Source organism: Musca domestica, unplaced genomic scaffold (assembly GCF_030504385.1).
Source record: "Musca domestica strain aabys unplaced genomic scaffold, Musca_domestica.polishedcontigs.V.1.1 28, whole genome shotgun sequence".
NCBI classification, from domain to species: Eukaryota; Metazoa; Arthropoda; class Insecta; order Diptera; family Muscidae; genus Musca; species Musca domestica.
This window is the reverse complement of record NW_026712293.1, coordinates 6,016,218-6,088,306: the sequence shown is the minus strand read 5'-3', so window position 1 is coordinate 6,088,306 and position 72,089 is coordinate 6,016,218. Positions and strand designations below refer to the sequence as shown.

The 72,089-nt window shown below is 35.9% G+C and overlaps 2 protein-coding genes across 2 annotated transcripts; both read right to left on the bottom strand.

The window, feature by feature from the left end:
• Window positions 1–38,916: 38,916 nt before the first annotated feature.
• Window positions 38,917–45,031, bottom strand: LOC131803271 (uncharacterized). Its single transcript, XM_059124360.1, has 3 exons — window positions 44,725–45,031; window positions 44,432–44,516; window positions 38,917–40,091 (listed from the first exon to the last, which is right to left on the bottom strand). The coding sequence occupies exon 3, from the start codon at window positions 40,087–40,089 to the stop codon at window positions 38,992–38,994; it is 1,098 nt and encodes a 365-aa protein (XP_058980343.1). The 5' UTR covers window positions 40,090–40,091; window positions 44,432–44,516; window positions 44,725–45,031; the 3' UTR covers window positions 38,917–38,991.
• An 8,565-nt stretch (window positions 45,032–53,596) lies between these two features.
• Window positions 53,597–59,712, bottom strand: LOC131803270 (uncharacterized). The gene is made up of 3 exons (XM_059124359.1): window positions 59,406–59,712; window positions 59,112–59,196; window positions 53,597–54,771 (listed from the first exon to the last, which is right to left on the bottom strand). The coding sequence occupies exon 3, from the start codon at window positions 54,767–54,769 to the stop codon at window positions 53,672–53,674; it is 1,098 nt and encodes a 365-aa protein (XP_058980342.1). The 5' UTR covers window positions 54,770–54,771; window positions 59,112–59,196; window positions 59,406–59,712; the 3' UTR covers window positions 53,597–53,671.
• Window positions 59,713–72,089: the final 12,377 nt, after the last annotated feature.

The following is a 72,089-nucleotide window of genomic DNA, read 5'->3' as shown; positions in this document are numbered from 1 at the left end:
ATCGACATGCAGTATCTCATCAACAGGTAAAGGTGTAGGCCCATCTTTTGTTACTCCATACATACAAACCTACTACATCTAGTGATATGAGGGTCTAGATAGCTTAGTACAAAGAGAAGGAAAAAAGTTGCTATTAGATTGGTACCAAAAGCCAACAGCCTCTGGTAGATTAATTAATTACCATTCAAAGCATCCGCGATGAATAAAAATTAACACGGCCACAAACTTTATCCAAAGGGTCTTGAAAATAAGTGACAGAAAATTCCATGCAAAGAACAAAATCAAAATCATAAAGATTCTAAAAATGAATGACTTCCCTAGAAACATTGTTAATGAATTGATTAAACGCGCTGAAGGTAATAGAGCATACCAAAATACAAAATTAGTGGAAAAACATATAAAAGATCTACATATATACCAGGATTTTCGGAAAGATTTTCTTCATCAAACATGTACAACAGTGAAAAGTATCAATTGGCATTCAGAAGCAGCAATACCAACAATAATTTCTTTAGTAGAACTAAAACAAAAATTCCAAACGAGGATAAATCTAACGTCGTTTATAAGATTAAATGTAATGGGGACGGGACCAACGTATGTCAGAAGGCATATGTTGGGACAACAAAATCTAAATTAAAAACTCGTATTAGCTCTCATAAGTCGACCAAAAGACAAAAACTAAACCCATAGAGCAAAAAACTGCCCTTGCTGCCCATTGCCAACAAGAAGGACAAAGATGTCGACATCTTGGCACAAGAAAATAACTACAAACGTAGGTAAATGCTAGAAATGCTACATATTATAGATGTACCTCCTAATAAAGAATGAACTACAAAACTGACACGGATCATTGTGCTCAAATTTATAGAAATGTCATCGAAAAGCATAAGAAAAATTAGTTGGAAAATTCGAGTAAAAAGGAAAGGATGGAAAAGCTGCATCAGAGAACTTAAAAACAGGGTAGTTAAAATCCAATGTAATTGTCATTATAGTGTTTTGTTTTATTTATTTATACTAAATGTTAACTGTTTTTTTTTCGAGTCAAATCCCTGATGATGACTATCGAAGATAGTCGAAATATCGGACAAATAAATTAATATATAAAAAAACAAATTCGTCTGTTTTTTTAAATTCTGACCTCAAGCCAAACGAAAAACCAGAAGGTTTTTCCTCGTTTAATATTCAACAAAGGAAGGTGCAGATATCGCCTGGTCATTCTTAGGTTTCCCTTTATCTTCGCGAGATCTGGCGAAATTAGATGCGAACAAAAACCTCCCTCATTGGCTTCTACTTCTTGCACTCAAATATTTCAGAAGGGTGATGTTTCCCTGAAGGAGGTTTGAGAGCTCTTGTTCTATAAAATAAATCTGACGTTTATCCGAGTGTGTAAACTCAAGTTGCGCAGTAAAAGCCTTGATATTAAAAACTGTGTTAAAGGACGACAACATCATATCAGCCGGTCCCGTTATCTTGTTCGGTTTGATGGCTAAACCTTGATTGATCATAATTTTCTACAATTTTGTAAGTTGGGTGGACTGCCTGACACCATGAAATGTAAGATTCATCTTTGCACTCAAAGTCCGGAAATAATGTAATAGTATCCAAAGATTCATAACATTGTACTCACCGTACAATTGATATTTCGGTGTTGAAACTATGAAATTTACTTAACCTGTCTTCAATTTGTTTTACTTGATTTTTAAAAGGTTGCTTTTGGGCAGCTAAAGCTGTTTGAATATTCGAATCTATAAGTGTTCTTATTTGCTCTGCCGTCAACGTTTTCTAGTTTCCACTGATATGCATTTTACATCTTCCGCCAATAGATGTACCTTTTTGTCAAGAATGCTAAAAAATTTTCTTACAAAACACTTTTAAAATTATCTTTACAAAACTGTGGCACAGGGATAGTCACTTAATTAAAATTTCACTATGCTTTTTATAATAAATGCTCTTAACATCATAAATCAATAAAATTATTCTCTTCCACAAAAATATTTTTTCTTCACTCACCTCTGTGAAATCCTAAAACACACTTAGATCAAGTCTCTTGAATTAATTAGTATGAATTTAGATTAAACTTACAATATTACATTCGGAATACATTGCGGCTAAACTGATTGCGACGTTTATATGTTGGCCCGGCAATTGAATAGATTGGCTGGCTAAATCGCAGGCTGGGTTTCTTCCTTCTTCGCTGCCCGAGCTATTTCAAAGTTCTGCTGAGTTTTGGTTTTGACCAATCTACGGGGGTATATTAGCTCATAACGTTTGTAACTCCAAATTTGCTATAAATTGGAAGCATGTATATATTCCATTAGGTAAGAAAAATCCGTGCATAGGAATGACATTGCTGGTCAAAGTTTTTATAGAGTTCCCATATAACTGTACCTCCAAATAGTCGATATTATGATGATTTGTGTCACATTTTTCGCGGGAAATGTTTCGAATTTGAAGTTCCTAATAGGTACCACATAAGTTTGCAAGATAAAATGGGATGGGCTGGAATTTGCAGAATTTCTATGTTATGTCCAGTTACAACCTATTTAATAATATATGCAACTAAATATACTTTTTAAATATAATAATATTTTAATAGAAAACACTATATGTTTAGTTATTTATCATTTCATACCCTCCACCAAGTATGGAGGGTATATTAATGTACTCACAGAGTGTTGGCAACCCTGTTGTGATTAGTGTCAAAAAAATGTGGTGCTCCGTGCTTTTGACAAAATTATTAGTTATATGTTTTATTAAATTAATTAATCTGGTAAAGTGTCTAAAAGTGTTCAATATTGATTTTGTAACTCAAAGTGATAAGTGGTGTAGTGTTTTAAAATTTTGTTTTGTGTTTTAAAGTAATATCAACTTTCAAATTGTGTAGTTTTACATTCTCACTATATCCTGTTTCTTTTGTTACATTACCTAATTAGTTGTTGTAACATATCTTCTGGTTTTGTTTGTCGTCGCAAAAGAGTTGCCAACATAAAAAAATAAAATAAATGAATAAAAAAATTCCAGCTAGAGATCTAATCTTGAAAAATATAATTGTAACTTGTATATTAAAAAAGAAATAATTATAATTAAAATAAATAAAATGTCGTGCCCTTTTGAATTGTGTAATATTGTTGCAGAGGATGAATTGTGTGTTACCTGTTGGTTTTGTCTTAATCAATGGCTTGCAAAATGTGCTAGGATTAATGCAAAAGTCGTAGACACAGAAATAATATTGGTGTTCGTTGGTGTTGTGTGCAATGTAGGAAACTCTCTGCAGACTTTTACAATTTTGTAAAGGATTTGCAGTCGGAATTGACGTCGATGAAAAAAGAGTTTTCCTCACTATTACTCCGATTTGAGAATTTCTCTACATTGTTTGAGAAAGAATTAGATGAGTTTGTGTCGTCACTGTCAGTTTCTGGCCAGAAACGCAAAAGGGCTGCGAAAAAGGCACCAACGAAGGGAATGCCTAGTCGCAAAGCAATAGTTTCTGTGGAGAACACTGTTCAACAACCGGTTTCAGTTAATATCACTGATACAACTGAGACTGAACGTGAACAGTCGTATGCCAATGTTGTTACACACCCAGTTCCGGTAGTTAACAGCGCACAGTGGTCGAGGTCGTATGGGAACAGCGGCCAAAAATACTTTCAGTGCAGATATCAATATGAATCTTTGGTTATGGTACCGTGATGGGATACAAATAAAAAATGTGACAAAATGGATAAGGTCGATGCATGTTTTGGCATGGTCCCCTTACAACGTACCTCCCGAATAAGGGTTATTTGGCCAATTCTTGTCACATTTCTGCATCATACTATAATGTTATTTGACATTTTATGTTCTAAGGAGTTAAAAAGTAATCTTACTGAAAATTATTTGGAACAGCCCGCCTTCAGGTAGATTCCCCCTGTAAAGGTACCTCCAAAAATAGAAGCATTTTTTATACAAATCGAGTCCAAATTGGATTATTTTTTGTAAACAAAATAAAATAACAATTTAATGTAAAATTAAATCAAAGTTAAAGTTTGCACAAATAATTTGTTTGACTTAAGGCCCTATTGAAGTTGGAGATAATCGGTCAAAATTTAGGTATAGGTCCCATCCATTCAATTCATCCAATTTGCCTTATATTGTGCACCAAACTTGTAATATTAGCCCGAATAGTATAGAATATACGTACGACCAGATTGGACCTGAAAATAAGTATGCCAAATTTGATCGAGTTCGGTTCAGAAATAGATATAGCTCACATATATATTGTTCATCCGATTTGTTATTTTTGTCCTCCGCAGCCGTAATATGCACTCTGTAACAACGATATTTGGATATGTCTCAAATATATATCTTCATCCGATTTGCCTTTTATTGTGCACCAAACGTGTAATATTAGCCCAAATCAAATTTAGATATAGCTCTCATATATATCTATCCAATTTTAAGTTAATTGTGCACCAAATGAATAATACAAGACCGTGTTTAAAAGGCGCAAATGCCTCGACAAATTTAGTAGAAATCAATTCAGAGGAGGATATCCCTCCCATATATTAGTTCTTTTGTACTTTTAATTATTACTGTTATCATAGATGGTATGATTTAATTCTCACAAATTCCCCATTACAACCTTTATTTGTTATGTGACGGTCTACTAAGTATGCAAAGTGGTGTAAGGTATCATGATGTCGGCCCCGCCCGACTTTAAGACTTTCTTTACTGGTTATTGTTTGGTAACGTTCGCTGGCGGTTAATAAGATCTGTGTTTGTTGAAACACGAGAATTTTTTGGGTCTGATTTAGTCGAAACTTTTTTATATCTTTGTTTCTAGACTCCACGGCCTCCTCCTAAAATTATCTAATCGATAAAATGACAAATTTTTAATGTCGGGTGCATGTATTAAAATTTTACGAACTGTGGGTGGAAGGTAGTGCCATGGATATATATTTGTTAACTCTTAAGCAGTTTCCAGTGCAAAGGCCTTACATTTTTCGACATTATTATTATACCCAGAAGACAATGCTTGCAACATTATTGAACACACCTCAATTACATTCTTATCAAACCCAAACAACATAAACATATTCTATGTCACTAGCACCATAGAACTGACAAAATTCCAGCGAAGTCACTTCAGTATATTTGGCATAACGTACACATCTGACAAAATCTGAAAGTTTAATTAGCACTTTTAGAATCTTAGGGTCATTACTAATGGCGTGAAAAAAAATCACATTGGAGGACTCAGGGGGGAAACAATTAAAACTTTAACTGAAATCCAATTTTATTTTCAAAATTGATCTGAAAGGCAACTCAGAACACTCACATCTTCTATATTATACACATATACTAAACATACAAATTACTGCACTAAAAATAAGTCAACACCTTGCTTTTCAATAATAATGCCAAGATTTGTCATTTTAAAATGTATTTAATTTTGTAATACAGTTCTATTTTTACTCCACTTTTTCTATGATCCCACTGAAAAAATCAAGTAACTACATTTTCTCTTTTTTGATGCTATTTTTGAAGTGGGCTGTTAGAATGAAGCCAAGATTAATATGTTTTCTAAAAAGCTTAACCCCTTAAGAGTTCATTTGTACACATTTGACAAAAAATATCTCATTTTCATTTTTTGAATTTTGGCCAATGGCAGCGACTACTGTGCAGCGGTATAAATAAAGGGGTAAATAATCCTGATGTTATGAGTATTGTTGTGTGAGGTTTCTAAGAAAACCTCACAATCTACTCGTGACATACAGGAATTATCACTTCCTTCACTTATTACTAGTGATTGTCTCGAGACTGCTACTGGCAAAACTCAACCTGTCCAAAGATCATTATCTATGGCTCCCGCCATGAAAATGATATTTGCAACAAGGTTTGCACCAGAAACAACGGCCGATGACATAAGCTATTATATAAAATCAAAAATTGAGGAGATTACTTTTTGAGATGTTATAAGCTCCGATCTTCGTTTCTTGAAAGTAGATCTTCTTTCAAAATCGTTGTGCCTGAAAATATTTTTGTACAGTAGATTTTAAAAGAATTTTGGTCTTCTAGAGCATTTATTAAAGAATTTCTGGAGAGATCCGATAATTTAGCTCATTTGCCTCTTAGACCAGATTCTGTGCCAAAAAACTAAATGACTCATTTTCTATTTGCTATCAGAATGTAAGTGGGCTTAATACAAAATGAACCAGTTTATATACTGATAGCATTGGTTTCAATTACAATGTAGTGGTTTTTCTCTGAAACTTGGTTAAAAACATCTATATTAAATAGTGAAATTTTATGTTCAAAATATCAAATATTTAGAAAAGATCGTGCTTGTAAAAAAGGTGGTGGTGTCCTTATTGCAGTTGATACCAAATATACCACTAATTTAATTGATCAAATTAATGATTTGCTTGATATGGAATTTGTTGGTGTTTCCATTGAATTGCGCAAATCTAAATTGATTGTAACTTGCTCTTATATTCTATCATCATCTTCACTTGACATTTATAATCAGCATTTATCAGCAATAAATTTAATCACTGAAAAAATGAAAGATTCCGATCGCTTCTTGATCCTTGGTGATTTTAATATGCCTTCCATTAGGTGGCTTCCAATGCCAGATTCTGAAGCTTTGATTCCTTTGCCATCCGAAATGAAAAGTACCCAGTATATATTTGGTGTTATAAATAGTTTTTGTGACTTATATCTTTATGAAATAAACAGTTTGAAAAATTCCCACGGCAAAATTCTTGATTTGGCGTTTGCAAATATAACACAGTACTTTGATATATTCAGAATTCCTCCAATATGCACTCCTGAAGATATATACCATCCAACTTTATATATCTCCATGACTCACAGTTATGTAATTGAAGAAAGTCAGTCCGACTCATTGAAAACTGTTCTTAAGCACAAAAAAACCAACTTTCCAAAACTTAATATCCTCATTTCCTCCGTAAATTGGGCTTCTGTGTGCCTGTATAACAGCCATAAAGACCTAGAATATGTATTTGATAAATTTTATGATATTTTAAATAGACTTAAACTGGAATGTGTTCCAACCTCAGGCTTAACAATAGACTATACTAATTACTCTGTTGCTAGATCTAAATATACTTTAGAGCCTCGTAGATTGTGTAATCTTTACGTAGACAAGATTAAAAATAATTTTAAATCTAATCCTAAATCTTTTTATGATTTTGTTAATTTAAAACAAAAGGTTTCTTCACAACCCTCAGTATTGAAATATTACAATAAAGAATTTGTCACAGGCACAGATATTGCTGAAAGTTTCGAAGATTTTTTGCCACAACCTATTCTAGTACATCTTGCCAAATTACAGATTCGTATTCTTATAAGTTATCACAGGCTGATCAAATTTGTATGCCTTTTCTACAACGTCAGGTGGTGTCCAATAGTCTACGTAGTTTAAAATCGATTAAATGTCCGGGACCGGACTATAAATATTGTTCAGAAACATTAACACTTGCTTTAACTATATTGTTTTATTATTCACCTAAATTTGGTCACTTTCCTACTTTCTGGAAAAAATCTTATATTATACCTTTACATAAGTCTAATAGTCTTACTAATGTGTCAAATTATAGAGGAATTGCAAAATTAAGTGTCATTCCAAAATTGTTCGAAAAATTAATTACTGCAGTAATTTCACTGGAAATGCAATCTATATTGAGTCCATATCAGCATGGTTTTCGTAGTGATCTTTCAACTACAACAAATCTTATACAATTTACGTCAACAGTAATAAAAGGAATTGTTCAGCGTAAACAAAGTGATACAATTTATACTGATTTTAGTAAAGCTTTTGATAGGGTTAACCATGAACTCCTAATATACAAATTAAATTATATAGGTTTCAAACAAACTTAGTCAAATATATGTCATCTTACTTACTTGCTAGATAGATCACAACTATTTTTGTTGGAAGGCTATCTATCCAAAACGATTAACGTTCCATTGGGTGTTCCGCAAGAAAGTCACCTTGGACCGGTTCTCTTTCTTTTATTTATCAACGATTTACCTAATTCCATAAATTACTCGAAATTGTTAATGTACGTATATGATGTTAAATTATTCATTTTCCATAATTGTGATGAACAAGCTAGTTTACTTCAAAAGGATTTAGATAGCCTTTTTCAATGGTGCAGGTTAAATTGTATGGAGTTAAATTTAAGCATATGTGCTTCTCCAGAGCTTCTTCTCTGATATTGCAATATAATATTGACGGTCATTCATTATCAAATTAAATTTTAATAGCCATGTAATAACAATGGTAAATAAAGCAAATGGTGTTTTAGATTTTGTTAAACGGCGGGCCAAAGAATTTTCTGATCCATATATAACAAAACAGTTATTTACGTCTCTTGTTAGACCTATATTAGAATACGGTTCTGTTGTATGGGATCCTCAATATGCAATATACTCAGATAAAATAGAATCCGTGCAAAAACGAGGTTTACATTGGAATAATGATTTTGTTTTGCCTTCTTATGCTAACAGGCTAAAATTAATTAGACTGTCTACACTTAAAAGCAGACGTATTATGTTGAACTCCATGTTTGTACTAAAAATATTAAATGGTAATATACTTCAGATTTTCTAATCTCATCTATTAGAATTAATGTTCCGTTTAGATCTAGTAGATACTACCAATTATTATATACTGATTTTCACCGCACAAATTATTCAATGGGCAAGCCTCTTAGTAAAATGTGTGTTGACTTTAATTGTGTGTACTGTAATGTAGATTTTGGAAGTTATTAAATCTAAAATAATTTTATTTTTAAATAATTAAATACATGTTTTATTATTTGTCAAACTAGCTGATGAATTAGATTCTGTATCTGGTTTTCAATTTCCTACTAAATTCCCATTATGATGCGGATCATGATGTGTACGCGATCTCTTCGTAAAGGGAGGTCGCCCACTCGGTCGGCATGGGGTGAGAATGTGTTGAATTTCAAGCAATTCCATTAAAGATGTGACTAAAATCATTAAAATACCGAATCTCGGGAGGTACAGTTATCTGGGGGATGTAGAATGTCGTAGATCTACACAGAGAGTTCTCTTTCAAGAGGTTAAGTATTTGGAAGGAACTCCTTGGGTGGATTTTAAGCCAATTCCATTTGAAAATGTGGCTAAAATCGTGAAAATATCAAATATCGGGGCCAATATTGTATGGGGTCTATACGATATCGCCAACCTGTTTATACAATTCTCTTTCAAGGGGGGGTATAAGTTAGATTCCTTACCCATCAACTTCCCGAGCTTGGCCAATCACGGATGCTGATTGACATCACTGGCATCTCCTCTACAACCTCCCTCTGCGGAGAAAGTGGAGCGCGAATCGCCTATGAGCGGCGGTTGCTGATGTTTTGCTAGCCTTGATGCATACCGTATTGCTCACCCCTTGGATATTGATGTTAATGTATTAGTAATTGACAAGGAGATCCTCTGCGATCGAATATCTACTTCAATTGTCTTTTGAATCTTCACCAATTACACAACGAAATTTAATTGTTATTGAAAAAATAAATTATCCAATAAACCAGGAAACGCGTTTATTTTAAAACCCCACTAATACTGTACCACTGTTTTTATTTTTTTCTTTTCCCCCACAACGCCTCATCTATACATTTTGATCGAATAGAGTTGGATTTGTGAAAAAGCGAAGTTTGCCTGGTCACTAATTATCTACATAAGGAAAGTGTTCTAAGAAACTATCCCCTTCACATCTCGCATAATCTTACAACACCTATTTTGCTTTTTGCTTGTGTGAGATTCGGTATATTTGAACAAAAAAAACTAAAAAGTGTTTTCTATTTTTCGATACGCAATACTGGTCGCTTACAATCCACTAAATAGCTCCTGAATGTATTAGAAATCGTTAATATATTTCTATATTATGTGTTTTCATAGCATTATTTCTCAATTCGTTGTGAAAATAATAGCCTATTGTTTATAATTCACTACATCATAACATCCCCACGAGTACATACAATTTATTTATATATTCTATTAACTTGCCATCATAAATAAGATCATTCGTAAGCGACGCTTTAACTGCCTTCATCACACATCAAAAATTTATATAACTCTCCTACCACTCACTGTTCGTTCTCGTAGGTCGGTTGGTAACGTAGTAGTAACCCACTCCCCTCCATCACAGCTCCTCAAACACTGCTAGTGTCTTATTTGTTTTGTGCGGTATTCGTAATTCACTACAGTGGGATCAAAGTTCGAATTTAAGAAATAATTTTATAAAATATTTTTTGGTGAGCATACTCAAATTATCGTTGTATGCATTTTGAGACAATTTCACCGTACTTCCGGCATCTTTGAAATGCCATATAACATTTTAAGATATTAGATAATATTATTCCTTTTTAAAATTTTATGCATATTTTTTATGCATTTGACGCAATTTCTTCGCGCTGCTGACAATGTCGTTAACTTTATTGTCTCCTTCCACTCGCCGGAAACTCACACAGTTTTCAATCTTGGAATATGAGGTACCGAGCTCCAAGACTTATGGAATAAAGTTAAGGACACATACGACAAGTGTATTGACAATTTAGTTAACATTTGTTCTCCGATGAAATATATCAAAACAGTTGTCAGGCATTGTTTATCTAAAACTAACGAAAAATTGCTCCACCTAAAGTTGGTTGCATCTCCTCCTGGCTACCCCCACTTGTCCAACTGTAAGTCACAACACCACATCTCGCCATTCGTCCGGAATCGGTGTTGAACTCGAAAATCGAAATTTTAAAAACATGTCTTGTCAAAGTCTTACTCTACTGAAATTTACCCACTGTCGTATCCAACACCATGCACAACCTCAGTGTTACCCCGTGCGACATTGATGATTTTCACGGTGATTTTTTGTCTTCGTCTATACACCGCGATCTTTTTACGGCAATGTACATCAACAATGATCGACAATGTGACATTGAGAGGTTGTGCCACTTGATGCATAAAACAAAAGGCGAAGCTAAGGAAATAGTTTCCAAATTTCCGCTCACACACAAGTGTGTTCCACTTGCCTGGAAATGTGTTAGAGACATCTACGACAGTAAGCGAATTCTCGTCAATAGCCACCTGAACCTTCTTTTTAACATCCCATCGCTTTGCAACGGGGCATTAATGCTTTTTTATATGCCATGTCAGTTTATGACATTGTAACGGATCATTGGAATCCTATTTTAGTGTGTCTCTGTATTCAGCGTTTGCCAAATCTGGGAACAGAGTCTCAAAGATAAGTAGTTCTTATCGTCATGGAACGAGCTCGAACCCTTCCTTACTGAGAGAATACAGACGCTTGGCCGCCTGCACGATATCAAAGGTATACATTCTTCAATGTCGTCAAATTCGCGCAACGATAAGGCACATTCGGTAAAATCACCTGAAGCAGAGAAATCATATACCAAACATCGTTGTCGTATTTGCCCTAATGACATAATTCTGTTCCAACTTGTTCCTGTTTTAAAGGGTTTGCCTACGGTCAAAATATTTATTTATATTACGTTAGACAACGTTGCTTCTACGTCTACTAGTGCAGATTCTGCGGTAATAAATCGTCAGGTTTATCACACAACCTATATATCTAAGGTTCTTCTCAGCACCACCATAATAAATCTCGTTCACCATAGTAGTTATTATCCTATTCGAGCCCTCACATGCCCCGCTTCCGAGGCTACCTTTATTACAGAAAACCTTCAGCGCAGATTAAAATTAATTTCTCGCTCCATCTCGCGACCATTTCTGGTGTAAATAGTTCATCCGCAATAATGTCTAGAAAAATGTGTCGTATTAGTATCAGTTCTCGTCTCCATTCCTCCAATATATTGAAAACAGAAGCTATTGTTCTGCCTGCTATTTCTAGTAATCTCCCATCCTTTTCTTTTCTCCCATCCGAATCTTCGTTGTCACATGGTTTTCTTTTATTATTATTTATTTACATATTCTATATATATACAAGAATCAAGTTACTGCCTCAGCGCCAAAATTTGTTTTAGGAGAGGCTTAATGTCAACAAGAATATTCATTATTTAACGTTATTTTAAATTCAAATAAAAAAATTATTATATTAAAGAAGTAAAAAATATGTGTTTATTCTAGAAGTTCTTCAACATTTTGTAAAATAAACTGTTTCAAGTGTTTTTTAAATATCGAGAAAGACATTACACGTTTTTAATTATTTGGCAATTGACTAAATTTTCTTGGTCCATCATGTCTAATTCGCTGCTTTGTTATATCCACAGGGAATCTGGAAATCTCTTTATCTAATGCATGCCAAGAACTGGAAGAACTGGACTTATAGCCACACCAATTTCAACATATTTAAATCTATTACCCAAATATTCGCTAAAAAGTTTGAAGGTCGTACTACATATGCAAAGGTTTTGCAATATTCTTACAAAGATATCATGATCTACCAAGTCAAATGCCCTCTATAGATCAAAAAACACTCCAGCAACTGATATGGCATCCGAATCAATCTTACAACATATGTATTCCACGACATTCACAACAGCCCCCTCGGTGCCAGAACCCTTCTTAAATCCAAACTGTTTCTCAGATAAAATATTATTTTCGTATAAATATGCAGATAACTGTTACGATATTATTTTCTCAAGGATTTTATCCACAGTTGAACTGCAACTGCCCTAAAGTCTACCAAATTTTTAGAATTTGTTTTTTAGGAATTGGCAAAACCCTATTGATTTTTATTCTGTTTGGATATGTACCCTCAGCAAACATTTTATTAAAAATATCAGCTAGACAGTTTGCTACAACAGATTTGTTACAATTCAACATTTTGGGTGTTATATTGTCATAACCACATATTTTTCTTTCATTCAAAGACTCAATAACTTCCCGTATTTTCGGCGATCCAACTGTTTGCAGACAAAAATTACTGTTTTCCGGAAGAAGTGTAGAAAAAATATTGATATCATCATCTTGATACTGGGGCAAATTATCCTTTAATCGCTGTACTGAATAGGTGAAATATTCGTTTAAACAGAGGCTTTGTCATAATCGGTGGCTAACTGTCTACCGTCTTCCATTATAATTTCAATTTCCGGATTTTTAGTGCGACCAAAACTTTTATTTAGAAATTCCGACGGTTTTTTTAATATTACCCTTTTAATCACTCAGATCGTTTTTGTAATAATCATTCATCAGGCTTTTATTGCACATTTTTATGATTTTACTGATTCTTTTCAGCTGCTGTGTTATAAAAGTTTTATCGCGATATCGTCTTTTATTTAATATCCGTTTTCTTAATCTATAAGAGCTGATAAGTTTTCAGTAATCCAAGGAGAAAGTTGTCTACGAATGTCTATGGACTTAAGTTCAACTGTTGTACATTGCGCTATGGAGGAAGTAGATATGTCAAGAAATCTGTCACACCCCATGAATCAACTCTCCTTCTACAGTTAAACCATTTAATTTTGCATTTAGAATTCTTGAAAGTTTTTCAAAGTCTGTTTTCTTAAAACTTACAATGTTAAGGTCATTCGATTTGAACGAAAGTTTATTTTCTATGCTACAAACCGATATCTTCTGTGAAAAATAAAAAACAATGCAGTCTATGGATGCTTTGCTCTGTGGTCTTGTAAATAGGTCATGACAAGACTTCATATTAAAGCCTTGAAATAAATTGATAACATGACTATTCTGCATAGGGTTACGCAGATCAACATTTAAATTACCCACCAACAACTTTGAACCACCACTAAAACCATCTAAAATGTTTTCCAACTTTCTCACAAATCTCGATAAATTGCAACGTTCAGATCTATACACTGAAATAACTTTTAAATTAGAATTATCGATCTTAGCATCTTCCAATTCAACAGCATCGACATAAGCATTTTCATCACTTTTATTCAAAGGTAATTTATATTTAAATTTTGAATTTATGTAAAGAGTAGTTCCACCGAATGCATCACATCACAATAGCATTGAACCCTTGTATGGAATACAAAGCTAAAAATTGACTGCTAAACCAAGTCTCTTGGACGGCTATTATTGATGGCAGCCTATGAAGATTTTTTATTTCATTAATAAAACTAATAAATTTTGTCATCGAAGAAATAGTTCTAGCATTAAAAGAAACGACATTAAAAACCAGTAAAGAAAGTCTTAAAGTCGGGCGGGGCCGACTTTATGATACCCTACACCACTTTGCTAATTAAGTAGAGCTCCACATAACAATTAAAAGTTTTTATGGGAGAATTCAATCATACACGCTATGATTATAATTATAATTTAAAGTTCAAGGACTAAATATGCCGAAGCATTTGCATCTTTTAAATTCGGAATTGTATTGCCCATTTGGTGCACAACTAATTTAATACCGAATATCGTTGTTACGGAGTGCATATTACGGTTGTGGGTAACAAATACAACAAATCGGATGAATAATATACATGGAACCTATGGCTATATATGAACCAATAAAATTTGACATACTAGCTTCTAGACTCAATTCGGTCGTAAGTGCCAAATTCCATCCCGTTTGGACAAATATTAGACGTTTGCTGCACAATAAAAGGTAAATCGGACGAAGTTATATATGGGAGCTATATCCAAATCTGAACCGATCTCGATAAAATTTAGCAAATGTATTTCTGAGCTGTATTTGATATATTTCCCCAAATATTGTTGTTGCATAGTGCATATTACGTCGGCGGTGGACAAAAATAACAAATCGGATGAACAATATATATGGGAGCTATAGCTATATCTGAACCGATTTCGATCAAAATTGGCATACATATTTTTATGCCTAATTTGGGTGTGTATGCAAAATTCCATACAATTTGGGCTGATATTACACGTTTGGTGCACAATAAAAAGCAAATCGGACGAAGATATATATGGGAGCTATATCTACATTTTGGCCGATTATCTCCAATAGGGTTCGTCCTTGGGCCAAACAAAAGATCTTTGCTAAATTTCATCTGGATCGAGCAACAAATGCGACCTGTAATTTGTTTACAAAAATACATGGACAGACGGACATGCATAAATCGACTCAGAATGTGATTCTATTCAGATCATCAAAAGGAACAATGGGTCTATCTCGTTTCTTTCTGCCTGTTACAAACAAATGCAGAAAGACATAATACCCTGACCACCTTGAAGTGTAGGGTATAAAAACGTTTTGATTTAGGCTCTGAATATGGGAATTATAATTTTTTTTTAATAAATTAAGTTCATAAACAAGTAAAAAAACATTAAGTTCGGCCGGGCCAAACTTTTAATACCCTCCACCTTAGGGTAAAAGAAACATTAGAAGAAATGTGGCAAAAACCATTAAAATGCCGATTATGGGGAGGTACCGTTATATGGGGGCTATACCAAAACGTGGACCTATAATTACAATGTTTCGCCACCGGAGCTGGAACCCATTATGACCCACAAATACCAATTTTTAGACAAATCAGTGAAAAAATGTGGCAAAAACCATCAAAATACCGAATATCGGGAGGTACCGTTATATGGGGGCTATATCAAATCATGGACCCATGCATGCAATGTTTCGCCACCGAAGCTGGAACCAATTATGACCAACAAATACCAATTTTCGAACAAATCCCTGAAAAAATGTGGCAAAAATCATCAAATTACCGAATATCGGGAGGTACCGTTATATGGGGGCTATACCAAAACGTGGACCTATAATTACAATGTTTCGCCACCGGAGCTGGAACCCATTATGACCAACAAATACCGATTTTCAGACAAATCCGTGAAAAAATGTGGTAAAAAAAATTAAAATACTAAATATCGGGAGGTACCTTTATATGGGGGCTATACCACAACGTGGACCTATACATGCAATGTTTTGCCACACGCTCAGAGACCCGCTATGACCTACAAATACCAATTTTAAGACAAATCCGTGAAAAAATGTGGCATAAATCATCAAAATACCGAATATCGGGAGGTACCGTTATATGGGGACTATACCAAATTATGGACCCATACATTCAATGTTCCGCCACCGGAGCTGGAAACCATTATGACCCACAAATACCAATTTTTAGACAAATCGTTGAAAAAATGTGGTAAAAAAAAAACTAAAATACTAAATATCGGGAGGTACCTTTATATGGGGGCTATACCACAACGTGGACCTATACATTCAATGTTTTGCCACACGCTCAGGGACCCGCTATGACCTACAAATACCAATTTTAAGACAAATCCGTGAAAAAATGTGGCATAAATCATCAAAATACCGAATATCGGGAGGTACCGTTATATGGGGACTATACCAGAACGTGGACCGATATATCTCATTTTCAATACCAACCATCGTAGACACAATGCAAATAGCTCTGCTAAATTTTGGAGCTCTACGTCAAATAATGTGGGCTGTATCGTGATTTCAACAGACAGACAGACGGACAGACAGACAGACAGACAGACGGACAGACAGACAGACAGACGGACATCGTTAAATCGACTTAGAATTTTATGCTGATTATGAATATATATACTTTATGGGGTCTAAAATGAATATTTAGGGATGTTACAAACGGAATGACAAAGTTAATATACCCTCCTTTCCAAGGTGGAGGGTATAAAAAGTGATATTGAAACTTAAAGCAAAATGAAAACATATTTATATTAGTTTGGTAATAAAAAACAAGCATCATCATGTTCCTATTCCTTATCAAAATTATCATCATCATTTAGAGCATCTACATCGGAAACCACATCAGCACGAGTTCTCGTTGCAATTGTTTTTTTTTTTTTTTTTTTTTTTGGAAACAATAGATTTTAAGGTTTTGTCCACGTCATCCATGCTCCTTATAAGAATTGGTCTTGCGGTTACATCTTTTTCCACGTATACCATGCCATCTTTCGTGTAAACAAATTTATAGCAAATGGTTTCAAGATCTTGGCATGTTTTAAGATTTCGAAACATTCTTTTGTGAGGAAATCACTTACAAAAACGGATTTCATTTCAGAGTCTTCTTTCAGTTTCTGTTTCTTTTTCATTAGACACAATTTGCTCTTCTTATTAGCATACTTCACTACAACGGAAACTTTATTCTTATTACGGTTAATAACAAAAGCATCCTCTTATTTGCAATTTTTAAAACCACCTCAATAGGACTACAGATATTATCAATGACAACGCCATTGATTATACAATCATTTACTTTTTCGCCGTTCAAAAAATTAACCGTCGACTCTAATTTATCAACCTTTTCTCGCAAGATTTTATTTTCTCTTTGTAATATTTTAATTTCGATCGTGTTTATCTTTACACCATTTAGAATTTGGCCATATTGAAAAGACATAAATTTCATAGTCTCTATCATTTCTCTCAACATCGTTTTTATTTCTGATCCTTTGTTGCTCGATTCGCAAAAATGACATTTGAAATCAAGAGATTCATCATCCGCTAGTCTCTCTATTTCAATTTTAGTTAGCTGCGTACATTGCCAATGAAACATCTTATTGCATTTGTCGCAGTCTATTGCATATTCACTTTCCAATCCTGAAGTTTTGCATTGCGCATACGAAATAGTTTTTTAACGTTATTTGTGCTTCTACGCTTATGTTGTGGCATACTCGATATCTCTTGCAGAGAGCTATAAACGTTTTATAAGAACAATATAATTTGTTTTTATTCAACAGTATTTAAACACTGTATTTTTATTTTTTATTCACAACAATGTTCGCGCGCACAATTGGTACGTCTAGCTTCTCCTAGGGTTGCCAACCAAGTTTGACTACTATATGTTTAGCAGACCCACGACCTTTTGATTGCCGCTCTGTAGATATGTTGTAAGGTGCGGATTTGTATCCTCGTGCGAACTTTGAATATCCTCCACCATTTGGAACGAATTTAGAAATTTTCAAATAATAAAATCCGTTAAAAATTCTGTTAAAATCTTAAAAATACCCAGTAAAGCTGTTACATTGGGGTCTCTACGACGTGAACCTACAAATGCTTTGTTTGTCAAAATCCATTACCATATTCAAATTCAAAACTTGAAAGACAGTGAATAATGAGCTAAAAGCATTAAAATACCATTTATAGGGTGGTACCGTTATATCGGAGCTATACGAAGACTTGGATCTGCGTGGACAATTTTCTGCCACAGGCTGTAGCATGCATTACGAACTTCAAATACGACATCTCAAACAATTTCGGTGAGTATTGTACCTAAAATCGTTTTGCAAATTAAGGTCTGCTAACCGATCATTGGGATAGTGTTTTAGTTTAGTTTTTAGTTTTTTAGTGTTTCTCTGTATTCAGCGTTTGCAAAATCTCACGGTGACTCTCGGGAACCGGGTCTCAAAATATGTTGTCCTTATCGTCATGGAACGAGTTCGCTTCCTTCCTTAATTGCTGGAGCGAGGAAGTAATTTTAATCTACGCTGAAGGTTTTCTGTAATAAAAGTAGCCTCGGAAGCGGGTTCTGTAAGGGCTGGAATAGAATAATAACTACTTTGGTGAACGAGATTTATTATGGTAGTGCTGAGAAGAACCTAAGATATATAGGTTGTGTGATAAACCTAATGATTCATTACCGTAGAATTTGCACCAGTGGACACAGAAGCAACGTTGTATAGCGTTATCTAAATAAATATTTAGACCGCAGGCAAACCGTTTAAAACGAGAACAAGTTGGAACCGATTGACGTTCATTAGGGCACCTGCTTCAGGTGATTTTACCGAATGACGGCCGGGCGAAACTTTTAATACCCTCTACCTTAGGGTAAAGGAAACATTAGAGATCATAATGACCCACAAATTCAAAGTTGTAGACATATTCATGGGAAAATGTGCCAAAAATCATAAAATCAATCAAACCGATTATCGGGAATTACGGCTATATGGGGCTATACAAAAACGTGGACCTATACATGCAATGTTTCGCCACCGGAGGTAGAACCCAATATTCCAATTCCAATTTTCAGAGAAATCCGTAAACAAATGTGGCAAAAATCATCAAAATACCGAATATTGGGAGGTACCTTTATATGGGGACTATACCAAAACGTGGACCTACACATACAATGTTTCGCCACCGGAGCTAGAACCCATTATGGCTAACAAATAACAATTTTCAGACAAATCTGTGAAAATGTGGCAACAACCATCAAAATACCGAATATCGGGAGGTACCGTTATATGGGGGCTATACCAAAGCGTGGACCTACACATACAAGGATTTGCCACACGAACTAGGACCCATAATAACCTACAAATACCAAATTTCAGACAAATGGCAAAAATCATCAAAATACCGAATATCGGGAGGTACCGTTATATGGGGACCATACCAAAACTTGGACCGATATATCTCATTTTCAATACCAACCATCCCAGACACAATACAAATTGCTCTGCTAAATTTTGGCGATCTACGTCTAATAATGTGGGCTGTATCGTGATTTCAACAGACAGGCGGACAGACAGACGAACATCGTTAAATCGACTTAGAATTTTATGATGATTATGAATATATATACATTATGGGTCTACAACGAATATTGAAGGATGTTACAAACGGAATGACAAAGTTAATATACCCTCCTTTCAAAGGTGGAGGGTATAAGACGAAATTCATAAATAAACCACAAAACGCATTTTAAAACCTCAATTACACCCGCTGTTTTTATACCCTCCACCATACTATTATATATATATTAACTTTGTCATTCCGTTTGTAACTGCAGGAAATACTCATGTCAGCGTAAAATTCTAAGTCGATTTAACCATGTCCGTCTATCTGCCTGTCCGTCTATATATATATATATATATATATATATATATATATGTTGTAAGGTGCGGATTTGTATCCTCGTGCGAACTTTGAATATCCTCCACCATTTGGAACGAATTTAGAAATTTTCAAATAATAAAATCCGTTAAAAATTCTGTTAAAATCTTAAAAATACCCAGTAAAGCTGTTACATTGGGGTCTCTACGACGTGAACCTACAAATGCTTTGTTTGTCAAAATCCATTACCATATTCAAATTCAAAACTTGAAAGACAGTGAATAATGAGCTAAAAGCATTAAAATACCATTTATAGGGTGGTACCGTTATATCGGAGCTATACGAAGACTTGGATCTGCGTGGACAATTTTCTGCCACAGGCTGTAGCATGCATTACGAACTTCAAATACGACATCTCAAACAATTTCGGTGAGTATTGTACCTAAAATCGTTTTGCAAATTAAGGTCTGCTAACCGATCATTGGGATAGTGTTTTAGTTTAGTTTTTAGTTTTTTAGTGTTTCTCTGTATTCAGCGTTTGCAAAATCTCACGGTGACTCTCGGGAACCGGGTCTCAAAATATGTTGTCCTTATCGTCATGGAACGAGTTCGCTTCCTTCCTTAATTGCTGGAGCGAGGAAGTAATTTTAATCTACGCTGAAGGTTTTCTGTAATAAAAGTAGCCTCGGAAGCGGGTTCTGTAAGGGCTGGAATAGGATAATAACTACTTTGGTGAACGAGATTTATTATGGTAGTGCTGAGAAGAACCTAAGATATATAGGTTGTGTGATAAACCTAATGATTCATTACCGTAGAATTTGCACCAGTGGACACAGAAGCAACGTTGTATAGCGTTATCTAAATAAATATTTAGACCGCAGGCAAACCGTTTAAAACGAGAACAAGTTGGAACCGATTGACGTTCATTAGGGCACCTGCTTCAGGTGATTTTACCGAATGACGGCCGGGCGAAACTTTTAATACCCTCTACCTTAGGGTAAAGGAAACATTAGAGATCATAATGACCCACAAATTCAAAGTTGTAGACATATTCATGGGAAAATGTGCCAAAAATCATAAAATCAATCAAACCGATTATCGGGAATTACGGCTATATGGGGCTATACAAAAACGTGGACCTATACATGCAATGTTTCGCCACCGGAGGTAGAACCCAATATTCCAATTCCAATTTTCAGAGAAATCCGTAAACAAATGTGGCAAAAATCATCAAAATACCGAATATTGGGAGGTACCTTTATATGGGGACTATACCAAAACGTGGACCTACACATACAATGTTTCGCCACCGGAGCTAGAACCCATTATGGCTAACAAATAACAATTTTCAGACAAATCTGTGAAAATGTGGCAACAACCATCAAAATACCGAATATCGGGAGGTACCGTTATATGGGGGCTATACCAAAGCGTGGACCTACACATACAAGGATTTGCCACACGAACTAGGACCCATAATAACCTACAAATACCAAATTTCAGACAAATGGCAAAAATCATCAAAATACCGAATATCGGGAGGTACCGTTATATGGGGACCATACCAAAACTTGGACCGATATATCTCATTTTCAATACCAACCATCCCAGACACAATACAAATTGCTCTGCTAAATTTTGGCGATCTACGTCTAATAATGTGGGCTGTATCGTGATTTCAACAGACAGGCGGACAGACAGACGAACATCGTTAAATCGACTTAGAATTTTATGATGATTATGAATATATATACATTATGGATCTACAACGAATATTGAAGGATGTTACAAACGGAATGACAAAGTTAATATACCCTCCTTTCAAAGGTGGAGGGTATAAGACGAAATTCATAAATAAACCACAAAACGCATTTTAAAACCTCAATTACACCCGCTGTTTTTATACCCTCCACCATACTATGGAGGGTATATTAACTTTGTCATTCCGTTTGTAACTGCAGGAAATACTCATGTCAGCGTAAAATTCTAAGTCGATTTAACCATGTTCGTCTGTCTGCCTGTCCGTCTGTCTGTCTGTCTGTCTGTTGGAATCACGCTATCTTCCGAACGAATTGAGATAGGAGGCAAAAATTTTGCACACGTGTTTATTTTTCCAGTAGGCAGGTTAAGTTCGTATAAGGTCTTCGTATAGGCCCCATATATCAGTACCTCCCTATATTCGGCAGGTGCAATACCCACCGAAATTTTGTGAGATGTCGTATTTGACGATCGTAATGGAACATATAGCCTGTGACAGAAAATTGTTTCGAATATATATATATATATATATATATATATATATATATATATATATATATATATATATATATATATATATATATATATATATATATATATATATATATATGACTCTGCGCCTTTTTGTGGAGTATTATATTGCAATACGTTGAATAAATGCTCGTATGTTTGGTGTTGCCTAAGCAATGATGAATATAATTGATGGCACTGTGCCTCGTGTGGAGTGTTGCATTGCAATATGTTGGACGAACAATTAGTATAGTTCGCCATCGTTTGACCAAAGTATTAGGGTGGGACAATGGAGATTGAGTTAACTCCTCCCCTACTTAAGTAAGGGCCGTCCTCGGGTCTTTTGTAGCTATCAATGACAGCTTCAATAACATCGCGTTTTACTGCTCGTCTTCGACACAATTTGAATGAAATATAAAGACTGATGATTAAAATAATGCTTATAAGTTCAGAGACCGCTGGACCGGTTATTGTCCTGTTCTTCACGACATCGATGTGTTGTAAGTTTTCAAAATTTAATCTTAGAAGATACGGCAGGCTCAATATCTCTTGATGACTTGTGATATTAACTATAGTAGATATAGCCGACGTCGGTACCATCTTCAGTACCATCTTCTGGTTTTTGTATATGTATTAATACTGATATCATCTTCAAACGTAATTAAAATATGTACCGGTAATTATTGTTACGGTTCCTTCTGGGTTTTTTATAGTGGCTCTGTTGTCGTTTATTGACGCCACCATCGACAATCTCCAATGGTTCAAGATGACTTGCTCTTGTGCTGCAGTGTGCTATAGTACCCGAATGAAGCTGTTGAGCACAAGTTGGTTGAGAATATTCTTGACAAAATGATGAAGTTAGCGTTGAGGTAAGGTTTCCTATTGCAATTATACGATTTCCACAATTAGCGACGCTGTTGGTTTCAGCAAGATGTAGTATTGTGCCATATTGTTGGACGGGATGCATAATTATTTTCTTACATACTGATTTGGGCTTGGGATATTTAATAAGAAATTGCAAAATTTCATTACACAGTAGGACCTTAATTAGTGACACTTCTAGCAAGTCTGTTACAGTTGTGTTTGTTGAACTTATTTGTAAAAATTCATTTACATCAGCGGAATCTAATAGCGTAGGATTAATTACATCTGCTTTTACAAGAGTGATTGGTAGCATTAATGTTTCGATTTCCGCAATTGTAATTCTGTTTCGAGCAAGTAGTATTTCGTATAAATACCCTGTATGAATTTGTTCAGGTTTTGCGTTTCCAATAATTTTGTTGACAATATCTGTTAACTTATTTATCTGATCCTGTGTTTTAGAGTTGATTGAAACCTGTTTGTTAATTGAATTTATAAGTTCCTTCTGTCGAAATTTCTGTTCCTCAAAGTCGTCAAAATCGGGAGTCCACGCTATTATTTTCAGTGCCGTTCCCAAGATGTTAATACTTCTCGAGTGTCTGTGGTGAACATACAGTGATTGTAGGAGGGAACGTATTCGCTTAATATCAGACTCGAGTATTTTCACCATATGTGAGGAGGGGAAATGTTCTATAAGTTTTTCGGTTTCGTCCGCAATTTCCAAATATATTGTCAGATTTGATGTATGTCGTAAGTAGTCAAAGTCCTGCCAAATTATAACATCCCCATCTTCAATCGGTATGTAGTCGGAGCCAGAATAGTCAATTAATTTTGTGGTAAGGGGTCTGATGAGCAACATCATCAAAGTCCTAAAATTTGTTTAAAAGAGTTGTTAATTATAATCGGATTATACAAATTTTGAATTATCTTATGTTGTCCTTGTGGACCACCCTGCCTCTACTAAGAGCTGTAGTTCCTAGATCGGCTTCTATTGTTTCTTCAGAGTATAACGGGGTCAATTTGTTTCCTAGCCTTTTGTTGTTTTTCACTTGTACGGACTCACCAACTTCAAATGTTCTATTTTGCCTGGAGGCATTGTTTCTATTTAGTACGGTCTGTTGAGCTTTTGAAATTTTTTCTTTAATTTCCTCCCTTAATTCGGATGAGGAGAATTGGAAAATATCTATCGGTCGTTTGTTGGTTATTGAGTGAATAGTCCGATTATATTTTATGGTTGCTTGTAAATTAAGGTCAACTGTGCTTTCCATTTTCTTTTCTAATTTGAGGCATCTAGCTATTTCAGAAAGTGCTATGAAAGCGCTCGACTTGTCCATTTGATGTGCTATGAAGGGGAGCAGCGTTTTCCACTTTAACATTTAGTTGGTCCCGTAACAGGGACATAATAGTCTCAGATTTTAGTGAAGGTTCGTTGTCATAGTAAATATTTTCCGTGTGTGGAAAAAGATTCATTAGTTGTATAATCGGGCCTTTTAAATCTATTATTGTACGAGATGGAATATGTTGAACAACCGCAAACTTTGAAAATTTATCGATGCATGTTAGGAAAAATTTTTTATCCGTTGAAAATACATCGATATGAAGCATTTCGCCTACGTAAGATGGTGTTGGGGTTACCCCAAGCTCATGTTTCATAGGTGTCTGTCGTATTTAGCCCTCGAACAGATTTTACAATTTGCAGCAATTTCATTTGCCAAATTTGCCATTTTTGGAAAATAATAATCAGAAAGTATCTGCTTAACATTTTCCTGAGCTGCCCTATGGGCACGGTTATGTTTGATGGCAATAATTTCCCTCTGTTCATTTTTATCAAAAATGTCCTGGACAAAATTTTTGCAGTGCCAAAATTTAGTAGCGGGAAAGTATCTAACCAATTCATGCAATGTATTGCATTTACGACATTTGGATTGATCACTGATTTTACTTCGTTTAGCAATGTTTCCCTGCTTGTGAAGTCAATCATATGTCGAGTCTTCTCAGTAAAGACAATAAAATTTCTTTTAAGTAGGAAATTTGCCTCCCGGAGGACAATTTGGTTCCTAAAGAAATTGACCGGTTTTTCTGTAGACTCAATGGTATAGGTCAAAGATATTTCGCTGTGTACCGGTGCGAGATCTGAGAGTTATCCTCTTCCAAAGTATTCGAAGATTGAGGCCCGAAGTGTTTCTCGGTGCGCATAGATTCTACATTCAGAGTATGGGTGTTCTGTCGTGAAAGGGCGTCCGCCACATAATTCTCCTTTCCAGGTTTATAAATAATTTTGTTGTAAGATCAAAAGGTTTTTTGAAGTCAGGATAAAGAAGCATAACTTCTTCAGAAGCACGGATTTCCTTTAATTTACTAAAGATCTGCATTTGCTCTTCATTAAAATTTATTTTCACCCTTTTTGATTGAGAAGCACTAATCTTGCTGTTTTCGCCCTTTAGAATATCTGTTAGCGGCTTGGTGATAGATGCGAAATCTTTAATAAAGCATCTGTAATAACTTGCCAATCCTGGAAACGACCTTACGTTGAAGAGTGTAGAAGGTATTTCATAATTAAGGATATCCTTTACTTTCTCCGGGCTCGTTCTGATGCCATTTCTGGACACAAAAAAAACGAGGTATTCGACACTTTCCCGAAAGAAATGTGATTTTTCCCGAGAAATTCTCATATTGGCCCCGTATAATCTCTCCACTACCCACTCAATATGTTTCACATGGTCTTCTTCGGTTTCAGAGAAAATAATGCCGTCGTCGACGTAAACATAGCATGACTTTCCAATTTGCTCTCTCAGGACATCGTCAATGGCCCTTTGGAAAATGCTGGGGGCATTCTTCAGACCAAAAGGAAGACGGCAAAATTAATATTTTCCATTTCCAAATGAGAATGCAGTTTTTTTTCACGATCTTGTTCAGATAGTGTTATTTGATGGAAACCTGATTTAAGGTCAAGGGTCGTAAAAAATCTTGCTTTGCCAAGATTTGAGAGAATGACGAGTATTTGGAGTATTGGTTATTTGTCATCGATCGTAATGCTGTTCAGTTTCCTGAAGTCTATAATTAATCGTTTTTTGGAATTACCGTATTCATCCTTGCCTTTTTTATCAACAACCCAAACGATATTATTGTAGGGTGATCTGGAAGGTCGTATTATGCCGTTATGCAGAAGTTCTTTTACTTCATTGTTAACAAAATCTGCTATACCATGGGATATGGGTATAGTTTTGTATAAACGGGATCACTAGAATTAGTTCTAATGGTAGCTACAATATTCGTATTATATGGAAGTGATTCTTTGGAGTTTGCAAAAACACCCGAAAATTTTTTTTATCACTTCCTTAAATTTTTCCGCAACGATTTGAGGTATTTTCATGTCCTCAACTTGTGTAATATATCTGTGTCTGTGTTAATATATCCAGGCCAATTATACCATCAAACGTTGATAGTGATGGTAAGATAAAAAAATTACTATTGGTTTCAAAAATATTTATGGTACATTTTTCCTTAATTGCTGTGAAACCCTGAATGGATTTCACTATGAACGGGTTGGCTACGGGAAAAATACCTTTTAAACCTTTTATAGGCTTGATATAATTCTTCGAAGCCCCCGTATCAATAAGCAATTTTATGATTTTCCCTGCCACTTTCCTTTCTATAAATGGTAGCAGGGAGTTGTGCCTAAAAAATTAATCTGGTCAAATTCATCCCCAGCATCGATTACAATATCGTCTGCTTCGTTTTCTGCCATTTGATGGTAGTCTTGACCACATGCGGACTCATCTTGAGAAATGTGATTAATTCTCTGATGTTTTAGCCCACTGTATTTTGCCGTACCACTGTTGGGTCTTTTCACGGCCTGCCAATTTGGTCGATTTTGGAACGGCTGTGGTAGGTTCTGATTTTGATCGTATTGATTCTGAGGTAAGCCCTGTGTAGATGGCTTGAATTTAGTTCTAGTAACGTCATATTACCCTGACGAAGAGTGGACAACTCTTGCTCAATTAAGTAAATTGGACGCTTATCCGAATAAGTAAAGTCCAGTCGGGCAATAATAGCCTTAAAATTTAACACTGTATTGAATGAGGATAACACCATATCGGCTTGACCCTTTATTTTATTTCGAATTATTGCTACTGCCTGATAGTGTTTAGAACTTCCATCGTAATGATCAAACAACTTATAAGCTGTATGAGCAGCCTGGCGCCATGAAACGTGCGTTTCATGCTTGCCTTCAAAGTCTGGTAAGGATTTTACAACCTCTAAGGACTCATCACACCGAATTTCTTTGTTAATTTCACCATGCTTATAAGGCACAACTTCAGGAGTCGATAAAGAGAATTTTTCAAGTTTATTATCAATATCGGAAATTTGTTTTTCAAATTGCTGTCTTTGAACTTTCAAAGCCGCCGAAATGGCAAAGTCAACAAGCATACGTATGCTTTCTGCGGAAGTTGCCATTATATTATTATTGTCAGATCTTTTGTCTACAGGAATTTGATTGAAGGAATCTATTATAAATTCTACTTCTCAAGATAGCGATTATTCATTGAAATCCGAAAAAAACGAACAGGCTTTTTTTTTAAAAAATTTCACGAATTTCAAACAAAAACAAGCGGAATTAATTTTAAATATTATCGAAACCAATTTTTGCTAGCAGCCACACACTTCTTATTAAGATCTTTATGATTCACTATATAATATTTATCATACACATTTTTCCAAACACTCGATTTGTGTTATTTAATATTAATATATATATATATATATATATATATATATATATATATATATATATATATATATATATATATATATATATATATATATATATATATATATATATATATATATATACGATACGAACTAGGACCCATTATAACCTACAAATACCAAATTTCAGACAAATGACAAAAATCATCAAAAATATGGCAAAAATCATCAAAACACCGAATATCGGGAGGTACCGTTATATGGGGACTATACCAAAATGTGGACCGATATATCTCATTTTCAATACCAACCATCCCAGACACAATACAAATTGCTCTGCTAAATCAATTCGATTTTTCTAACAAACATACAAACACTTGCTAAATCCCCCCGTACCTCGCCCCAACACACATTGTTTGGTCATTTTCGTTGTTCTGTTTGTCTTGTCATTGCAATAACAATAATCCCTAAAATTCCAAGCGCCTTTTTCTAGCGTCAGTCTGCTAACCAACAACTTATTTATTTCTCCAACTCTCACTGTCGGTTCGTCGTCGTTGGTTAGTTCGTAGCGAGGCAGTTGCTTACCACACACACTGAGCGCTCTGCTGACGCTGCTTGTGTTTTATTTTCTTTTGTGCGATATCCGTTGCGATCATTGTCGTTGGTCAGCTCGTAGTGTGGTAGTTAACCCACCCCCGTCACCGTTCGACCATCAAACACTGCTTGTGTTTTATTCTTCTTTGTGCTGTATTCGTTATTCACCACTGCACAGTGGGTTCAAGTAGCAAAATTGTGAATTATAAAAAATAAAATTTTGAAAAATAATTTTATTTTTTTTTTTGATAATTGTCCATAAAAAAGTGTTTTTCGACTTTTTTAATTTTTGTCACCCTACATTCGGCATATTATATGTACTTTTTATTGTGCTCATTTGCGAAAAAATATCGATATTTTCGTAACTTATCTTAAAAGTTTAGCTTATTTTAAAGAAATTATTAGTTTGTGCGTACATATCAATATTTGTCAGGTGGAAATACGTGCACCCTACACTCGGCACAAACCGACAATTTATCATTTTTCTTACTTTTTCAGTATTTTTGATAAATATCTCCAATTTAAATATATTTTAATTGTTATTTGAATATTTATATTCATGTTGTTGTTTTTTATTGTTGACCTGTATATTGATTCTTAGTAACTTTATTTTGGCTTAAGGTCAATTGAAAAACATCAGTGTTTTCTTTTTATAATTTTGATTTTTATTTTCTGATATTTCGACAGTCATCTTCAGGGAAAAATATTTTTATTGAGAAAAGCAACAGTCTTGTTTCACCGTCTATGCTAAACTGGTCTATGCATTTTCGTAATACATTTCATTATAAATAACCTTTTTGTTCTTTTTTGCTATTTCTTTGGTAAATTTTTGGAAGTTTTTCAATCTTTTCTCCGTCGAATTAGTTTTTTTTTTTTTTTTTTTTTTTTTTGAAAATTTCTTTGCTTTTACCTTTATTTGGGTTTCTTTAATAAGACTTTGCGTCATTGTGCTTCATTTTAGCTGAATATTTGATTAGTATTTGTTGAAATTGAATTCTGAAACCATGTCGGTCACTCTACTAACTCAATTTATTCGGGCATCCGATAATGTTGTCAAATTTGCCGCTGCTTTTAAATTGATTAAGGCAGAAACTCACACTGGTTTCAATTTAGAAATTCGAAACACCGAACTTCAGGAATTGTGGTACATGGTCAAGGATACTTACGAAAAGTATCTCGATTATCTGATAACCGTTGAGGGTACTACCTCAGACGGAATTGCTTCTGCTGATGAGAAATATCAGTCCACTAGAGAAAACTACGTTGAATTTTGGTCGGAAATAACTGAAATGTTGCAGAAACTAAGGTCTGCGAAAACACCTCCTTCCACACCATCTGAAATTCGTGTTAGTACCCCCCAGAATGTCCAAAATCAGGTTTCTGTGTCGCGGTCATGCAATAGGTCGAATACTTCAAAGTCAGGTACTACCAATCCAAACAATGTACTGAATAATAGTTTGCCGCCTTTATCCAATATCCAATATGTACTCTGTACAGATATTCAGAGTACTTCCGATATCTCAGTTTCGAATTGGAGTTTACCGCCTTGTGGTTCCGACACCATGCATAATCTTAATTTACCGCCGTGCGATATAGATGATTTCCACGGAGATTTTTTGTCATGGCCCACGTTCCGGGATCTATTTTCTGCCATGTTTATAAATAATTCCCGATTAACTGATATTGAGAAGTTGTGTCATTTGAATAAGAAAACTCAAGGTGAGGCTAGGGAAATTGTGTCGAAGCTTCCACTCACGCATAAAAGTTTTGTTCTGGCTTGGAAAGCTCTTAGGGATGCTTATGACAACAAAAGAATTCTAGTCAACAGTCATTTAAAAATTCTGTTCGATCTTCCATCATTAGCTAATGAAACGAGTTCAGGTCTTAAGACTTTACAGAGAGGCATAAATGGTTGTTTATCTGCCATGTCAGTCTATGACATTGTCACGGATCATTGGGATCCTATTTTAGTTTTTATTTGTATTCAGCGTCTGCCAAAACTTACGGTGACACTCTGGGAACAGAGTCTCACAGATAAGTCTTCCTTATCGTCATGGGCTCAGCTCAATTCGTTCATCACGGAGAGAATTAAGACGCTTGCCTGTTTGCGGGACATAAAAGGTATAGATTCATCAAAATCCCCAAACAAACGCAACGTTAAGGTACATGTGGCGAAATCTTCCCCTGATACAGTAAAATCTTATCCAAAACATCGTTGTGTTCTATGCCCTAATCAAAACCATGCGCTCTACTCTTGTCATCGTTTCAAAAAGATTTCTTTCGATCAAAAAATTACTGTTGTAAAAAAGTATGGCTTGTGTTTCAATTGTTTGTCAAGAGGTCATTCTGTTAGTAATTGTCCCAGTGCACATAGCTGCTATGAATGCCATGAAAAACATCATACGCTTATGCATAAACCTAATCGTTCGACACCTACAAATAGTTCCTCCTCAAATGTGACGCCCACAGTCCGAGTCCCAAGAACTGCTTCCAATTCTATTTTAGATAATGTTGCCTCTACATCCACTGGTGCCAATCCGACTGTAGTAAACCGTCAAGTGTTTCACACATCGCATAACTCTCGAGTCCTTCTCGTTACCGCCATTGTAAATATTGTTCACGAAGGAAATTCTTATCCTGTTCGAGCCCTCATTGACCCTGCGTCTGAGGCTAGTTTTATAACTGAGAATTCTATTCTAGATAATGTTGCCTCTACATCCACTGGTGCCAATCCGACTGTAGTAAACCGTCAAGTGTTTCACACATCGCATAACTCTCGAGTCCTTCTCGTTACCGCCATTGTAAATATTGTTCACGAAGGAAATTCTTATCCTGTTCGAGCCCTCATTGACCCTTCGTCTGAGGCTAGTTTTTTAACTGAGAACCTTCAAAATAGATTGAAGTTATCGTCTCGATCCACTCTTGCAACCATTTCCGTTACCTCTAGGAAAGACTGTCGAATTTCTATAAGTTCTCGCTAAGTGCTTCAATTTTGTTGAAAACCGATGCTTTTGTTCTCCCCAAGATTTCTAGTAACCTTCCATCCTTTTCTGTTGACCCTGCTTTAGTTCGTTCTCTGCCAAATCTCCAGTTGGCTGACCCAAACATTTTTGACTGTCGTTCGGTAGATATGTTGTTGGGTGCAGTCTTATATCCGCAAATATTGTTGCCTGGGGTACAACAAAATATATTAGGTTCTCTATTGGCGCAAAATACCGTCTTTGGTTGGATCCTCTCGGGTCCAATTACCTCCTCATCCTTGCAGGTCTTTGCGACTACGTTGAGCTTTAGTGAGGAAGACAGCCTCAATAAAAACTTTCTGTGTTTTGGGGAACTTGAGGAGGTTCCCAAACGCAAATTACTTTCGTCATCAGACAAGATCTGCGAGGACAATTTCCGGTCCACAACTACGAGCAACTCGAAGTGTCGTTACGTTGTCCCACTTCCCATACGTTCCTCACAGCCTGAAAATTGGTGATTCGCCTCAGAATGTTATGAGTCCATTTTTATGGAATGAAAATTCAACGCAAACTTTCTTATAGGTGCCCCCCTTCCTGCTCTGCCAGAACCCCTTGTTGAAGAATCGCCATTGAGTTTGGTCAATCGGTATAGAAAACGTAAGGCATTGACGCATCAATGAGTATTTGTTTAGTTTGAATAAGCGTTATAAATGGAAATATCCAGAGAGAAATGTTGCAATCAATGATCTAGTAGTCATTAGGCATGAAAAACTTCCACCTACTTCTAGGAAACTAGGACGTGTAGTCGAGACACATCCCGGTAATGACGGTAACGTTCGCGTTGTAGACGTCCGAACGGGTAATTTCAGGCCCGTCAATTTGTAATTGCCGCGGTATAGATATCTAATTATATGAATTAAAATGATTTGAATAAAATGCTCACAAATAAACTGAACTTACGTCCTTGTAAATCTCATTGTACATATTTATATATAACATAATTCCTTTGAGCTTTATTTAGTTGATACTGTAAAGTGGTGCTTGCCAAAATTTAATTTTATTTCCAGAACCTTGTTAATTCATCACTCAGTCATCAGTAAACATAAATTATTTTGTTACTTTTTTTTTTTTTTTTTTTTGATAAACGTTCCCAACGCCATCTTTATGCGAATATTACTCAGCTTTTAAGGCTATTTATCAGAGTTTTAGTAGTTACTTCTTTCTACCGATTCCGGTCATTATGATGATATTGGAGGTTTGAAGGAAGCAATAATAGTTTTTCTCGGCCATTTTGTCGACATCCGTACAGTGGTAAAGATCTTCAGTTTTAAAAAGTTTTCATTGAAATCTGTGATTTTCTTAAATTTGGATACTGCTACAACCAGAAAATTTAAAATTTTCTTTGCGAGCAAAGATAAAACAATAACAAAATTTTGTACTGGTAAGTTTTGTTTAATGGTTTTTCTAAATATTGGCACTTAATTTTTTTTTTTTTTTTTTAAATCTGTAGATTTCTGCCACAGGCGTGCAACTTTTTGATATACAATTGTTACAATTAGTTATAAAGCTGTAAGTCCTCATATTTGGAGTTTCAATCATTTATATGATTTTATGGTGCCATATCGTCAATACGGTAATGATCAATCATAATCATTATCTCCCTCTTCTCAATTAACGTGAGAATTTTATATTTTTTTCTTGTCCATAGATTTGGTACCAAATACCTTGTAACAATTATATCAAGCGAAACAAATACAAAATACCGGTTTTGTTCTACTCATCAATCTAAAATTGCTGCTTTGCTCTCGACGATCATCATTAGTCAGTCCACCAACAGTTTGTGATGTGTGTTCCTCACGTGGGCAAAGGAATTTGAGATTTGCCAAAGAAAGTTATTCAGAGAAATTCAACATATAAAACGTAGTGTTGCCGATTGACAAAAGCTAAAAATATCGAGTAAAATCCTCCGAGTACCAGCTAAACATCATTCCTTTAATAAAACAAACGCTGGAAGCTAAATTTCAAGTAAAAACAACAACAACAAAAAGAAACACCATCTAAATGTGTAAAGTTCCTATCATTACCCTAAATTTAAATCCTCAATATTTGGAAAGTATTTAAATATGTAATTATCAGCAAATGAATTCCAATTGATAATGATCAAAATCTAACATTGGTCTTCAGGCTAAAACTCATATTAAAAAAAAGTGTATGATTTCTTAAAGTGTAGAAAAGTGCTTAATAATTGAATATATTGGATATTTCGTCAATGCCATATATAGCTTTAAACCATTTGAAGTTCATGTGCTGATAATAAGTAACACTGTGAAATTGTTCATTATAGAAGAACCCAGCATTTATTCTTTTTATACCCTCCACCATACTATGGAGGGTATATTAACTTTGTCATTCCGTTTGTAACTCCTCGAAATACTCATGTCAGACCCAACAAAGTATATATATTCTTGATCACGGTAAAATTCTAAGTCGATTTAGCGATGTCCGTCTGTCTGTCTGTCTGTCCGTCTGTCTGTTGTAATCACGCTATCTTTCGAATAAATTGAGATAGATGGCTAAAATTTTGCACACATGTTTATTTTTCCAGTAGGCAGGTTAAGTTCGTAAATGGGCCATGTAGGTCCACGTCTTCATATAGCTCCCATATAACGGTACCTCCGGATTTTCGGTATTTTGATGATTTTAGCGACGTTATTCACCGGAATTGATTCAAATTTGGTATTTTAAGTTCCAAATGGATACTACACCCTAAGATAGAAAATTATCTGTGCAAGTCTATGTCTTCGTATAGCCCCCATATAACGGTACCTCCCGATATTCGGTATTTTGATGATTTTAGCGACATTATTCACGGGAATTGTTTCAAATCTTGTATTTGAAGTTCCAAATGGATACTACACCCTAAGACAGAAAATTGTCTTTGCAGGCCCACGTCTTCGTATAGCCCCAATATAACGGTACCTCCCTATATTCGGTATTTTGATGATTTTAGCGACGTTATTCACCGGAATTGTTTCAAATTTGGTATTTGAAGTTCCAAATGGATACTACACCCTAAGATAGAAAATTGTCTGTGCAAGTCTATGTCTTCGTATAGCCCCCATATAACGGTACCTCCCGATATTCGGTATTTCGATGATTTTAGCGACATTATTCACGGGAATTGTTTCAAATCTGGTATTTGAAGTTCCAAATGGATACTACACCCTAAGACAGAAAATTGTCTTTGCAGGTCCACGTCCTCGTATAGCCCCAATATAACAGTACCTCCCGATATTCGGTATTTTGATGATTTTAGCGACATTATTCATTGGAATTGTTTAAAATTTGATATTTGAAGTTCGTTATGGGAACTACAGTCTGTGACAGAAAATTGTCGGTGCGGGTCCAGTTTCGAATTTGAATATGGTAATGGCTTATGACAAACAATGCATATGTATGTCCACGTCGTATAGACCCCAACATAACGGCTATATTCGGTATTTTTAAAATTTTAACAGAATTTTTTAAGGATTTTATTTTTTGAAAATTTCCAAATTCGTTGTAAATGGTGGAGGGTATTACTAGTTCGGCCCGGCCGAACTTACTGCTTTTTAACTTGTTTTTTTTTTCTTACTTTTCTTTTGATCCAACAGTCAAGCATACAACCTAGCTACACAATCATCATAACATACATATGTTGTGACGTACATACAAAACATTTGTAATGCATGTTCTTGAATAGTGGGTTTTGTGCTTTGCTAAAGGTTCCTTAGTAATATTTAGCAATGCTAAGCTATTAGGTTTAAGCGTATTGCTCAAGTCCGTATACAAATGTTTAGCAACATTGTTGACCAATGAGAGAAGAAAACATCTAAGATAGAACTTATTAACATATCACTCTTCGACAAACTGCTGTTCTCTGTGAAAGGCCTTTCATCGTGGGAGCGACGGTATTAAACACACAAACAAACAGTGAGTACTTGAACATCTCTTTGTTTGCATACTCTTAAATATTTTGTTATTGGTCAACAATATATGCATATGCGTAAACATTTTGAATTTTTGTTTAATAGTATCTAAGCTTGAATACTTCAATGATTTTAATTTTTCCTTTTTTTGATCACCTTATTTTTCTCTTTGGTTATCAAGTGAAATATATATGAATTTTTCGTTATTTCATCTGATATCTTTTTTATACCCTCCACCTTGGAAAGGAGGGTATATTAACTTTGTCATTCCGTTTGTAACATCCCTAAATATTCGTTTTAGACCCCATAAAGTATATATATTCATAATCAGCATAAAATTCTAAGTCGATTTAACGATGTCCGTCTGTCTGTCTGTCCGTCTGTCTGTCTGTCTGTCTGTCTGTCTGTCTGTCTGTCCGTCTGTCTGTCTGTTGAAATCACGATACAGCCCACATTATTTGACGTAGAGCTCCAAAATTTAGCAGAGCTATTTGCATTGTGTCTACGATGGTTGGTATTGAAAATGAGATATATCGGTCCACGTTCTGGTATAGTCCCCATATAACGGTACCTCCCGATATTCGGTATTTTGATGATTTATGCCACATTTTTTCACGGATTTGTCTTAAAATTGGTATTTGTAGGTCATAGCGGGTCCCTGAGCGTGTGGCAAAACATTGAATGTATAGGTCCACGTTGTGGTATAGCCCCCATATAAAGGTACCTCCCGATATTTAGTATTTTAGTTTTTTTTTACCACATTTTTTCAACGATTTGTCTAAAAATTGGAATTTGTGGGTCATAATGGTTTCCAGCTCCGGTGGCGGAACATTGAATGTATGGGTCCATAATTTGGTATAGTCCCCATATAACGGTACCTCCCGATATTCGGTATTTTGATGATTTATGCCACATTTTTTCACGGATTTGTCTTAAAATTGGTATTTGTAGGTCATAGCGGGTCTCTGAGCGTGTGGCAAAACATTGCATGTATAGGTCCACGTTGTGGTATAGCCCCCATATAAAGGTACCTCCCGATATTTAGTATTTTAATTTTTTTTACCACATTTTTCACGGATTTGTCTGAAAATCGGTATTTGTTGGTCATAATGGGTTCCAGCTCCGGTGGCGAAACATTGTAATTATAGGTCCACGTTTTGGTATAGCCCCCATATAACGGTACCTCCCGATATTCGGTAATTTGATGATTTTTGCCACATTTTTTCAGGGATTTGTTCGAAAATTGGTATTTGTTGGTCATAATTGGTTCCAGCTTCGGTGGCGAAACATTGCATGCATGGGTCCATGATTTGATATAGCCCCCATATAACGGTACCTCCCGATATTCGGTATTTTGATGGTTTTTGCCACATTTTTTCACTGATTTGTCTAAAAATTGGTATTTGTGGGTCATAATGGGTTCCAGCTCCGGTGGCGAAACATTGTAATTATATGTCCACGTTTTGGTATAGCCCCCATATAACGGTACCTCCCCATAATCGGCATTTTAATGGTTTTTGCCACATTTCTTCTAATGTTTCTTTTACCCTAAGGTGGAGGGTATTAAAAGTTTGGCCCGGCCGAACTTAATGTTTTTTTACTTGTTTTCAAATGGAATCTTTTAAATTAATTACTTATCTTTATTTTGTCTGAGTTATCAAACCAAAAGCTATTATTTTATATTTACCTAAATTAAACTATGTGATAAGGATTCTAGTAAATACCATTTATGAATACTTTTGATCTTCTTTTCAATAAAATAATGATGCCTTCCGTCATGTAATTATTTCATAAGTCTGATTCCTTAGTGTAGTAAGGTAGAGGGCGTATTAAATGTAGGGAGTCACAGATAGAGTACAGTCTTAATTTGATATATCGAACTGTGATTCGGTTGGGAGGGTATAATGGACGCAAAACACCTGGTCGTCCTAATAAATCGAACTCGCCATAATGGAACCAATAAACTCTATACACTTTACGTAAAAATTGAGCACGTACTTTAAAATAATATCATGTAGCTGAAGGAATGACATGAAGCTTTGAACCCAACCCATTACGACGAGTAATAAGGCCGGAAGTCGACGTGCTCTTGCTTCTTTAAAAATGTCATTTAGCCCATCACCTTCCAAAAATGATAGTTATAGGCTACAATACACATGCATGTATATCAAGGTGGGCGGCAATGTATAAGTTAGATACTTTGCCCCTCAACTTCCCTTGCTCGATCAATCACGGATGCTGATTGGCGCACAGGCATCTCCTCTACAACTCCCCTGGCGGAGACCGTAGTGAGCGGATCTTCGCTGGGCATTGGTTGTTGTCGGTAACCTCACCTTGTTACACATGCTCTCATTGGAAGTAGTTGTATTAGTAGACAGACATGAGACCCTCAGCGGTCACCTAGAACCTCTGCGTTCACTTGTCTTTAGTCTTTGAACGAATACCCATCACGGCCACTGTCGCCAACACACACCATAGTTGAAAAGAGGTAACCTTATTGTTGAAAAAACACACATCAAAGCAATTCAATAAATCAGCAGACTTACTAAGAAAAGAAATTAATCCTATTTGTTTTATTTTTCTCATTGTTTCTTTTCCCCCATTACTCTACATAAACAATAGTAAATATTGAATAATACATTTGTTATTAAAATTAATATTAAATAACACAAATCGAGTGTTTGGAAAAATGTGTATGATAAATATTATATAGTGAATCATAAAGATCTTAATAAGAAGTGAGTGGCTGCTAGCAAAAATTGGTTTCGATAATATTTAAAATTAATTCCGCTTGTTTTTTTTTTTTGAAATTCGTGAAATTTAAAAAAAAAAAGCCTGTTCGTTTTTTTCTGATATTAATGAATAATCGCGATCTTGACCAAGAAGTAGAATTTATAATAGATTCCTTCAATCAAATTCCTGTAGACAAAAGATCTGACAATAATAATATAATGGCAACTTCCGCAGAAAGCATACGTGTGCTTGTTGACTCTGCCATTTCGGCGGCTTTGAAAGTTCAAAGACAGCAATTTGAAAAACAAATTTCCTATATTGGTAATAAACTTGAAAAATTCTCTTTATCGACTCCTGAAGTTGTGCCTTATAAGGATGTTGAAATTAACAAAGAAATTCGGTGTGATGAGTCCTTAGAGGTTGTAAAATCCTTACCAGACTTTGAAGGCAAGCATGAAACGTACGTTCCATGGCGCCAGGCTGCTCATACAGCTTATAAGTTGTTTGATCATTGTTTATGTAGAGTAATGGGGGAAAAGAAACAGAAATAAAACAAACAAATAGAATTAATTTCTTTTCATGCAAAATTTGCTGATTTATTGAATTGCTTTGATGTGTTTTTTCGACAATAAGTTTACCTCTTTTCAATATGGATTGTGGCGACAGTGGCCGTGTTGGGTATTCGTTCAAAGACTAAAGACAAGTGAACGCAGAGGTTCTAGGTGATCGCAGAGGATCCCATGTCTGTCTACTAATACAACTACAACTACTTCCAATGAGAGCATGTGTAACAAGGTGAGGTTACCGACAACAACCAATGCCCAGCGACGATCCGCTCACTACGGTCTCCGCCAGGGGAGTTGTAGAGGAGATGCCTGTGCGCCAATCAGCATCCGTGATTGATCGAGCAAGGGAAGTTGAGGGGCAAAGTATCTAACTTATACATTGCCGCCCACCTTGATATACATGCATGTGTATCAACTAAATAAAGCTCAAAGGAATTATGTTATATAAATATGTACAATAAGATTTACAAGGACGTAAGTTCAGTTTATATGTGAGCAATTTCATTTTATTAAATTCAATTCAATTCATTTTTTTCTTAACTAATAACAGTTAATTACATGTTGACGGGGCCCGAAATTACCCAACCAAACGAGGTATATTGCGCTGTAGGGAGACCAGGCTGTTGAATTATTCTCGGCTTAATGATTTTATAATAAATTTCTGGACCCAATACCATCGCTACTGGACCCGAACAATCAAACGATGGGTCCGCGAGTTCCAGACCAACGAAGGCTTCGCGTACTGATGATGAAATGGTCATCGGTGGTGTTACACCGCAAGTAATGTTTGCTACGCTGGCAGTAACAAATTGCCTTTGACCCGGGTCAAAACGGGAGGTAATCATAAAGTCGGCGTACGACATATGATTGACTTTGGTGGTGGGCCATCGAAGGTCATTTATTAGAGACGCACACACCTGACTGACTGGGCAGCAGGGGTCTAATAAAGCCCTAACTGGAACGGTAGAGTTAGGCAGACATATATTCACACGTAAGGTAGGGCTCAAGGAGAATACACGACTTATTGGTAGTACGGAAGTTGGTAATATGTGGGGTGGTGGTGTGGGAACGATACCTCGTGGAACTAACCATCTCGCCGAATTTTGTGTCCGGTTGGAGCTGTCCTCTTGGTGCTCATGCAAAATGGTGTGGTGCTTTTTCCCGCAATAATTACACCGTTTGGGAACCGGACAGAACTTTGAAACATGATCAAGACGCAGACAATTGTAACAATAACGATGACGGACGACCATACGCACACGTTTTTCCACAGTCATTTTTCTAAACACAAAGCATTTGTGTAATGGATGATGATGGGAACACAACCGACACTGAAACAACGCTCTTGACGACGACGATGCCATACGTGAAGGTGCTGAGCTAACCTTTGGCTCAAGGGCTGTTTGAGGTTGAGATGCTAGGGTTGTTTCAGCATTTGGGGGAGCTATCATCTGAGGATCAATCGGTTGAGTGGGTTGAACCTGGGGATCTATAGGTTTAGGGGTTTGAGTGGTGTCCGCAGTTTGAGGAACAGTCGCGGTAAACGCCTCCTTATTTGCCCTCAACTCCGCTTCTACTTCTCGATCAGACATCATCTCCTCGTCATAGTCGGACAAACAGACCTCAGGGAAAAGTTCTTGTTGGGATGCCATAACTAACACACAAAACGAAAGAGGACAACACGAAAGAGAGAGCAAACGACAGATATAAATTGGTAATACGACTAACTGGACGATTGGTCGCCTAACAATACTCTAAGAAGTTCGGACGTCTACAACGCGAACCTTACTATCATTACCAGGATGCGTCTCGAATAACTAAACAAACTCTTTCTTTAAACCTAGTGGAAAACTGATGCGTCAATGCCTTACGTTTTCTATACCGATTGACTAAACTCAATGGCGATTCTTCAACAAGGGGGCAAAGCAGGAAGGGGGGCACCTATGAGAAAGTTTGCGTTGAAGCGAATTTTCATTCAATAAAAATGGACTCATAACAGTAATTTGCGTTTGGGAACCTCCTCAAGTTCCCCAAAACGCAGAATGGTTTTATTGGGGCTGTCTTCCTCACTACAGCTCAAAGTAGTCGTAAAGACCTGCAAGGGTGAGGAGGGAATTGGACCCGAGAGGACCCAACCAAAGACGGTATTTTGCGCCAATAGAGAACCTAATATATTTTGTTGTACCCCAGGCAACAATATTTGCGGATATAAGTCTGCACCCAACAACATATCTACAGAACGACAGTCAAAAATGTTTGGGTCAGCCAACTGGAGATTTGGCAGAGAACGAACTAAAGCAGGGTCAACAGAAAAGGATGGAAGGTTACTAGAAATCTTGGGGAGAACAAAAACATCGGTTTTCAACAAAATTGAAGCACTCAAGCGAGAACTTATAGAAATTTGACAGTTTTTCCTAGAGGTAACGGAAGACGAACCATTTACACCAGAAATGGTTGCAAGAGTGGATCGAGACGATAACTTCAATCTATTTTGAAGGTTCTCAGTTATGAAACTAGCCTCAGACGCAGGGTCAATGAGGGCTCGAACAGGATAAGAATTTCCTTCGTGAACAATATTTACAATGGCGGTACCGAGAAGGACTCGAGAGTTATGCGATGTGTGAAACACTTGACGGTTTACTACAGTCGGATTGGCACCAGTGGATGTAGAGGCAACATTATCTAGAATAGAATTGGAAGCAGTTCTTGGGACTCGGACTGTGGGCGTCACATTTGAGGAGGAACTATTTGTAGGTGTCGAACGATTAGGTTTATGCATAAGCGTATGATGTTTTTCATGGCATACATAGCAGCTATGTGCACTGGGACAATTACTAACAGAATGACCTCTTGACAAACAATTGAAACACAAGCCATACTTTTTTACAACAGTAATTTTCCGATCGAAAGACATCTTTTTGAAACGATGACAAGAGTAGAGCGCATGATTTTGATTAGGGCATACAACACAACGATGTTTTGGATAAGATTTTACTGTATCAGGAGAAGTTTTCGCCACATGTACCTTAACGTTGCGTTTGTTTGGGGATTTTGATGAATCTATACCTTTTATGTCCCGCAAACAGGCAAGCGTCTGAATTCTCTCCGTAAGGAACGAATCGAGCTGAGCCCATGACGATAAGGAAGACTTATCTTTGAGACTCTGTTCCCAGAGTGTCACCGTAAGTTTTGGCAGACGCTGAATACAAATAAAAACTAAAATAGGATCCCAATGATCCGTGACAATGTCATAGACTGACATAGCAGATAAACAACCGTTTATGCCTCTCTGTAAAGTTTTAAGACCTGAACTCGTTTCATTAGCTAACGATGGAAGATCGAACAAAAGCTTTAAATGACTATTGACTAGAATTCTTTTGTTGTCATAAGCATCCTTAAGAGCCTTCCAAGCCAGAACAAAACTTTTATGTGTGAGTGGAAACTTCGACACAATTTCCCTAGCCTCACCTTGAGTTTTCTTAATCAAATGGCACAACCTCTCAATATCAGTTAATCGGGAATTATTTATAAACATTGCAGAAAATAGATCCCGGAACGTGGGCCACGACAAAAAATCTCCGTGGAAATCATCTATATCGCACGGCGGTAAGTTAAGATTATGCATGGTGTCGGAACCACAAGGCGGTAAACTCCAATTCGAAACTGAGATATCAGAAGTACTCTGAATATCTGGATAAGCCATATTGGATAAGGGCGGCAAACTATTATTCAGTACATTGTTTGGATTGGTAGTACCTGATTGTGAAGTATTCGACCTATTGCATGACCGCGCCACAGAAACCTGATTTTGGGCATTCTGGGGGGTACTAACACGAATTTCAGATGGTGTGGAAGGAGGTGTTTTCGCAGACCTTAGTTTCTGCAACATTTCAGTTATTTCCGACAAACATTCAACGTAGTTTTCTCTAGTGGACTGGTATTTCTCATCAGCAGAAGCAATTCCGTCTGAGGTAGTACCCTCAACGGTTATCAGATAATCGAGATACTTTTCGTAAGTATCCTTCACTTTGTACCACAAGTCCTGAAGTTCGGTGTTTCGAATTTCTAAATTGAAAACCGTGTGAGTTTCTGCCTTAATCAATTTAAAAGCAGCGGCAAATTTGACAACATTATCGGATGCCCGAATAAATTGAGTTAGTGGAGTGACCGACATGGTTTCAGAATTCGAATTCGACAAATACTAATCAAATATTCAGCTAAAATGAAGCACAATGACGCAAAGTCTTATTAAAAGCACCCAAATAAATGTATAACTGAAGAAAGTTTCAAAAGAAAAGGCGAAATATTTGAAAAATCCCAAAAGAAAACCAATTCGACGGAGAAAAGATTGAAAAACTTCCAAAAATTTACCAAAGAAATAGCAAAATATATCAGGAAATGCCAATAAAAGTGTATATAAATATCCAAATAATAATCAAAATATATTTAAATTGGCGATATTTATCAAAAATTCTGAAAAAGTTCGAAAAATAAGGAAAAATTATAAATTGTCGGTGTGTGCCGAGTGTAGGGTGCACGTATTTCCAAATGACAAATATTGATATGTACACGCGTACTAATAATTTTTTTTAAAATGAGCAAAACTTTTAAGAAAATTTCTAAAATATCTATATTTTCCTTGCACAAGAGCACAATAAAAAGTACATATAATATGCCGAATGTAGGGTGACAAAAATGAAAAAAGTCCAAAAACACTTTTTTATCAACAATTATCAAAACCAAAATAAAAATTATTTTTCAAAATTTTATTTTTTAAAATTCACAATTTTTCTACTTGAACCCACTGTGCAGTGGTGAATAACGAATACCGCACAAAGAAGAATAAAACACAAGCAGTGTTTGATGGTCGAACGGTGACGGGGGTGGGTTAACTACCACACTACAAGCTGACCAACGACAATGATCGCAACGGATATCGCACAAAAGAAAATAAGACACAAGCAGCGTCAGCAGAGCGCTCAGTGTGTGTGGGTAAGCAACTGCCTCGTTACGAACTAACCAACGACGACGAACCAACAGTGAGAGTTGGAGAAATAAATAAGTTGTTGTTTTTCAAAATTTTATTTTTTAAAATTCACAATTTTTCTACTTGAACCCACTGTGCAGTGGTGAATAACGAATACCACACAAAGAAGAATAAAACACAAGCAGTGTTTGATGGTCGAACGGTGACGGGGGTGGGTTAACTACCACACTACAAGCTGACCAACGACAATGATCGCAACGGATATCGCACAAAAGAAAATAAGACACAAGCAGCGTCAGCAGAGCGCTCAGTGTGTGTGGGTAAGCAACTGCCTCGTTACGAACTAACCAACGACGACGAACCAACAGTGAGAGTTGGAGAAATAAATAAGTTGTTGTTATAGTTGTTGGTTAGTAGACTGACGCTAGAAAAAGGCGCTTGGAAGGGTATTATTGTTATTGCAATATTACAAACAGACCAACGAAAATGACCAAACAGTGTGTGTTGGGGCGAGGTACGGGGGGATTTAGCAAGTGTTGGTATGTTTGGATGTAAATTAGAAAAAGCGGCACTTGCAATGCGGTGATTTTATTCTCGTTCAGAGTAATAGAGAGATAGAAAACAGATCACTCGGCAATGCAGAAATGTGTGGGGGAATATTGCAATAACCAAACACAAAATTATGCACACTACAGCGGTAGATTATTTTTTAACAGAAATATATTTCTTTTTGATAAATGTGAATTATTAAACACAAACGGGAAATTCGATTATTTCGCGAGAAAATGGAAAATAATGCGAATAAGCCCCGATTTAAAGGAATATTTAATAGATTTTTTAGCAAAACAAAATTGTTGTGGACTGTAAATTTAAAGATACCGCAAATTAGGGTAAAACAAAGGCGACCAGTACCGCGAAGCAAACAAAAACTAACACTTTTCACTTATTTTTTTCAAAATAAATAGCACTCTAAGCTCACAATAACAAATTTCACTGAACTTACGTACCTTTTTTGAGGTTGATGATGATGAATAGGATGATGTTGATGCGGTGGTGCGATTAATGAGGGGGATGTGTGTTTTGAGTCGATTCCTTTGTAAAAGAGATAACAAAAACGGCAATTAATAATCAGGCAAACTTCTCAACTTGGCAAATCCGGCTCGAAGGACCAAAATGTTTATGTAGAGTAATGGGGGAAAAGAAACAGAAATAAAACAAACAAATAGAATTAATTTCTTTTCATGCAAAATTTGCTGATTTATTGAATTGCTTTGATGTGTTTTTTCGACAATAAGTTTACCTCTTTTCAATATGGATTGTGGCGACAGTGGCCGTGTTGGGTATTCGTTCAAAGACTAAAGACAAGTGAACGCAGAGGTTCTAGGTGATCGCAGAGGATCCCATGTCTGTCTACTAATACAACTACAACTACTTCCAATGAGAGCATGTGTAACAAGGTGATGTTACCGACAACAACCAATGCCCAGCGACGATCCGCTCACTACGGTCTCCGCCAGGGGAGTTGTAGAGGAGATGCCTGTGCGCCAATCAGCATCCGTGATTGATCGAGCAAGGGAAGTTGAGGGGCAAAGTATCTAACTTATACAATCATTACGATGGAAGTTCTAAACACTATCAGGCAGTAGCAATAATTCGAAATAAAATAAAGGGTCAAGCCGATATGGTGTTATCCTCATTCAATACAGTGTTAAATTTTAAGGCTATTATTGCCCGACTGGACTTTACTTATTCGGATAAGCGTCCAATTTACTTAATTGAGCAAGAGTTGTCCACTCTTCGTCAGGGTAATATGACGTTACTAGAACTAAATTCAAGCCATCTACACAGGGCTTACCTCAGAATCAATACGATCAAAATCAGAACCTACCACAGCCGTTCCAAAATCGACTAAATTGGCAGGCCGTGAAAAGACCCAACAGTGGTACGGCAAAATACACTGGGATAAAACATCAGAGAATTAATCACATTTCTCAAGATGAGTCCGGATGTGGTCAAGACTACCATCAAATGGCAGAAACCGAAGCAGACGATATTGTAATCGATGCTGGGGATGAATTTGACCAGATTATTTTTTTAGGACAACTCCCTGCTACCATTTATAGAAAGGAAAGTGGCAGGGAAAATCATAAAATTGCTTATTGATACGGGGGCTTCGAAGAATTATATCAAGCCTATAAAAGGTTTAAAAGGTATTATTCCCGTAGCCAACCCGTTAATAGTGAAATCTATTCATGATTTCACAGCAATTAAAGAAAAATGTACCATAAATATTTTTCAAACGAATAGTAATTTTTTTATCTTACCATCACTATCAACGTTTGATGGTATAATTGGCCTGGATCTATTAACACAGACAAGTGCAACGTTGAATTTTGAAAGTAGGGAACTTAAAACTATAGTTGGGATCGAAAAGATCCAATTTTTAAAATGCGTAAATGTAAATTTTACACAAGTTGAGGACATGAAAATACCTCAAATCGTTGCGGAAAAATTTAAGGAAGTGATAAAAAAAATTTTCGGTTGTTTTTGCAAACTCCAAAGAATCACTTCCATATAATACGAATATTGTAGCTACCATTAGAATATTGTAGCTACTAATTCTGGTGATCCCGTTTATACAAAACTATACCCATATCCCATGGTATAGCAGATTTTGTTAACAATGAAGTAAAAGAACTTCTGCATAACGGCATAATACGGCCTTCCAGATCACCCTACAATAATACCGTTTGGGTTGTTGAAAAAAAAGGCAAGGATGAATATGGTAATTCCAAAAAACGTGTAGTTATAGACTTCAGGAAACTGAACAGTGGTCTCTGGACTTATAAGCATTATTTTAATCATCAGTCTTTATATTTCATTCAAATTGTGTCGAAGACGAACAGTAAAACGCGATGTTATTGAAGCTGTCATTGATAGCTACAAAAGACCCGAGGACGGCCCTTACTTAAGTAGGGGAGGAGTTAACACAATCTCCATTGTCCCACCCTAATACTTTGGTCAAACGATGGCGAACTATAATAATTGTTCGTCCAACATATTGCAATGTAACACTCCACACGAGGCACAGTGTCAGCAATTATATTCATCATCATTGCTTAGCCAACACCAAACATACGAGCATTTATTCAACGTATTGCAATATAATACTCCACAAAAAGGCGCAGAGTCAGCAGTAGAAAACAATAATTATAAGTTTATTCATAGCTTTAAGTATCTTAATAAGTTAGTTTGATAAGAGAACTGGAATAAAGAAGGTGTAACAACACCATACAAATACCCAAAATACTTAACTTATATACATTATGAGTCTACAACGAATATTTAAGGATGTAAAAACGGAATGACAAAGCTAATATACCCTCTTTTCAAAGGTGGAGGGTATAAAACGAAATTCACAAATAAACCAGAAAACGCATTTATTTTAAAACCCCAATTACACCCGCTGTGTTTATTTATTTTCTTTTTTCCCACAACGCCTCATCTATATATACAGGGTGTAAAGTAGTCACAGAGAACTCCTTGTGTAGAATTTCAGACAATTCCATTCAAAAATGTGACTTAAATCATCAAAATACCGAAAATCGTGGAGCACCATTGTATGGGGGCTATATGATATTGTGGACCTATATAGAAAACTAGCTGAACCTGGTGCGTTTCACGACCCCTTTTGATTTCATATGCATTCAAAATTTTATATACCAATATTTGTTGATTCAAGAAAAAAAGCAAACTCAAACATTTAAAAAAAAAAATTTGTAAATATACAAATAGCTCGGTCTACCAACGTATGAACATGACAGGAACAGCTGACCATGAGAAAACATGACAGGAACGTGCCGAATTTGGTCCTCTTACATGAAGGGTTTGTGCTTCGGATTTATTAATTTCATTGCAAATACCAAGCGTGCAGAAACTGCAATATTTTGAAGTTGAGAGGCATTTCTACTGCAATTAAAGACTTCTATGTAGCAACATACTTCCCCGTATCCGCAACTAAATGGTTTTACAGTGTTTTACTGTTAGCCTAATACCATTCCATAGGCGTTGTGGGTCAATACTTCTTAATAAAATCATATCCCAATCTGATCCGATTTCAATATAATTTGACAAAATTTACTTTTATTTTTATTTATTTTATTTATTTTCAATTAGTACAAAAACCTAGCCAACAGGGCCATGGACGGTTCAAAAAACTTCTATACATGACTACTCTAAATTAATTATAATATCCTTAATCCTAAAAGAATTACTTAAAATTAAACACTAAAACAAATTAACAAAAAATGAATAAAATTAACAATTGATTGATGGTTCCAAGAACTCCTATACATGACTACATCAAGTTCCGTCACACCTTCCATATTTCATGGAAACTGGTGCGTCAAATAAGTGAAATCGGACGAAAAAATATACATTCTATATCCAAATCTTAACCGATTTCCAATTAACTTGTTAAATTTATTTTTGTTACCAAATTCCGCCACACATTCAGAATTTCATTGGAATCAGTCATATACATCGTGTTTGGTGCATAACTCACATAAAATCGGCCGAAATATATATATGGGAGATATACCCAAACCTCAATCGATTTCAATATAATTTGGATTTTTTTTTTTTTTTTGGTACCAAATTTCGTCTCTCTCTCCGAATTTCATTGGAATCGAACATACATATTACATTGGGTGAATCAAGTATGTAAAATCTTCCGAATATGTATATGGAATAATTCAAATGTGAACCGGCTTAAATATAATTTGACAAATTTATTTTTGTACCAAATTCAATCGATCATACCGAATTTCATTGGAATCGGACATACGTATCGTGTTTGGTGCATCAATTATGTGAAATTGGCCGAAAATATATATGGGAGCTATATCCAAATCTGAACCGATTTAAATATAATTTTTCAAGATTATTTTCCAGTCAAATCCCGTCACTCACTCCAAATTTCATTAAAATAGAACATACATATTGTGTTTGGAGCATCATATAAACGCTATATGTCGGTAATATATGAAGGAGCAACATCCAACTCTGAACCGATTTCAATGTAATTTGATGAATTTTTTGTCTAATAAAATTCCATTACACATTTAAAATTGCATTGGAATTGAACATATATATCATGTTTGTTGCATCAAATAAACAAAATCGGTCGAAAATATATATTGGAGGAATATTCAAATCTGAACCGATTAAAATTTCATTGGAATTGAACATATATATCATGTTTGTTGCCTCAAATAAACAAAATCGGTCGAAAATATATTCTGAACCGATTTCAATATAATTGGGCAATTGTATGATCGTTTTAGATCCCGTTACACATTCAAAATTTCATTGAAATTAGAGATACATTGCGTGTTTGGTGCAACCTATATTCGGTATTTTGATGATTTTAGCGACGTTATTCACCGGAATTGTTTCAAATTTGGTATTTGAAGTTCCAAATGGATACTACACCCTAAGATAGAAAATTGTCTGTGCAAGTCTATGTCTTCGTATAGCCCCCATATAACGGTACCTCCCGATATTCGGTATTTCGATGATTTTAGCGACATTATTCACGGGAATTGTTTCAAATCTGGTATTTGAAGTTCCAAATGGATACTACACCCTAAGACAGAAAATTGTCTTTGCAGGTCCACGTCCTCGTATAGCCCCAATATAACAGTACCTCCCGATATTCGGTATTTTGATGATTTTAGCGACATTATTCATTGGAATTGTTTAAAATTTGATATTTGAAGTTCGTTATGGGAACTACAGTCTGTGACAGAAAATTGTCGGTGCGGGTCCAGTTTCGAATTTGAATATGGTAATGGCTTATGACAAACAATGCATATGTATGTCCACGTCGTATAGACCCCAACATAACGGCTATATTCGGTATTTTTAAAATTTTAACAGAATTTTTTAAGGATTTTATTTTTTGAAAATTTCCAAATTCGTTGTAAATGGTGGAGGGTATTACTAGTTCGGCCCGGCCGAACTTACTGCTTTTTAACTTGTTTTTTTTTCTTACTTTTCTTTTGATCCAACAGTCAAGCATACAACCTAGCTACACAATCATCATAACATACATATGTTGTGACGTACATACAAAACATTTGTAATGCATGTTCTTGAATAGTGGGTTTTGTGCTTTGCTAAAGGTTCCTTAGTAATATTTAGCAATGCTAAGCTATTAGGTTTAAGCGTATTGCTCAAGTCCGTATACAAATATTTAGCAACATTGTTGACCAATGAGAGAAGAAAACATCTAAGATAGAACTTATTAACATATCACTCTTCGACAAACTGCTGTTCTCTGTGAAAGGCCTTTCATCGTGGGAGCGACGGTATTAAACACACAAACAAACAGTGAGTACTTGAACATCTCTTTGTTTGCATACTCTTAAATATTTTGTTATTGGTCAACAATATATGCATAAACATTTTGAATTTTTGTTTAATAGTATCTAAGCTTGAATACTTCAATGATTTTAATTTTTCCTTTTTTTTGATCACCTTATTTTTCTCTTTGGTTATCAAGTGAAATATATATGAATTTTTCGTTATTTCATCTGATATCTTTTTTATACCCTCCACCTTGGAAAGGAGGGTATATTAACTTTGTCATTCCGTTTGTAACATCCCTAAATATTCGTTTTAGACCCCATAAAGTATATATATTCATAATCAGCATAAAATTCTAAGTCGATTTAACGATGTCCGTCTGTCTGTCTGTCTGTCTGTCTGTCCGTCTGTCTGTCTGTCTGTCTGTCTGTCCGTCTGTCTGTCTGTCTGTTGAAATCACGATACAGCCCACATTATTTGACGTAGAGCTCCAAAATTTAGCAGAGCTATTTGCATTGTGTCTACGATGGTTGGTATTGAAAATGAGATATATCGGTCCACGTTCTGGTATAGTCCCCATATAACGGTACCTCCCGATATTCGGTATTTTGATGATTTATGCCACATTTTTTCACGGATTTGTCTTAAAATTGGTATTTGTAGGTCATAGCGGGTCCCTGAGCGTGTGGCAAAACATTGAATGTATAGGTCCACGTTGTGGTATAGCCCCCATATAAAGGTACCTCCCGATATTTAGTATTTTAGTTTTTTTTTACCACATTTTTTCAACGATTTGTCTAAAAATTGGAATTTGTGGGTCATAATGGTTTCCAGCTCCGGTGGCGGAACATTGAATGTATGGGTCCATAATTTGGTATAGTCCCCATATAACGGTACCTCCCGATATTCGGTATTTTGATGATTTATGCCACATTTTTTCACGGATTTGTCTTAAAATTGGTATTTGTAGGTCATAGCGGGTCTCTGAGCGTGTGGCAAAACATTGCATGTATAGGTCCACGTTGTGGTATAGCCCCCATATAAAGGTACCTCCCGATATTTAGTATTTTAATTTTTTTTACCACATTTTTCACGGATTTGTCTGAAAATCGGTATTTGTTGGTCATAATGGGTTCCAGCTCCGGTGGCGAAACATTGTAATTATAGGTCCACGTTTTGGTATAGCCCCCATATAACGGTACCTCCCGATATTCGGTAATTTGATGATTTTTGCCACATTTTTTCAGGGATTTGTTCGAAAATTGGTATTTGTTGGTCATAATTGGTTCCAGCTTCGGTGGCGAAACATTGCATGCATGGGTCCATGATTTGATATAGCCCCCATATAACGGTACCTCCCGATATTCGGTATTTTGATGGTTTTTGCCACATTTTTTCACTGATTTGTCTAAAAATTGGTATTTGTGGGTCATAATGGGTTCCAGCTCCGGTGGCGAAACATTGTAATTATATGTCCACGTTTTGGTATAGCCCCCATATAACGGTACCTCCCCATAATCGGCATTTTAATGGTTTTTGCCACATTTCTTCTAATGTTTCTTTTACCCTAAGGTGGAGGGTATTAAAAGTTTGGCCCGGCCGAACTTAATGTTTTTTTACTTGTTTTCAAATGGAATCTTTTAAATTAATTACTTATCTTTATTTTGTCTGAGTTATCAAACCAAAAGCTATTATTTTATATTTACCTAAATTAAACTATGTGATAAGGATTCTAGTAAATACCATTTATGAATACTTTTGATCTTCTTTTCAATAAAATAATGATGCCTTCCGTCATGTAATTATTTCATAAGTCTGATTCCTTAGTGTAGTAAGGTAGAGGGCGTATTAAATGTAGGGAGTCACAGATAGAGTACAGTCTTAATTTGATATATCGAACTGTGATTCGGTTGGGAGGGTATAATGGACGCAAAACACCTGGTCGTCCTAATAAATCGAACTCGCCATAATGGAACCAATAAACTCTATACACTTTACGTAAAAATTGAGCACGTACTTTAAAATAATATCATGTAGCTGAAGGAATGACATGAAGCTTTGAACCCAACCCATTACGACGAGTAATAAGGCCGGAAGTCGACGTGCTCTTGCTTCTTTAAAAATGTCATTTAGCCCATCACCTTCCAAAAATGATAGTTATAGGCTACAATACACATGCATGTATATCAAGGTGGGCGGCAATGTATAAGTTAGATACTTTGCCCCTCAACTTCCCTTGCTCGATCAATCACGGATGCTGATTGGCGCACAGGCATCTCCTCTACAACTCCCCTGGCGGAGACCGTAGTGAGCGGATCTTCGCTGGGCATTGGTTGTTGTCGGTAACCTCACCTTGTTACACATGCTCTCATTGGAAGTAGTTGTATTAGTAGACAGACATGAGACCCTCAGCGGTCACCTAGAACCTCTGCGTTCACTTGTCTTTAGTCTTTGAACGAATACCCATCACGGCCACTGTCGCCAACACACACCATAGTTGAAAAGAGGTAACCTTATTGTTGAAAAAACACACATCAAAGCAATTCAATAAATCAGCAGACTTACTAAGAAAAGAAATTAATCCTATTTGTTTTATTTTTCTCATTGTTTCTTTTCCCCCATTACTCTACATAAACAATAGTAAATATTGAATAATACATTTGTTATTAAAATTAATATTAAATAACACAAATCGAGTGTTTGGAAAAATGTGTATGATAAATATTATATAGTGAATCATAAAGATCTTAATAAGAAGTGAGTGGCTGCTAGCAAAAATTGGTTTCGATAATATTTAAAATTAATTCCGCTTGTTTTTTTTTTTTTTTTTGAAATTCGTGAAATTTTTAAAAAAAAAAGCCTGTTCGTTTTTTTCTGATATTAATGAATAATCGCGATCTTGACCAAGAAGTAGAATTTATAATAGATTCCTTCAATCAAATTCCTGTAGACAAAAGATCTGACAATAATAATATAATGGCAACTTCCGCAGAAAGCATACGTGTGCTTGTTGACTCTGCCATTTCGGCGGCTTTGAAAGTTCAAAGACAGCAATTTGAAAAACAAATTTCCTATATTGGTAATAAACTTGAAAAATTCTCTTTATCGACTCCTGAAGTTGTGCCTTATAAGGATGTTGAAATTAACAAAGAAATTCGGTGTGATGAGTCCTTAGAGGTTGTAAAATCCTTACCAGACTTTGAAGGCAAGCATGAAACGTACGTTCCATGGCGCCAGGCTGCTCATACAGCTTATAAGTTGTTTGATCATTGTTTATGTAGAGTAATGGGGGAAAAGAAACAGAAATAAAACAAACAAATAGAATTAATTTCTTTTCATGCAAAATTTGCTGATTTATTGAATTGCTTTGATGTGTTTTTTCGACAATAAGTTTACCTCTTTTCAATATGGATTGTGGCGACAGTGGCCGTGTTGGGTATTCGTTCAAAGACTAAAGACAAGTGAACGCAGAGGTTCTAGGTGATCGCAGAGGATCCCATGTCTGTCTACTAATACAACTACAACTACTTCCAATGAGAGCATGTGTAACAAGGTGAGGTTACCGACAACAACCAATGCCCAGCGACGATCCGCTCACTACGGTCTCCGCCAGGGGAGTTGTAGAGGAGATGCCTGTGCGCCAATCAGCATCCGTGATTGATCGAGCAAGGGAAGTTGAGGGGCAAAGTATCTAACTTATACATTGCCGCCCACCTTGATATACATGCATGTGTATCAACTAAATAAAGCTCAAAGGAATTATGTTATATAAATATGTACAATAAGATTTACAAGGACGTAAGTTCAGTTTATATGTGAGCAATTTCATTTTATTAAATTCAATTCAATTCATTTTTTTCTTAACTAATAACAGTTAATTACATGTTGACGGGGCCCGAAATTACCCAACCAAACGAGGTATATTGCGCTGTAGGGAGACCAGGCTGTTGAATTATTCTCGGCTTAATGATTTTATAATAAATTTCTGGACCCAATACCATCGCTACTGGACCCGAACAATCAAACGATGGGTCCGCGAGTTCCAGACCAACGAAGGCTTCGCGTACTGATGATGAAATGGTCATCGGTGGTGTTACACCGCAAGTAATGTTTGCTACGCTGGCAGTAACAAATTGCCTTTGACCCGGGTCAAAACGGGAGGTAATCATAAAGTCGGCGTACGACATATGATTGACTTTGGTGGTGGGCCATCGAAGGTCATTTATTAGAGACGCACACACCTGACTGACTGGGCAGCAGGGGTCTAATAAAGCCCTAACTGGAACGGTAGAGTTAGGCAGACATATATTCACACGTAAGGTAGGGCTCAAGGAGAATACACGACTTATTGGTAGTACGGAAGTTGGTAATATGTGGGGTGGTGGTGTGGGAACGATACCTCGTGGAACTAACCATCTCGCCGAATTTTGTGTCCGGTTGGAGCTGTCCTCTTGGTGCTCATGCAAAATGGTGTGGTGCTTTTTCCCGCAATAATTACACCGTTTGGGAACCGGACAGAACTTTGAAACATGATCAAGACGCAGACAATTGTAACAATAACGATGACGGACGACCATACGCACACGTTTTTCCACAGTCATTTTTCTAAACACAAAGCATTTGTGTAATGGATGATGATGGGAACACAACCGACACTGAAACAACGCTCTTGACGACGACGATGCCATACGTGAAGGTGCTGAGCTAACCTTTGGCTCAAGGGCTGTTTGAGGTTGAGATGCTAGGGTTGTTTCAGCATTTGGGGGAGCTATCATCTGAGGATCAATCGGTTGAGTGGGTTGAACCTGGGGATCTATAGGTTTAGGGGTTTGAGTGGTGTCCGCAGTTTGAGGAACAGTCGCGGTAAACGCCTCCTTATTTGCCCTCAACTCCGCTTCTACTTCTCGATCAGACATCATCTCCTCGTCATAGTCGGACAAACAGACCTCAGGGAAAAGTTCTTGTTGGGATGCCATAACTAACACACAAAACGAAAGAGGACAACACGAAAGAGAGAGCAAACGACAGATATAAATTGGTAATACGACTAACTGGACGATTGGTCGCCTAACAATACTCTAAGAAGTTCGGACGTCTACAACGCGAACCTTACTATCATTACCAGGATGCGTCTCGAATAACTAAACAAACTCTTTCTTTAAACCTAGTGGAAAACTGATGCGTCAATGCCTTACGTTTTCTATACCGATTGACTAAACTCAATGGCGATTCTTCAACAAGGGGGCAAAGCAGGAAGGGGGGCACCTATGAGAAAGTTTGCGTTGAAGCGAATTTTCATTCAATAAAAATGGACTCATAACAGTAATTTGCGTTTGGGAACCTCCTCAAGTTCCCCAAAACGCAGAATGGTTTTATTGGGGCTGTCTTCCTCACTACAGCTCAAAGTAGTCGTAAAGACCTGCAAGGGTGAGGAGGGAATTGGACCCGAGAGGACCCAACCAAAGACGGTATTTTGCGCCAATAGAGAACCTAATATATTTTGTTGTACCCCAGGCAACAATATTTGCGGATATAAGTCTGCACCCAACAACATATCTACAGAACGACAGTCAAAAATGTTTGGGTCAGCCAACTGGAGATTTGGCAGAGAACGAACTAAAGCAGGGTCAACAGAAAAGGATGGAAGGTTACTAGAAATCTTGGGGAGAACAAAAACATCGGTTTTCAACAAAATTGAAGCACTCAAGCGAGAACTTATAGAAATTTCACAGTTTTTCCTAGAGGTAACGGAAGACGAACCATTTACACCAGAAATGGTTGCAAGAGTGGATCGAGACGATAACTTCAATCTATTTTGAAGGTTCTCAGTTATGAAACTAGCCTCAGACGCAGGGTCAATGAGGGCTCGAACAGGATAAGAATTTCCTTCGTGAACAATATTTACAATGGCGGTACCGAGAAGGACTCGAGAGTTATGCGATGTGTGAAACACTTGACGGTTTACTACAGTCGGATTGGCACCAGTGGATGTAGAGGCAACATTATCTAGAATAGAATTGGAAGCAGTTCTTGGGACTCGGACTGTGGGCGTCACATTTGAGGAGGAACTATTTGTAGGTGTCGAACGATTAGGTTTATGCATAAGCGTATGATGTTTTTCATGGCATACATAGCAGCTATGTGCACTGGGACAATTACTAACAGAATGACCTCTTGACAAACAATTGAAACACAAGCCATACTTTTTTACAACAGTAATTTTCCGATCGAAAGACATCTTTTTGAAACGATGACAAGAGTAGAGCGCATGATTTTGATTAGGGCATACAACACAACGATGTTTTGGATAAGATTTTACTGTATCAGGAGAAGTTTTCGCCACATGTACCTTAACGTTGCGTTTGTTTGGGGATTTTGATGAATCTATACCTTTTATGTCCCGCAAACAGGCAAGCGTCTGAATTCTCTCCGTAAGGAACGAATCGAGCTGAGCCCATGACGATAAGGAAGACTTATCTTTGAGACTCTGTTCCCAGAGTGTCACCGTAAGTTTTGGCAGACGCTGAATACAAATAAAAACTAAAATAGGATCCCAATGATCCGTGACAATGTCATAGACTGACATAGCAGATAAACAACCGTTTATGCCTCTCTGTAAAGTCTTAAGACCTGAACTCGTTTCATTAGCTAACGATGGAAGATCGAACAAAAGCTTTAAATGACTATTGACTAGAATTCTTTTGTTGTCATAAGCATCCTTAAGAGCCTTCCAAGCCAGAACAAAACTTTTATGTGTGAGTGGAAACTTCGACACAATTTCCCTAGCCTCACCTTGAGTTTTCTTAATCAAATGGCACAACCTCTCAATATCAGTTAATCGGGAATTATTTATAAACATTGCAGAAAATAGATCCCGGAACGTGGGCCACGACAAAAAATCTCCGTGGAAATCATCTATATCGCACGGCGGTAAGTTAAGATTATGCATGGTGTCGGAACCACAAGGCGGTAAACTCCAATTCGAAACTGAGATATCAGAAGTACTCTGAATATCTGGATAAGCCATATTGGATAAGGGCGGCAAACTATTATTCAGTACATTGTTTGGATTGGTAGTACCTGATTGTGAAGTATTCGACCTATTGCATGACCGCGCCACAGAAACCTGATTTTGGGCATTCTGGGGGGTACTAACACGAATTTCAGATGGTGTGGAAGGAGGTGTTTTCGCAGACCTTAGTTTCTGCAACATTTCAGTTATTTCCGACAAACATTCAACGTAGTTTTCTCTAGTGGACTGGTATTTCTCATCAGCAGAAGCAATTCCGTCTGAGGTAGTACCCTCAACGGTTATCAGATAATCGAGATACTTTTCGTAAGTATCCTTCACTTTGTACCACAAGTCCTGAAGTTCGGTGTTTCGAATTTCTAAATTGAAAACCGTGTGAGTTTCTGCCTTAATCAATTTAAAAGCAGCGGCAAATTTGACAACATTATCGGATGCCCGAATAAATTGAGTTAGTGGAGTGACCGACATGGTTTCAGAATTCGAATTCGACAAATACTAATCAAATATTCAGCTAAAATGAAGCACAATGACGCAAAGTCTTATTAAAAGCACCCAAATAAATGTATAACTGAAGAAAGTTTCAAAAGAAAAGGCGAAATATTTGAAAAATCCCAAAAGAAAACCAATTCGACGGAGAAAAGATTGAAAAACTTCCAAAAATTTACCAAAGAAATAGCAAAATATATCAGGAAATGCCAATAAAAGTGTATATAAATATCCAAATAATAATCAAAATATATTTAAATTGGCGATATTTATCAAAAATTCTGAAAAAGTTCGAAAAATAAGGAAAAATTATAAATTGTCGGTGTGTGCCGAGTGTAGGGTGCACGTATTTCCAAATGACAAATATTGATATGTACACGCGTACTAATAATTTTTTTTAAAATGAGCAAAACTTTTAAGAAAATTTCTAAAATATCTATATTTTCCTTGCACAAGAGCACAATAAAAAGTACATATAATATGCCGAATGTAGGGTGACAAAAATGAAAAAAGTCCAAAAACACTTTTTTATCAACAATTATCAAAACCAAAATAAAAATTATTTTTCAAAATTTTATTTTTTAAAATTCACAATTTTTCTACTTGAACCCACTGTGCAGTGGTGAATAACGAATACCGCACAAAGAAGAATAAAACACAAGCAGTGTTTGATGGTCGAACGGTGACGGGGGTGGGTTAACTACCACACTACAAGCTGACCAACGACAATGATCGCAACGGATATCGCACAAAAGAAAATAAGACACAAGCAGCGTCAGCAGAGCGCTCAGTGTGTGTGGGTAAGCAACTGCCTCGTTACGAACTAACCAACGACGACGAACCAACAGTGAGAGTTGGAGAAATAAATAAGTTGTTGTTTTTCAAAATTTTATTTTTTAAAATTCACAATTTTTCTACTTGAACCCACTGTGCAGTGGTGAATAACGAATACCGCACAAAGAAGAATAAAACACAAGCAGTGTTTGATGGTCGAACGGTGACGGGGGTGGGTTAACTACCACACTACAAGCTGACCAACGACAATGATCGCAACGGATATCGCACAAAAGAAAATAAGACACAAGCAGCGTCAGCAGAGCGCTCAGTGTGTGTGGGTAAGCAACTGCCTCGTTACGAACTAACCAACGACGACGAACCAACAGTGAGAGTTGGAGAAATAAATAAGTTGTTGTTATAGTTGTTGGTTAGTAGACTGACGCTAGAAAAAGGCGCTTGGAAGGGTATTATTGTTATTGCAATATTACAAACAGACCAACGAAAATGACCAAACAGTGTGTGTTGGGGCGAGGTACGGGGGGATTTAGCAAGTGTTGGTATGTTTGGATGTAAATTAGAAAAAGCGGCACTTGCAATGCGGTGATTTTATTCTCGTTCAGAGTAATAGAGAGATAGAAAACAGATCACTCGGCAATGCAGAAATGTGTGGGGGAATATTGCAATAACCAAACACAAAATTATGCACACTACAGCGGTAGATTATTTTTTAACAGAAATATATTTCTTTTTGATAAATGTGAATTATTAAACACAAACGGGAAATTCGATTATTTCGCGAGAAAATGGAAAATAATGCGAATAAGCCCCGATTTAAAGGAATATTTAATAGATTTTTTAGCAAAACAAAATTGTTGTGGACTGTAAATTTAAAGATACCGCAAATTAGGGTAAAACAAAGGCGACCAGTACCGCGAAGCAAACAAAAACTAACACTTTTCACTTATTTTTTTCAAAATAAATAGCACTCTAAGCTCACAATAACAAATTTCACTGAACTTACGTACCTTTTTTGAGGTTGATGATGATGAATAGGATGATGTTGATGCGGTGGTGCGATTAATGAGGGGGATGTGTGTTTTGAGTCGATTCCTTTGTAAAAGAGATAACAAAAACGGCAATTAATAATCAGGCAAACTTCTCAACTTGGCAAATCCGGCTCGAAGGACCAAAATGTTTATGTAGAGTAATGGGGGAAAAGAAACAGAAATAAAACAAACAAATAGAATTAATTTCTTTTCATGCAAAATTTGCTGATTTATTGAATTGCTTTGATGTGTTTTTTTCGACAATAAGTTTACCTCTTTTCAATATGGATTGTGGCGACAGTGGCCGTGTTGGGTATTCGTTCAAAGACTAAAGACAAGTGAACGCAGAGGTTCTAGGTGATCGCAGAGGATCCCATGTCTGTCTACTAATACAACTACAACTACTTCCAATGAGAGCATGTGTAACAAGGTGAGGTTACCGACAACAACCAATGCCCAGCGACGATCCGCTCACTACGGTCTCCGCCAGGGGAGTTGTAGAGGAGATGCCTGTGCGCCAATCAGCATCCGTGATTGATCGAGCAAGGGAAGTTGAGGGGCAAAGTATCTAACTTATACAATCATTACGATGGAAGTTCTAAACACTATCAGGCAGTAGCAATAATTCGAAATAAAATAAAGGGTCAAGCCGATATGGTGTTATCCTCATTCAATACAGTGTTAAATTTTAAGGCTATTATTGCCCGACTGGACTTTACTTATTCGGATAAGCGTCCAATTTACTTAATTGAGCAAGAGTTGTCCACTCTTCGTCAGGGTAATATGACGTTACTAGAACTAAATTCAAGCCATCTACACAGGGCTTACCTCAGAATCAATACGATCAAAATCAGAACCTACCACAGCCGTTCCAAAATCGACTAAATTGGCAGGCCGTGAAAAGACCCAACAGTGGTATGGCAAAATACACTGGGATAAAACATCAGAGAATTAATCACATTTCTCAAGATGAGTCCGGATGTGGTCAAGACTACCATCAAATGGCAGAAACCGAAGCAGACGATATTGTAATCGATGCTGGGGATGAATTTGACCAGATTATTTTTTTAGGACAACTCCCTGCTACCATTTATAGAAAGGAAAGTGGCAGGGAAAATCATAAAATTGCTTATTGATACGGGGGCTTCGAAGAATTATATCAAGCCTATAAAAGGTTTAAAAGGTATTATTCCCGTAGCCAACCCGTTAATAGTGAAATCTATTCATGGTTTCACAGCAATTAAAGAAAAATGTACCATAAATATTTTTCAAACGAATAGTAATTTTTTTATCTTACCATCACTATCAACGTTTGATGGTATAATTGGCCTGGATCTATTAACACAGACAAGTGCAACGTTGAATTTTGAAAGTAGGGAACTTAAAACTATAGTTGGGATCGAAAAGATCCAATTTTTAAAATGCGTAAATGTAAATTTTACACAAGTTGAGGACATGAAAATACCTCAAATCGTTGCGGAAAAATTTAAGGAAGTGATAAAAAAAATTTTCGGTTGTTTTTGCAAACTCCAAAGAATCACTTCCATATAATACGAATATTGTAGCTACCATTAGAATATTGTAGCTACTAATTCTGGTGATCCCGTTTATACAAAACTATACCCATATCCCATGGTATAGCAGATTTTGTTAACAATGAAGTAAAAGAACTTCTGCATAACGGCATAATACGGCCTTCCAGATCACCCTACAATAATACCGTTTGGGTTGTTGAAAAAAAAGGCAAGGATGAATATGGTAATTCCAAAAAACGTGTAGTTATAGACTTCAGGAAACTGAACAGTGGTCTCTGGACTTATAAGCATTATTTTAATCATCAGTCTTTATATTTCATTCAAATTGTGTCGAAGACGAACAGTAAAACGCGATGTTATTGAAGCTGTCATTGATAGCTACAAAAGACCCGAGGACGGCCCTTACTTAAGTAGGGGAGGAGTTAACACAATCTCCATTGTCCCACCCTAATACTTTGGTCAAACGATGGCGAACTATAATAATTGTTCGTCCAACATATTGCAATGTAACACTCCACACGAGGCACAGTGTCAGCAATTATATTCATCATCATTGCTTAGCCAACACCAAACATACGAGCATTTATTCAACGTATTGCAATATAATACTCCACAAAAAGGCGCAGAGTCAGCAGTAGAAAACAATAATTATAAGTTTATTCATAGCTTTAAGTATCTTAATAAGTTAGTTTGATAAGAGAACTGGAATAAAGAAGGTGTAACAACACCATACAAATACCCAAAATACTTAACTTATATACATTATGAGTCTACAACGAATATTTAAGGATGTAAAAACGGAATGACAAAGCTAATATACCCTCTTTTCAAAGGTGGAGGGTATAAAACGAAATTCACAAATAAACCAGAAAACGCATTTATTTTAAAACCCCAATTACACCCGCTGTGTTTATTTATTTTCTTTTTTCCCACAACGCCTCATCTATATATACAGGGTGTAAAGTAGTCACAGAGAACTCCTTGTGTAGAATTTCAGACAATTCCATTCAAAAATGTGACTTAAATCATCAAAATACCGAAAATCGTGGAGCACCATTGTATGGGGGCTATATGATATTGTGGACCTATATAGAAAACTAGCTGAACCTGGTGCGTTTCACGACCCCTTTTGATTTCATATGCATTCAAAATTTTATATACCAATATTTGTTGATTCAAGAAAAAAAAGCAAACTCAAACATTTAAAAAAAAAAAATTGTAAATATACAAATAGCTCGGTCTACCAACGTATGAACATGACAGGAACAGCTGACCATGAGAAAACATGACAGGAACGTGCCGAATTTGGTCCTCTTACATGAAGGGTTTGTGCTTCGGATTTATTAATTTCATTGCAAATACCAAGCGTGCAGAAACTGCAATATTTTGAAGTTGAGAGGCATTTCTACTGCAATTAAAGACTTCTATGTAGCAACATACTTCCCCGTATCCGCAACTAAATGGTTTTACAGTGTTTTACTGTTAGCCTAATACCATTCCATAGGCGTTGTGGGTCAATACTTCTTAATAAAATCATATCCCAATCTGATCCGATTTCAATATAATTTGACAAAATTTACTTTTATTTTTATTTATTTTCAATTAGTACAAAAACCTAGCCAACAGGGCCATGGACGGTTCAAAAAACTTCTATACATGACTACTCTAAATTAATTATAATATCCTTAATCCTAAAAGAATTACTTAAAATTAAACACTAAAACAAATTAACAAAAAATGAATAAAATTAACAATTGATTGATGGTTCCAAGAACTCCTATACATGACTACATCAAGTTCCGTCACACCTTCCATATTTCATGGAAACTGGTGCGTCAAATAAGTGAAATCGGACGAAAAAATATACATTCTATATCCAAATCTTAACCGATTTCCAATTAACTTGTTAAATTTATTTTTGTTACCAAATTCCGCCACACATTCAGAATTTCATTGGAATCAGTCATATACATCGTGTTTGGTGCATAACTCACATAAAATCGGCCGAAATATATATATGGGAGATATACCCAAACCTCAATCGATTTCAATATAATTTGGATTTTTTTTTTTTTTTGGTACCAAATTTCGTCTCTCTCTCCGAATTTCATTGGAATCGAACATACATATTACATTGGGTGAATCAAGTATGTAAAATCTTCCGAATATGTATATGGAATAATTCAAATGTGAACCGGCTTAAATATAATTTGACAAATTTATTTTTGTACCAAATTCAATCGATCATACCGAATTTCATTGGAATCGGACATACGTATCGTGTTTGGTGCATCAATTATGTGAAATTGGCCGAAAATATATATGGGAGCTATATCCAAATCTGAACCGATTTAAATATAATTTTTCAAGATTATTTTCCAGTCAAATCCCGTCACTCACTCCAAATTTCATTAAAATAGAACATACATATTGTGTTTGGAGCATCATATAAACGCTATATGTCGGTAATATATGAAGGAGCAACATCCAACTCTGAACCGATTTCAATGTAATTTGATGAATTTTTTGTCTAATAAAATTCCTTTACACATTTAAAATTGCATTGGAATTGAACATATATATCATGTTTGTTGCATCAAATAAACAAAATCGGTCGAAAATATATATTGGAGGAATATTCAAATCTGAACCGATTAAAATTTCATTGGAATTGAACATATATATCATGTTTGTTGCCTCAAATAAACAAAATCGGTCGAAAATATATTCTGAACCGATTTCAATATAATTGGGCAATTGTATGATCGTTTTAGATCCCGTTACACATTCAAAATTTCATTGAAATTAGAGATACATTGCGTGTTTGGTGCAACAATTTTATTTTTGTTCCGAATCCCATTACGAATTACAAACTTGGAGACGGTATGGGGGCTATATGATATCGTGGACCGATATAGTCCGTCTTCGAACTTGACCTGTCTGCAGGCAAAAAACAGATTGGTGCAAAATTTTACCTTCCAATATTTATTCGCATCGACTCTTGTGTGATTACAGCAGACGGACAGGTCTAAATCTTCTTAGAATTAAACGCTGATCAAGAAAATATATTCTTTGTTGGGTTGGGTTGGGTTATTATATCCATGAGAAAAGAACAGAATAACCAACTTAATATACCCTCCAAACTATGTATGGTGGATGGTATAAAAACAGTTAACAAAGGTCTAATTCGGGTAGGACTGACTATATACCCTATACCACGATAAATATTTAGTAGAGCAACCTGTAAGGTATTAATCTTTACAGAAGTACATCATTACAACTATGAAGCTATTTTGAATGAGCTATTTGTATGAGTATAATGGTTTTAGAAGAGTTATAATTTGACATCCGAGGGAACAAATACATGGAAGATATACCCAACCCTGAAAAGATTTCCACAATTTGACGGAAGCATTTGTATATCTCATACAAACTAACATTGCTATAGAGTGTTTAATATGACTCCGAGAAGGCTTCATAAAAGCCAATAAAGAAAGTCCTAAAGTCGAGTGGACCGACTTTATTATACTCTAGAGCTTTTCGCATATTTAGTAAAGTTTTATATAACAAAACAAGTTTTGGTGGGTAATTTGTGAGAATTGAAACGTACCAACTATTATTATAGGTATAATTTAAAGTTCAAAGGAGCTAAAATATAAGAGGATTATCCTCCTCTGGATAGATTTCTACTAAATTTGCGAGGTATTTGTGCGTTTTCAATTCGGGCTTTCGCACAATTAACTTGAAATCGAAATCGGATAAAGATATATATGGGAGCTATATTCAAATCAGAACCGATCTCGATAAAATTTGGCAAAGGTATTTCTGAGCTAAATTTTATGTACTTCCCCGAATATCGTTGTTACGGAGTGCATTTTACGGCTGTAGAAAAGAAATACAACAAATCGGATGAACAATATATATCTGAAACGATTCTCACAAAATTTGACATGTTTGTTTCTATACTCAATTTGGTAGCAAGTGCCAAATTTCATAACATTTGGGCTAATATTTAACGTTTGGTGTACAATAAGAGGCAAATCGGACGAATATATATATGGGACCTATATTCAAATCTGAACAGACCTCTATAAAATTAAGCAAAAGTATTTCTGATGTACATTATACCTATAGATATATATGAACCGATTTCGACCAAATACTATAACATACGTATTTTCATGCCTAATTTGACTGTATGTGCAAAAGTCCATACTATTTGAGCTGACATTACACGTTTGGTGCACAATAAAAACAAGTCGGGCGAAGATATATATGGGAGCTATATCTAAATGTTGACCGATTAACTACAATATTAATAGGGTTCTACTTTTGGTGAATAATTTCGCTAAAATGTTCCGTTGGGGCTATACGATGACTTAGACCACTATGATGTTTAAATAGGAAATCTGAAACAATTCATGTTAATAATGTCGCTGAAATCCTCAAAATAACGAAAAAATGTGAAATGTCTATAATTTCGGTAACTAACAAAATTTGTCGGTAAGATAGCGACGAAATGAAAGTAGTCGCTAAAACCTAAGGGCCGGCAACTCAAACGCCTGTCCATGTATTTTTGTAAACAAAGACAGGTCAAATTTATTGCCCGATGCAGACGAAATTTTGTATAATTTCGTCTTTGATACAAAGACGATTTATACAAAATTTGTATTTGATTTGATTTATATTTCGTCTTTGATACAAAGACGAACCCTATCGGTCAACATTTAGATATAGCTCCCATATATATCTTCGCCCGACTTGTTTTTATTGTGCACCAAACGTGTAATGTCAGCTCAAATAGTATGGACTTTTGCACATACAGTCAAATTAGGCCTGAAAATACGTATGGTATGGTATTTGGTCGAAATCGGTTCAGATATATCTATAGGTCCAATGTACATCAGAAATACTTTTGCTTAATTTTATAGAGATCTGTTCAGGTTTTAATATAGGTCCCATATTCGTCCGATTTGCCACTTATTGTACACCAAACGTTCAATATTATTTGCTAAATTTTATCGAGATGGTTCTGATTTGAATATAGCTCCCATATATATCTTTATCCGATTTCGGTTTCAAGTAAATTGTGCGAAAGCCCGAATTGAAAACGCACAAATACCTCGCAAATTTAGTAGAAATCTATCCAGAGGAAGATATTCCTCTTATATTTTAGCTCCATTGGACTTTAAATTGTACCTATAATAGTTGGTACGTTTCAATTCTCACAAATTCCCCACAAAAACTTGTTTTGTTATATAAAACTTTACTAAATATGCGAAAAGGGCTAGAGTATAATAAAGTCGGTCCGCTCGACTTTAGGACTTTCTTTATTGGTTTTTATTAAGCCTTCTCGGAGCCATATTAAACACTCTATAGCAATGTTAGTTTGTATGAGATATACAAATGCTTCCGTCAAATTGTGGAATTCTTTTCAGGGTTGGGTATATCTCCCATATATTTGTTCCCTCGGATGTAAAATTATAACTCTTCTAAAACCAATGAAATTTTAAATCGGTTCAGACTTGGTTATTCCTCCAATATATATTTTCGACCGATTTTGTTTATTTGATGCAACAAACATGATATATTTGTTCAATTTCAATGCAATTTCAAATGTGTAAAGGGATTTTATTAGACAAAAAATTCATCAAATTACATTGAAGCGTTTATGTGATGCTCCAAACATGTATGTATATGTATGTTCTTCTTGAGTGACGGGATTTGATCGGAAATTATATTGAAAAATTCAGATTTGGATATAGCTGTGAATTCCGATGTTTTCTGCGACGCATTTTTTCCGTTGTATATATATATATATATATATATATATATATATATATATATATATATATATATATATATATATATATATATATATATATATATATATATATATATATATATATATATATATATATATATATATATATATATATATATATATATATATATATATATATATATATATAAACAAACATATATAAACAACGCAGACGCAGAAAACATCGAAATTCACAATCCCTCTATTTGCTTCACCAAGGATAAAAGGACAACGCCGTCGCCAAAAATAAAGAGATCACCAGTCGCCACAATCACCCCTAATTAAATTGCATTACATTCAATTTTAGGACGGCGTGGTCCTGCATACGCATCTTTTGTCATAAACCATTACAATACTCAAATGCAAAACTTGAATAAAAAACTCAGTGAAAAGGGTAGCTTAAATCATCAAAATACCGATTATATGGAGGTACCACTGGGGTATAAAACGTGGACCTGCACAGACAATTTTCTGTCATTGGCTGTATCTACTATTAACGTCAAACACCAAATTTGAAATAATTGCGGTGAATAATTTAAATCACCAAAATACAAAAAGGGAAGTGTTATTATATGAGGGCTATACCAAAACGTGGACCTACATGGCCCATTTTCAATACCAAAATCCTGCAGACATAGTACACATTTGAGTAAAATTTCATCAACCTACTTCATTTCGTTCGAAAGCTAAAGTGATTTTCACAGACGGAAAGACGGACGGACATCGCTAAATCGACATGATTTTATGCTGATCAAGAATATATATACTTTGTGTGGTCTAAACGTATATTTCGAGGTGTTACAAACGGAATGACAAACTTAATATACCCTCCATACTATGGTGGAGGGAGAAGAACTATGGTAAATGAATTCCATTCAGAAACGAGGAAATATTTTTAACGTCGAAGTGCTATAACTAAAGGTATCCATTGTGTATGGCAAGCAGATTTGGTTGAGATTATTCGACCATTAACAAAGTATATAAATACTTGCTAACTGTTGTTGATATTTTCTCAAAATACGCTTGGGCTGAAGCTTTAGCTTTAACTCGGTTCCAAGCCCTCTTAGCTAATTCTCTATCGGCTTTGTTTCGTGCGTTTATATCTTTGGTTTTCGAGTACTAAATATCGTGAAGTTTACTACCGGAATCTAGACCATTTATCCCCTTGTCGTCTTGTTTTATCTTTTTTCCAATTTAGTGCCGAATGGAAGAGAGTCTATGATTTTATGCATCAATCCTCCTCATCGAGTGATTCGTTTGAAATTGAAGTTATTTTTTTAATAAACAACCATTTTGTGCAGTTAAAGGTTATATAGATATGAAATAGAATAATAATTAAGAATCATATAAATTTTATGGAAAATCATAGATAATATACAGTCTTCCAATTGCGTTTGGTGAAATGAGATACAATCAAAAATATCAAAGTAAAAAAGTTTGATATTAAGGAAAGCAGTAGTAATAAACGTAAACATAGTCTTCTTTTACCTAGTTCTATTAGAGCTGTAATAATAGGTCATCAAATTGCGGAAAAACAAATATAATAATAAGTTTAATTGAGAGTCCAAATGGATTGAAATTTAAGAATATGTTTTTATATTCAAAGTCACTCCATCAACCAAAATATAGATATTCACAAGAACTTATATCACCAATTAACAGAATGGGTTTCCAGACAGTTTCTGAAAACACCGATGTTATACAACCGAATGAAGCCGAAGAATATTCTATTATGATATTCAATTATGTTGCTTGTGAAAAGCAAACTAATATTCGTGCATACTTTTGCATGGGTAGACATAAAAATACAGATTCCTTCTATTTATTTCAAACCTATACCCATATACCTCGGAATTGGCCGGAACTTCTTAGGTTTCTATAGATATCCATATTCTGCTACCAGAATTGTCCTGGAAGGCATATTGGACAATGGAGTTATCCTGTTCCAAGGATACCTCCAGAAATGACCATATACATCGGAATTGACCGAAACTTCCTATCATTTTCTTAATGCCAATGGATAGTAGACTTCATAAGCTTTCCATAGGTATACATACTGTGCCGGCAGAATTGTCCTGGAAGGCACAGTTTGGTGTAAACTTGTCCTGGCACATAGTATTGTGCTACGAGTTAATGGGTGCATGTAGCCTTACAATCTTTGGAAGTTAATTTAGTTATGATTATATAATACAATTTGTTAGCGTTTTTATACGATAAGTAATTAAAAATCAAAAATATTAAGGAAAAACAATTTTTATGTAGCTCTGTTAACGCTAACATAGCTGTTATTTTCTCTGCTAAATTCGTGGCTCTAGTTGAATTCGGAATTTATCGTAACGGACCTTATTTCAAAGATGCCGGACGTACGGTGAAATGCTCACATATATATATATAAAAAAAATATTTTATAAAATTATTTTTTAAATTCGAACTTTAATCCACACGGTCCCACTGTGTTGAATTACGAATACCGCACAAAAAGAAATAAAACACTAGCAGTATTTGATGAGCATGGTAATTACTACGTTACCAACCGACCAACGAGAACGATCGAACGAAGTGATTGGAAGGGGAGAGTCATAAAAATTGTTTATGTGTGATGAAGGCAGTTAAAGAGTCGCTTGCAAAATGCCCGTGGAATAACGATTGTTGTTATTGTTGAGATCAACACAAAACCGAGGAGCATGAATGATCTTATTTATTATTACAATTTGAAGAAGCACAAAATGCAAGCTATGATGGCAAGTTAATTGAAGATATAAATAAATTTTATGCACTCGTGGGGATATTTTGATGCAGGAAATTATAAACCAGTACAAAAACCTTAAGTTCGGCCGGGCCGAATATTTAATACCCTCCACCTTAGGGTAATGCAACCACTAGAACCAATTATGACCCACAAATACCAATTTTTAGATATATTCCTGGGAAATGTGGCAAAAATCATCAAAATGCCGAATATCGGAAGATACCGTTATATGGAGGCTATACCAAAGCGTGGACCCATTATGACCTACAAATACAAATTTTCAGACAAATCCGTGAAAAAATGTGGGGGCTATATCAAAACGTGGACCTATTCCTGCAAAGTTTCGCCACCGGAGCTAGAACCCATTATGACCAACATATACCAATTTAAAAAAAAAATCATGAAAACATGTTGCAAAAATCATCAAAATACGTCTATTCTGCTAAATTTTGACGCTCTACGTCAAATAATGTGAACTGTATCGTGATTTCAACAGACAGAGAGATAGACGGACATCGTTAAATCGACTTAGAATCTTATGCTGATTATGAATACATATACATTATGGGGTCTACGACGAATATTTATGGATGTAACAAACGGAATGACGAAGTTAATCCATTAACGCCAGCTCCCTTATTTGTGGGAGAAAAATGTTGAAACTTTGTGGAGGATGCCATAATGTCACTCATATTCCGCGCACAAAAATTCAGCCTCCTATCTCTACCCCTTGCTCGTGTAGGGGGTGGTGCGTTTTCGCACCCGTCAACGTTAGTGAGTACAATTTTAGTACTAGAAAATGTTTAAATAAATGAATAGCATTGTAAAGGGAAATACATGAATTAAAAAAAAGTTTTAATAAAATTACTCAAAATTAGATGATAATATTTAAAAATAGTGATGTAATGCATTTTCTAAAGATTGCACATTATTTATAGTTTCCGGCATGGCAGTCTGAGAAACATTGTGGATGCACTGCCACTTTGCACTTGGCACAGTAGTAAATGGTATGAGAGGCACAGTGGCGACAGCGAATGCGTTTTTCTCTTTTCTCAATGTTGTGGCCAACATTATTCAGTTTCAATAGTTTTCAATGCAATATTCGACATATCGATGGGCTGTTGAAATGTTTGCAAAATACGTTTGCTCCACTTCGGTGGCTTGATTTTTACCGCATGCGTCTCTTGATGTTTGCGCGATCTGAATGGTAAATCGTCGGCGTCCGGACGTTTAACGTGCATTTCGACGGAATCACAAATTTCGGTCATAATTGCTAAGATACTATCAGTTTGTTAAGTCCAGGATGATTAACCAGGCCAGACCAGACCAGGATGGCAAAGGGCTACCGATCCATACCAATATATATATATAAATATTTTTATACCCTCCACCTTGGAAAGGAGGGTATATTAACTTTGTCATTCCGTTTGTAACATCCCTAAATATTCGTTTTAGACCCCATAAAGTATATATATTCATAATCAGCATAAAATTCTAAGTCGATTTAACGATGTCCGTCTGTCTGTCTGTCTGTCTGTCTGTCTGTCCGTCTGTCTGTCTGTCTGTTGAAATCACGATACAGCCCACATTATTTGACGTAGAGCTCCAAAATTTAGCAGAGCTATTTGCATTGTGTCTACGATGGTTGGTATTGAAAATGAGATATATCGGTCCACGTTCTGGTATAGTCCCCATATAACGGTACCTCCCGATATTCGGTATTTTGATGATTTATGCCACATTTTTTCACGGATTTGTCTTAAAATTGGTATTTGTAGGTCATAGCGGGTCCCTGAGCGTGTGGCAAAACATTGAATGTATAGGTCCACGTTGTGGTATAGCCCCCATATAAAGGTACCTCCCGATATTTAGTATTTTAGTTTTTTTTTACCACATTTTTTCAACGATTTGTCTAAAAATTGGTATTTGTGGGTCATAATGGTTTCCAGCTCCGGTGGCGGAACATTGAATGTATGGGTCCATAATTTGGTATAGTCCCCATATAACGGTACCTCCCGATATTCGGTATTTTGATGATTTATGCCACATTTTTTCACGGATTTGTCTTAAAATTGGTATTTGTAGGTCATAGCGGGTCTCTGAGCGTGTGGCAAAACATTGCATGTATAGGTCCACGTTGTGGTATAGCCCCCATATAAAGGTACCTCCCGATATTTAGTATTTTAATTTTTTTTACCACATTTTTTCACGGATTTGTCTGAAAATCGGTATTTGTTGGTCATAATGGGTTCCAGCTCCGGTGGCGAAACATTGTAATTATAGGTCCACGTTTTGGTATAGCCCCCATATAACGGTACCTCCCGATATTCGGTAATTTGATGATTTTTGCTACATTTTTTCAGGGATTTGTTCGAAAATTGGTATTTGTTGGTCATAATTGGTTCCAGCTTCGGTGGCGAAACATTGCATGCATGGGTCCATGATTTGATATAGCCCCCATATAACGGTACCTCCCGATATTCGGTATTTTGATGGTTTTTGCCACATTTTTTCACTGATTTGTCTAAAATTGGTATTTGTGGGTCATAATGGGTTCCAGCTCCGGTGGCGAAACATTGTAATTATAGGTCCACGTTTTGGTATAGCCCCCATATAACGGTACCTCCCCATAATCGGCATTTTAATGGTTTTTGCCACATTTCTTCTAATGTTTCTTTTACCCTAAGGTGGAGGGTATTAAAAGTTTGGCCCGGCCGAACTTAATGTTTTCTTACTTGTTTTTCTATAAGTTTTCTTTGTATAATAGGGTTATGTTTTGCATGTGGGAAACCCTTTACTTGGCGATGCGTTTATCATCATGTAGGTGACGTCTGATGAAAAACAGCCCA

Coding starts and splice junctions, on each gene's coding strand:
- LOC131803271 (XM_059124360.1), bottom strand. CDS start 40,089: ATGGCATCCCAACAAGAACTTTTCCCTGAGGTCTGTTTGTCCGACTAT.
- LOC131803270 (XM_059124359.1), bottom strand. CDS start 54,769: ATGGCATCCCAACAAGAACTTTTCCCTGAGGTCTGTTTGTCCGACTAT.